Source organism: Diprion similis, chromosome 12 (genome assembly GCF_021155765.1).
Source record: "Diprion similis isolate iyDipSimi1 chromosome 12, iyDipSimi1.1, whole genome shotgun sequence".
Lineage (NCBI taxonomy): Eukaryota > Metazoa > Arthropoda > Insecta > Hymenoptera > Diprionidae > Diprion > Diprion similis.
The window spans coordinates 3,813,220-3,885,308 of NC_060116.1; the positions used below are offsets into that span (position 1 = coordinate 3,813,220).

At 38.8% G+C, this 72,089-nt stretch overlaps 3 protein-coding genes across 3 annotated transcripts; all 3 read left to right on the forward strand.

Moving 5' to 3' along the window:
- The first annotated feature begins 21,774 nt into the window (after positions 1–21,774).
- LOC124413098 (putative odorant receptor 92a) lies at positions 21,775–24,589 on the forward strand. The gene is made up of 6 exons (XM_046893458.1): positions 21,775–22,068; positions 23,247–23,653; positions 23,806–23,905; positions 24,013–24,114; positions 24,225–24,383; positions 24,468–24,589. The coding sequence occupies exons 1-6, from the start codon at positions 21,775–21,777 to the stop codon at positions 24,522–24,524; spliced, it is 1,119 nt and encodes a 372-aa protein (XP_046749414.1). The 3' UTR covers positions 24,525–24,589.
- A 16,104-nt stretch (positions 24,590–40,693) lies between these two features.
- Positions 40,694–52,347, forward strand: LOC124413616. The gene is made up of 7 exons (XM_046894337.1): positions 40,694–41,038; positions 42,630–42,803; positions 44,186–44,592; positions 50,781–50,880; positions 50,990–51,097; positions 52,059–52,217; positions 52,291–52,347. The coding sequence occupies exons 1-7, from the start codon at positions 40,694–40,696 to the stop codon at positions 52,345–52,347; spliced, it is 1,350 nt and encodes a 449-aa protein (XP_046750293.1).
- A 1,601-nt stretch (positions 52,348–53,948) lies between these two features.
- On the forward strand, positions 53,949–56,748 carry LOC124413617 (uncharacterized protein K02A2.6-like). Its single transcript, XM_046894338.1, has 8 exons — positions 53,949–54,018; positions 54,274–54,585; positions 54,814–55,248; positions 55,441–55,687; positions 55,770–55,968; positions 56,032–56,166; positions 56,329–56,541; positions 56,617–56,748. Exons 1-8 carry the CDS (start codon positions 53,949–53,951, stop codon positions 56,746–56,748), a joined length of 1,743 nt encoding a protein of 580 aa, XP_046750294.1.
- The last annotated feature ends 15,341 nt before the right edge of the window (positions 56,749–72,089 follow it).

The following is a 72,089-nucleotide window of genomic DNA, read 5'->3' on the forward strand; positions in this document are numbered from 1 at the left end:
GCCGGAAATCGTGGTATAAAAATCAGTCATGTCGCTCCGTATTGGCCTCAGGCTAACGGAGAAGTCGAACGACAAAACCGAAGTGTGGTTAAACGTCGGAAAATTGCGCAAATCGAGAAAAGACCGTGGAAGGAGGAGCTAGCTGATTATTTGTTAATGTATAGATCAACCCCTCATACCACTACCGGTAAATCCCCTGCAGAGATGTTATTCGGGCGCAAGTTGAGAACAAAGATGCCAGAACTTGTCGAGGACGCTATTCTCGACGAGGATGTTAGGGACAGAGACCCGTGGAGAAAAATGCGCGGAAAGGACGGTTACGACCAGCAAAATCACGTCAAAGGATCTAGCATTCAAGTGGGAGATACAGTCCGTATGAAAGCTCAAAAGACCAATAAGCTAAGCCCCGAATACGACGCGACTAGATTTACCATCACGGATAAGAGAGACAATTCGGTGACTATTTGCAATCAGCAACGGGAAATTTTCAAAAGAAATATTTCGGCCGTAAAAAAACCTTATCAAGACGAGGACGATGATGTCAACATCGTTGAAGTTCCTACTAGAAATAGCTCACCGAAAACTATACCCACGGTAGAGTCCTCAGCGTCTGAGACTACTACCGTCAGGACAAGGCCCGCGAGAGAGTCCCATATGCCTAAACATTTTAAAGATTTCGTTCTGTAATGTCAATAATATTAGGTATTCGTATTAATTAAGTATTAATATTAGATAAGTATTGGCTTGAAAATATTCAAGGAAAAAGGATGGAGTATATGTACACGAGGTGGCGCTAGCGTGGTGCCAGGCGACGAGAGAGTTAGTCAAGACCAAACCACTGTGATAACCTGTCATAAAGAAATAAAGACGTTACAAAACGACTTCAATGTGTTTTCATATCAAGAAGTAACAATCTAACAATATGCATATTATTTCAATAACCTCTTTAGTACGTTTTCCTACCTTAGTTATCTTTACCTGCCCTTCGATTTTCGAAAAAACTTGATTTCTTCATGAATTTATTTTTGTGTTAGTCGCAAACAAATATATTTCAAGTCAAGAAAATCTAGCGAATGACAGGGAATATTTATTTCAATATTTGTGACCGAACTTTGAGTTGTATCATCGAACCGTCGACCGTACATCCGTCACTCATTGGCACTACGTATATCGACGCTACAAATATGTACACTAAAAACACCTTTGTGTCATTTATTCTACCTACACCATACTCCCTCGAATATTTGTGTAACATTTTGTTCTACTTGGTCTACAATACTTGGAAAAAGTTTTAGCTGGAACTTTTGTTCAGCATTTTTCAACTTACTCAAACTATTGTGTCACCCTTGTTCGCACTTTCGCAAGACGTTCACATTGATAATAATATTTTGTGTCTTCCAAAGAGCCTACGAGTATCAGAAACCATCTTGCATAGCCAGTGGGTGGGAAAATCGCCGCAGACGCTCAAGCTGTTACTCCTTATGATGCAGAGGGCCTCTCAGCCATTAGTCATCAAAGTGGACGGCCTACTTCCGGTTTTGAATATGGAAATGTTTGGAAGTGTACGTTTTTGATGAGCCTACAACATATTTACTTTTTTGCAAACCTCCTCAACTTATTCATAATTTTTTTTAGGCGTTGTCAACCACTTTCTCGTACATCGCAACGCTGCTAACTATTTTCGGCAACTGAACGAGAAAGCAGAAATTCGCCGGGATGTGAAGAGTTTGTTCCATCAAAAAACGTATCCCACTTGCTGTATGCTGGCCGGTTTATTGCGTTCCACCGAGCAATCGGGTATAGAAAATTTGACTCGTCTGTCATTTTCACATGATATTCTACGCGATTAAAGGATAACGGCGTTCGATATAATGCAAAAAGCAGACTAATCCAATTTTTTATACCTGTTTGTACGGTAAGAATTTATGAACTGGCCTGTATATTTCAACGATCTTTTTCAATTACACATATGAGGTGATCGTGAGATATATAAGGTATCGAATTCAACGTAGGTATATGTGATTGCAGTAATTTGAAAATTTCAGCCACAAAATGCACGAATTATGACAACAACAATAAATAATATTGAGTTAAGCCAAAAACCTTCATATTGAACACATTGGGTGAGGCATTTATAGTGACCCAGGCACTTTTCTCCTAAACCAAGCCGGATAGGAAAAAATGTTCAAGACATTAGTTTCTTGGTTCCAAGGGGGACATGAGATGGTGTCTTTGAATTTTTTCAAAAGTCGTAGTATCAAGGTCATTTGAGGGTCAACTTTGGTTTTTCAAACGGGATGGTATATTTTTTGTCACAGAAATCAAAAGAGCATTAAATTCCAGGTCTAGAAGTACTTGGACGCCATGGTCTTAAAACTAAAGGATCATGGGATATTCATTGGAAAAGAAAAATAAATCGGTTAAATTTTTTAATGGCGCAGTCATTGCGGGGGCAAGATTATTTTCCCAAAATTTCACAACAAATGTTCAAAATTCTGACCACTCACCTCAATACATTTTTCGTCACGTCCAATATAAGCCCGTTGCACTGCCAAAAGAGTGCCGTCCTTAAGGTGCTTATGAAGACCCCACACCTCGACAACGCGGGGATGCAAAACTCCTGTACCGCTTAAGCGATTAGAGTGAAACTTGGGCAGTTAATACGTTATTTTGGAGAAAAGTGGAGCGTCTTTTTACTTTTTCAAAATTTGGAAAAAAACTTTACAGATTGGTTACCACCCACAGAAATTGGCCAAATTTTCACAGTTGCACTGAATGGATTGAACAATCCGGTATGATGCCACTTGGCGGCCATGAAATACACAATTTGAGCCCAGTCCGAAGTACACCGAAATCTCATTTTGGCGACATTTGTTACCGACATTTCGCGCATGCCGGTAATGTATGCGTGTAATGTCGGTAAGAAATTACCGATGAATGTCACCAAAATGAGATTTCGGTGTTCTTCGTAATGGAAAAGCAGATCAGCTGCCATTTCGTCATTTCACCACCAAATCTCATGAGACTGGGCTCAAAACGTGTGTTTTATCACCGCCGAGTGGCATCATACTGGATTGTTTAATCCATTCAGTGCAACTGTGAAAATTTGGCCAATTTCTGTGGGTGGTATCGAATCTGTAAATTTTTTTTCCAAATTTTGAAAAAGTAAAAACACGCTCCACTTTTTTCCAAAATAATGTATTAACTACTCAAGTTTCACTCTAATCGCTTAAGCGGTAGAGGAGTTTTGCATCCCCGCGTTGTCGAGGTGTAGGGTCTTTATAAGCACCTTAAGGACGGCACTCTTTTGGCAGTGCAACGGGCTTATATTGGACGTTACGAAAAATGTATTGAGGTGAGTGGTCAGAATTTTGAACATTAGTTGTGAAATTTTGGGAAAATAATCTTGCCTTCGAAATGACTGCGCCATTAAAAAATTTAACCGATTTATTTTTCTTTTCCAATGAATATCCCATGATCCTTTAGTTTTAAGACCATGGCGTCCAAGTACTTCTAGACCTGGAATTTAATGCTCTTTTGATTTCTGTGACAAAAAATATACCATCCCGTTTGAAAAACCAAAGTTGACCCTCAAATGACCTTGATACTACGAGTTTTGTAAAAATTCAAAGACACCATCTTATGTCCCCCTTGAAACCAAGAAACTAATGTCCCGAACATTTTTTCCTATCCTGCTTGGTTTAGGAGAAAAGTGCCTGGATCACTATAAATGCCTCACCCTGTATATGGTGATATACTGAGACGTTTTACGAGAGAAATACTACGAGAAATAACCTGCTCGTAACGTGTGCAATTGAACTTGCCTAATTTCGATCAGCTGACATCCATGCTTGCAGCCTGAAGCAAACCTTGACCGATAAAAACAAATTATCCAGAATCGACTGGCTGAATAATGTCAGTTTGCTAGAGGTTATGTACGTAATTATCCCGAAACGGGTATGACTGAGTCATGTTTATTGAAACCTGCGTTGATTGAATATCAAGCCATGAATTTTGCTAAAGTTACATCAAATAATGATTATCAACTGCCAAATTAAAACAATGCTATCAAACTGCGAACGGTCATGTTCTTAACTTTGGGATCAGAGCTGAATGAAGACTCATGTGGATCTACTTTAAAGTTCATTATTTTGAGCTTTATCATAACACAACCTCTTTCGGATGGAAGAAATCATATCTCAGATTACTAATCTATCACTTGACGTTATTTGATAAATTCAAAATTGGCGTTTGCAACCTAATATTGACTAGATGCTGGTTTTAATGAACGGAATTTGAATCAACACACGTCGCGTCACGCTTGTGACGTGAAACACATAGCATTCATAACCTCTCGTGGCTTACGGTATAACCGCGATCCAGTATTCATCGTTCACTCTGCCTACTGTAATACTGGTAACGTTTTCACGAAGTCGGCTACGCATATAAACTGAAGGACAAGCAGGACATTGAAAAAAAAATCGGTATAAGACATTGAGAAAGAGTAATAACGATAAGTTTAATAAATGTATCTGTGTTATGGGTAATTTAATTCGGAATTTTTACTGTACAAAATCAGTTTTGAACTAGTGCACAATGGTGTGTGGACTTGTTTGGAAATATTTATGGCATGTATTTCAAATTCATATATCTACGTTTTATAGTAAACGTAATATGTATACGTTGAACAAACGTTGCAAACTATTTGAGTTTATCATATAAACCTGGCACATGCGTATAACACGAAACACTAACAATGGACACTAGATTTCAACTTATTAACCACAGGGCGATGTACCTACGCTTAATTGTAAGACTCATCGAGTATATTTCAGATGAATGAAATAGAAAGGTATTGTAAAAAAAGTGCTACGAAAGCTATTGCACCCGTGCATCCGATTCACATTGTTAATTAGATTTAACACTCAATAAATGAAAAAAACCAAACTGCAAACTAGATTGATTTATCAAAAACTGAAAATATTTGTTGGCTGTGTTCCGGGGTGGATCATTGCGATTACAACGAGCGACTATCGATGACCGCATCCACACTCAGCCGTGATGTTATTACGGCTTGTTTCGGGTCCGTAACCCATCGAATCCGCACATGTACGAATCTGGATAAGAGGACGTGAGAGGAAGTTGCATTAAGCAGTTGAATGTTTGAGTAAACAATTGATTTGTTGCGAAAGATATGGAGAGTGCAGTAAGAAGATGTGGGGGAGGAAAAAGGGAAGCCAGGTGATATTGGACGTTGGCCGAAAGAGCGATGACTTGAGTGTACCTATATAGAGAAAAGGATGCAAGGTACTGGCTAGTTACCGTGCAGGAGTAGAGGGAGCATACTAGTGACTCCGTGAAGATGAAAAGAGGATACACTCTGTATAATCACTGTACGAATGTGGGAAAATAAATATCCGGAGAAAGATCCGGAGGACCTATCAAACAACTGTTCTTCTTACCTTTCTTTAGCTTTTTCGTTCATTATTAGAATGAAATTGAAAACATAACAACTTATGAGTACAGATTTGAATTCGTTTGATGTACAGTTTATATGTCAATTTGTAATCCTCGTTGTACTTTCAAATCAGAGATGCTTACGTGGAATGAAAGTGCATACTTATGTTCATAATAATAGACCTCTTTTTCTAAATTCTCGATTTGAACTATGCATTGAAACACTTTAATCAGTGAAAGTGTTGAACGGTAACGTAACACATATCTCGATGATTCCTAACGCGAATACCCTCCCGGGGCACGTGTGACCCTAATGTCCCGGAAAAACGAACTCACAACCTACGTCAAGTTAAGCTAACTAGTTGAGTTAATCTTCGCTTTTCCTTTCTTACTGACGTAAGGCATGTGTTCCGAGCTGCGAACACCATCAACGTTGACAGCTACCGCAGTATGCCGTCAACAATGTCGACTGTCGCCACGAGTGACTCGGAGTGACGACGAGGACCATCGCCGCCGTATGACCTGGACCTGAGCGAGGGAGTACCGAGATTCGCACGAGCGCTCGGGCCAATAGAACACCACTCCGACGCTTCGATAAATGCCTTTATTGACTCTGGTATAGGGTCAGTAGTTGAAACCATAAACCAACTTCCGGAGGGGAAAGACTTCTCGGCCAGGTGCCGAATCATCACAAAAATATCGCACGGCCGCTGGTTGCCTAGATGACGGCGTTCGGACATTATCGAAGACGTACCGGTCTGGTGCCGGACTACTCCACGGCCTACTTTGCGATAACACGCAGCTAGCCAAAAGATGCCAACGTGATAAAAACAAGGCCACTGATGGACCACGGACGTAAGGCACAAAACCAGGATGGTGAAGCTACGCCGCCCTGCCGTGAGGGAAGCTGTCGGGCAGGTTTGAGGGTGTTAGTAGATTTAGGGATTATCATCCGAGGAACGGACCACGTCGGTAAACGAAGTTTCACGTAACCAACGACCATCGCGTGAAAAACGTTGGTAACATACCGTCGTCATTCTAAAATTGAAAACTTGAGAAAATCTCGCACGAGAAACATATACGCCGAAATGATATGACAGAAAGTAAATGTCAATCAAATACACGAAAGTGTATCATTTATACTCACCTGAATATATCAAATCTGTCATAGGCGACAATAGCATCTCTCAGATACTCGATTTATTTTTTCAAAGTTTTTTGCAAAATTAACTTTGAGTTGCGAATATTTTGGAAAAAATTTGAACTACTTTATTTTTAGTTTCTATCTTTCGAAGAATATTTCAATAAAGAATTTTGCGATTTGTTGGGCAGTTTTAAATTTACGAAACAACAAAATTCGATGTCTCAAATTTTCAAGATATCCTAAAAATTCTGAAACACTTTTCTCTAATAGATACACGTTGAAAATACGTAGAAAGCTGAACCTGTTTTCCAAGTTTTCTCCAAGATTTGGCAGTGGTAATTGGGTTATGACTAAAAAAAATTACGCAGGTGCTTCAATAAATGTAAGAATGAATAATGAGAAAGAATTTTTGCGCTACCTCCGTCAAAAACTTCACCACTTTGTAGTTATTAAACACACTAGTGCACGCAAGGCGACTCTCACGCACTGGTGCTTATAAAAACCACACAGAATAAAAGTCTTCTGAATTGATTTTAAACTTTGAGTACGTGTCAAATCTTGTCTTTTAATTATACAACTTGTCGTGAATGTGCCGAAAATTAGCTGAAAACATTTGCTTTACACTTTGCCCAATAGTGACGTGCTTATCAAACCATATTTTCTCTCTCAATTATTTGAATGCTCAACAATTATCATTGACAATTCGTGGTTCTTCAAAGTGCTAAGAAAACGCAGAAAAATCTTTTTCTCACGAAGCAAATTTAAAAATGTTCAGAATTACATTACTAATATTATTGAAAAATCAACGATTGTATTTCGATGACTGAATTTCAAGGAAAATATTATTCAAAATATTATGATGATATATCAAGGAAAACTTACGGTACACGAATATATTACAAATTGCAGGAAGGATGGGCAGATATCTTTGCTGAAGCAACAGCACGCGATTGACTGCGTGATTATAGCAAAAAATAACAACGTTTACCAGAGCGCTGGTGCAAAATATTTTTTAACGTTTGAGGGGTTTTGTAGCGAGTGTGAGGCGTCGATTAAGGGTTATTTTTAAATAATTTGTCGGTTTTCAAATCATTAGATCCCGTTTCTAACGTAAAGTTGTCCGTAAAGTCAATTTTTATCCTGCCAGCTGTAGTACATACTACATGCCTGCATGTGTGAAGACGGTGCGAAATTGTGGTTGACATGAAACTTGAATGGCGCGCAATAATACTTTTACTTGAACTGTTGCATTGCTACTTTTCCAAAATACATATTGATACTCTGCGATTCCGCATCACAGAAAGTTGAAGCGAGCGTAGCTACACCTTGAACTGTTGCACATTCATTTCATTTCAACAAGTGCAAATTGACTATTTAATTGTCACGTGTTCAAAAGTGCGAGTTGAAACAATTAAATAGGCTGTTCCAAAAGAGGCATGTGGTTTGTAGCCCTCTGCTTTCTATTCATAGCAATCCTGGAGGGTTATAATTGAACATACAGATCACTTTGTCACACACTGTAATCATCTTTATCATATAAAAATATGACAATTTTTGGAATATTTATTACGAGTACGCGTGATAGATTTTTATTATTTTTAAGTGAAAAGTGTGTCAACCCAAAGAGTATAGACATATGGCTTTAGAAACTATTTCAGGCGTGACCTCCCTGCCTCAGCGACAATTGGTGTTACCCGTAAGCGCGCTCGATACCAGCGGCGTCCCCTATATCAATAAATCGGTTGGAGTGGAAAAACGTTAAACCTATCGGAAAAATGACAGAAAATGCGCCGTTTCAGGTGATGCCGACAATGAACACGATGAGTATGGCGATGTGAATAAATCAGTGCGTAGAAAATTTTCTGTGAAATGCCAGATGCGGTTGTTCAAATAAATACTTAGGAGTATGCAATTTATAAAAAATTCGACGACAAATTGCTCGATGCTGGTTACGGCTTCAACATTCGTCGCGCTACCGGGGGATATTCAGCGCAAGGAGGCGGCGATAAACGTCAAAAACCAGGATGAAAGATGTCTTGTGTGGACCGTTACCGCATCTCTTCACCCGGTGGAACCATCAACGCTAGCCAGACGCATAGTTATCGCATATATTCTAGAGTTTAACTTGACCGGAATCAAGTTCCTCGCTACTCTGCACGATACGAAAGAGTTCGAGAAATTAAATAATTTACGGATCAATGAATATGGAATAGAATCTGAAATTTTTTCACATCGTGCAAAATCCGAGAAAAGCGTCTTTTTTCTTAAATTTTATTTATTTGATTTATTTGAGTAAAAAATTGCACAGTGCAAATGTTGAGACGATTCATCTTCTAATGATTGTCCCGAGCGTGATATTACCCGCGAGCTCACACAAAGATTCCACTTTGCTTGGATCAAAAATATTTTACGATTGGTTAGCAAACAATTGTCTCATCATGATGGTGAACTATTTTTATGCGATAGATGCCTATGCCACTTTGCCGTAAAATACGCTCACGACCCACCGACCACAGGATTGTATAATGTTGAATAAAGACGTATTTTCTGAGTTTCTTGGGGTGTAATTAGTGTGGAGGGGATCGTACAAATCGATTCTGAGACATGAGATTTTTCACCCGAAACAAAGGTAAGGCTAACCCTTCTGCATTTTAGGTAAAACTTTGCAATATTCTGAGAAATACGGAAATCAATCTGTTGATGGTCTATTTTGGCGTAATTTTGCGAGAGGAATCCATCGAGCGCAGTCATAATACGCTGCGAGCAACGAATGAGAAGTTACTGCCGGAAAACGAAATTATTGTAATTACTAGTTCTCATTGCCCGGCCTCAATATTACATGAAAACAGTCTCACGATGGCTCATTTTACTCGTTATTTTTCCCCGAATGACGGAAGGTACCTTAACTATGGGCTTTTTGGTTCCTGCAATGCGAGAGATGTGGGAATAGTAACACCTGTCAAAAAATCACAAATTTTTTTACGATTTTCGGGATATGAGTAACCTTCCTCGATTCCGCTAAGAAAGAGCTATGCGTTGTCCAAATTTCACTCCTTTCAGTTGGTTTGTTCAATAATTATGGAAAAAAGAATGGGTTTGCTCGGTCGGTAAGGGTGGGACTGCTACATGTCGTTAATATATATTGTAACGACCAACCGGACTCAGCACGCCCACGCTGCCAGCTGAGGCGTGTACATGAGAAGGAGCTACGAGGATACCCAGAGAGCATCGAGGAGACCCAGACGGGCGTCTCGACCGCGACGACGACGGAAAACCAGCCTTACCTGACGACCGACAGCGGCGACGCCACTCTTGACCGGTCCGATTCCGTATAAATAGAGGTGCCTCGCCGGCACTCGTCACCAGTAGGCAGTACAGCACTCCACTGAGTCACAATTAGATGGTAGAGACCAGTGGACAGTACATCGCGGCACTCCCTCGTGCCACAGCTGCGTTGTACAGACCAGTAGGTGCGCAAATAGGCAGTGAAGAACAGTAGGCGGTATAGCACTCCACTTCGTCAGAGTTAGATGGTATAGAGCAGTAGATAGTATAGCATTCCTCTGAGTGACGGCTAAATTGTAAAGAATCAGATGCAGTAAAGCGCTCGCTGATAATTTAGAATAAATTATTCTAGTCAGAATTAACGGATGGCATGGCGGACTTCAGAGTTCGCAAAGTTAAAAAAAAGTTAACAGATCAGTCAGTTTAGGCAGAGCGCCAGAATTAGACTAAATTAACAAATGTAAAATCAGGAGCAGTACCGATAAACACTAGCAATTCTCTTCAGTTTGACTAGTTTTCTTTCGCAAATTTTACGTTCAGTTGAATTTTGTTCGATTGTATCAAATCTCTGATTTATGTTTCTTTTGGTTGTTTTGAAGTCATTCGGTACTAACACTCAGTTGGATAAGTTAACGATTCTGTTTTCATATCCGACATAATGATCGATTCTACTAGTTTTGCAGACTCGATCAGGATACCTACAGTTTCGATGAACCACGAGAGAAATCGGCTTCGATTAAACATTCGAGGCCGCGATCACATCCGACAAACAGCCACGGCGTCAAAAACCTTGGTTCGAAGACAGTCGTTGCAATTTAGAACAGGGATTAGATTGGCAAATCGAACCAGAAGCGTGCCTCCGGCTTGAAACACCTGAGTGCACAAGTTGTGATGGCAGAAGGGTTAGCTTATCACCCCCCCCCCCGCTCCGAGTAGGACTTCCAAAATCCAAATCGAGTCACGTCTTCGGCTCTGGTCCTGAAAAATCTCAAACCGAGACAACTGATTCTCCGCCAAATGCATCTCCACCGGAACAGACCTCCGTCTGCATCACTTTAAGATAACAAATTAATTTAGGGTGTCTCAGGTCGGCAAGATCGGTCCTCTCTATCACCTCATAAAAAGGAAGCCGCAATTCATTTTCGATTTGTCTTCTCAGGTTAAAACAGCGGTAAATCACTCATAATAAGGAAAAATTCTATGTACGAGCTTTATTAGATCTTACCGAAAATCGGACACGTCACAATACCAGAAACAAAAGCGGTCTCAATATAGTACCTTGAGGTACACGGATGCTTGGTAATCTTTTATCACTCATTGTGTTATTTATTTCAACAACTTCTTGGTTGTCGGATAGGTGATTTTTTATCATTTCCAAAGCTTTACCTCTTATTCCATACACTTTGAGTTTATGTTAAAAATAGCATGGTTTACGGTGTCAAAAGCTTTTGCAAGGTACTTAATTGAAAGGAGTACTTGATGAGAATTGGTTCACATATGTCCGGTTGACCGTAGGTAAAATATTTTGAGGTAGCCATCGATTCATTTGTGCCTACGCCTTTTTAAAATCCAAATTGCTCGCTGGATATGATCTAACTCTTATTTGAAATATCAGTAAATCTGTGATCTACCGTCTTTTCTGAAATTTTTGCCGAATTCGATAGTAATGCTATCGTCCAATAATTAGGTAATTTAGCTCTATCACCTGATTGAATCGGGATAATATTTGCAGTTTCAAAATGAACAGGGTAATCAGATTTTCCGAAACATAAATTAATAATATGCGTTAAGGGCTTACTGATAAAATCATCTTTGGTTTTTATAACATTTGAATGGATTTCGTCAACGCCGCGTTTTATATTTTTGATAATATTGCTGATTTCACGTTTCGTGGTACTTGAAAAAAATATTGATTGAAGGAAAAAATTTATTTCAGGTATCTATGGTAGTGGTTGATCGTTTATGTTTTATCTTATCAGCTCATTTATTGCCTATGTATTTAGTGTAATATCAATTGAATGTGTTAGCAATTTCCTTACGGCATAAAAGTGAATGTTGTTTTCAACAACATTATTTCATTCTCTTATTATTTGCGTTAGAACTGATTTTGTTTTTAACAAAATTCCACAATTTTTCAGTGTCGTTACCAGTTTTTTAAATCCAATGTCATCAGATTTGAGTTTAGCATATTGTATTATATTCTTTAATTTGTTCGAATATTTTGTGTAATGGTGAATTTTTTTCCAGTGTAATTCAAATCATTTTGCCATAATTGATACAGATTATCTCTGGTCTCCCAAGATTCAATTACAACAGGTGTGATTCAACTCTTTCTAGCTTGTGCATAATTGTGCTCTTTTTTTAGTAGCTGGTTCAACGCGTTTGTTAATTTTATTTATTAGTATTTCTACACCTTTATTCATATTACTCATATTGCTTAGATCCCAATTCTCCTAATTGCACACTGAACTTAAACCTTTAGTATCCAAATAATAATTTGAAGCCTGACTATTTTGAGTGTGCTTATCAATCTCAATATTAAGCAATAATGGATCGTGTCAGTCATTGTGTATATGATTTTATGACTTTAGTATTTCAGTATTTCTGTTGCAATAAAGATATTGTTAATACATGAATAACCATCTGCATAGTTAGATCTCGTTGTAGTTTTGAAGGTCGGTTACAATTTGTACTCTAGGAAATTCGCGAGATATTCTTCACTCAGATTATCCGTATTGATTATATACATATAATAATCAATTCAATATATATATTGAAATCCCCTGCGATAAGATGCTTTTCTATTTTGGTTCCTTTGTTGAAAAAAAAAAACAAAAAAAAAAACTGTCGTTTACAAAACTTATTATATCAATGTCATCACAACGATACAGTGCACTTATTTTGCAATTTATTAGTTTTTTATTTGTAATTCGAATGCTTAGAAATGTAATATTGCTTATGATTTTATGTTCAACTTCACAATTAATGTTGGTTTTCACACATATTACCGAGCCATCTGCTTGAATGATTCTTTCATTGCACTCTATGTCGTAACCATCAAGCTCGAAAAATTGATGGCAACTCAAATTCCAAGTTTCAGAGCAGACTATAATATCTCAATTGAACAATTGATTTATCAAAATTTTTTTCTACGCTACAACTTTTTACATGCATTACATTACAATCATTTCTACTAGACATTTCATAGTTGAGACTATCGATATTTTGATGAATCATTTGATTTTTGATTATATTACTTCAAGAATTAGATAAAATATCCGTGAACAATGAACACGAGTTGGGCAGTAAATTTAATAGTCCCATAAGGGCGGGGGTACCTACAGCTTGCACGATCTAAAATCATACCTATTTTTGAAAGTTTTCTTGGAAGAAAATGAAAAAACACTTAGAGCAATTTGAGGACGAGGACTTCATTATTCATATTTTCAAGAATTCCTTCAACTGAAATTAATAATAATATGGCATTATGACGCACATATCTAGCGGCAGATCACGTTTTCAATTCAGTAGCGCAAATTCCTCGGTCGATTTTTATTCCATCAATTTGAAATTTTTACACAATTCTCAAAACTTGTTTATTGAATAGACCGCGTGGCTCGATCTTTCAATGTGAATCCCTAAATTCATTTTCTTTTGCGATTTTCTGGTCGAACAAAAACTTTTTTACCGCATAAGCATTGAAAAGTCCACTTCTTGTGGCAGTTTTCGTTCCGTAAAGTGACGCTTAATACGGCAGCGAACGAAGTTGCGGAATGAAGTCTTTATTCCGTGGTGTTGATGCGCAGTTCGAAGTGCGCATCCCAAACTGCCGAATAAAGTAGCTTTGTTGAACAGATCGCGACATAACCTCACTCTTCATTTTGCTTTTCAATGCCCATACTGTAAAAAATATTGTATGTGGCATGCCCGTAAACCGTTTTTTGGCAAGGACAATTTCAGTACTCGCTTCCGGCTCGCCTTCAGCTCGTCCTGAAATCTTTATCCTTGCCAAAAAAACAGGCGGTTTACGGGCATGCCACATAAATAACTTTTGTTGTTCATAAGCGTATGAATTAAAAAATAAATTTGTTTTTAATATTCGGGCTACAAGGTCGAACCCCAAAAGGTGTTTTCGGCTCCAAAATTGTTTTTTATCTGTTACAAGTTGCACAGTCATGTCAAGAGATATACCAACGCACAAGTCCTTGAGTTCGCAGTTGTTCGCTACTTATATGCACCAGGCCATCATTTCATTATCAATTTCGACGAAACAATTCTGATGTGTTATTGAAACTATAAGTAATAAAGCCCTCGAATGCACATTGCTCTAAGTGTGTTCATCGGAAGAAAAAGGGAAACCCAAAAAAAGGTATGATTTTAGACCGCCCGAATTGTACGACGCCCCTTTTTTTTTCGTTTGTCATTTCTTAAACAACGTAACAAAATTCTTGGAATAATTGTGAGAACTGTTGAATTCATACTTTCTTGTAATAAAACGTACATCCTTCGAAGCGAAAAATTTCTCTTGCTCTGTAAAACTGGTATATTCATAAAAAATATCATGTCGTGCCTAGAAGTCAACAGTTATACCTGAGTCAGTTAGTTGAGTTTTCCGACCGCATCATGTATATGAATTTGTGTCGCACTAACTTCACGCTATGAAATTACGGTGTGATTGCGTGAGAACTGAAGCATACTGTAGCCTCTGTATGTTTCTTTATTGAATACGGAATTTAGTTTCTCTATTCGTCCAATTACATAACACTAGTCGACACCATTCTTATGCATGAGTAAAGGGCTTATTCCATTCGCCTGAGAAATACAGAGAATCGTTGTTATTCCCGAAAACTTCGTTTCCGTGACCGAGAGAACAATATGTAGTCCAGGAAGTAAAGCCTTACAAAGGTCTTTTTATAATACGATATCAGAACGCGAGAGACCTACATATTCTTGTAGAGCTGTCGGCCGTGATGAAGGCCTGTGTTTTCAACCACGGTTTTATTGACAGAAAAAAAAAAAAAAATGCGGAGCGTTCAAAGTTGGTAAAACCATGTCTTTTACGGTTAGCGAGGAAATTACCAGTCTGAGAGAAAATAAATTCGACAAGAATTTATAGGTACAAAAAAGACGAACAATTTGTTGTCTTGCAAAGTAATAAAACCCTGCTAAACCGGCCATTCCTACGATAACGCACGACTTATGCAATACCGCATGTAAATCTTTGAAAGTCTTGTAATATATGCCTCTTGGTATACTGCAAGAGTGTGCGGAACCGAAGTTCAAACGGATGGATACTTTTTGAGAAATGCTATTTTGCATTAAAAACCCGACTTTTTCCCACGGAATTTCTTCATCGTGAGGTTATCGAAGAGCAACAAAACTGGAGAAATATTGATCCCGAATAGTCTTACTGTCATGTACGCTATGAGGCTAAACGATTTTTCACAATTACGTGGGCGTAAAATGACTCTGAGAAAGGGGTACGTTTTTTACTCGTAAACAAGTGGAATTACTCCGCCAATTCTCAGGTGACGGAATCGGGTTTGAAATTATTAAAAAGCTGTCGTTTTTACACGAATTGAAAAAAAATAAAACTGTTTGAAGTTAATTAGGGGGAAAGATAATTTTTTTTTTCAACAATTATTGCAGCTGCTTTTTTGAACACAGAGAGCTCAAATTTGGGTACAGTATAGACAAAGACTCTGACTAACCGGCATAAAATTTTCGAAGACATTACTCATGAACGGACTGTTCGTTTTCGCGCTCAATTCAGGGACAAAATGCGTGGCCGCGTACGGCGACGGAGTGGGGGAAATCCATCGTCGCCTGGAAGGCGCTCGCGCTGGAAGTCGATTCGCGGGTGCAAACTCCACGCACTTGGAATATCTCTTGAACTAACGGACGTATCGAAATGATTTTTCCTCTAATCTGGGCCAACTTTTTACGCTGACCGTATATTTGCTATCAACATCTCAAAATAAATATTTTTCAAGCTAGAAATTTGCTCATTAATTTTTGTTTTCTTCTGCTCATATTCAATTCATTCTCGGATTCAACGTGAATGGCCTTCCATCGATGTAAAGTTCCTCAATGACTTTACCGAAACAAAATACTCAATGACAAATATATTGTTTCCGGAGCACGGGGTCATTGAGTTTTGAGGAAAAATCCATAACCCACATTCAGCTAAATTGTGCACATTCAAAAGCCATAGGTTTAGGCATATTCTCGGCCTATATGCTTGTTGAAAAGCCTCACTTTATTGTGAGTGTTTTTACCCATCGATATAGAATCTGAAATTAAAGAAATCACGGCTTCCGTATTAGCCAAAGGAGAGATGTGCCAATAGTTACGGCGAAAGTAAACACTTCGAGTATTTAGCTCTACTTGCATTGGCGCAGCGACTTGTTCCGTTGGGTGTTGGTGGCAAGCTGATGTCTTGCGCTCAGCGTTGCCAGGTTTTCTAAACCACGAACCGTCACTAGAAGTCAGCCAAATTGCCAGAAATTGCCAACTTCAGAGCCATCCAAAATCACCTCCTTCAAAAGTTATTTGAGGTTCTTTGTTGATGTTTGACCTCAAATAACTTTTGAAAGAATAGATTTATCGTAAAATGACATGAGCCCTTTTTTTGTAAAACGTAAAATTTCCTACAAAAACATGTTAACAAATTTTCCGTACGACGCGTCGCTATCTAGTTATGAAAATCGCAAGGAGCAAGAATCGTTTTTGCCATGTTATTCTTATGGAAAGTAGAAAATCGCGATGAGGCACATCTAAATATCAATATTAAAATCTGAAATTTTCATGGTATTCCTTTTTCGTCATCTTGAACAATATTTCCAGTATACCAAAAAAAAAAAAAATAGTCAATTTTTTTGATACAGTCTAATGTGTATACTAGGAATATTATATATAAATGATGTTGAATAATTAACTCTTACATGAGAGTGTGCGTAAAAACATTTTTTCTCAAAACTAACCTTTTCCCCAATCGGTGGATTCCCACTTTTTGCGGTATTTAAGTTTGTCTTTTTTGTTCTTGCCCATAATACATTTCAATATTTCCGATCATCTCTATATATTTATATTCACATTATATATTCACTTCTTTCACTTTTTTTTTGCTCCGTTCGACTATTTTTTTTTCTTCTGCAATCAGGTAAAGTCTAGATGACCGTCTGCAATACGTATAATATACGTGATTATTGCATTTTACGGATAGTATACGTATTTTAGAGGGTCAATTAGACTTTGTGGTACATGTGATTCTACCTGGGTACCGATACCATGAACAGAAGTCAAACGACTGAAACTGACGAACCACGGGTCACGGGAATCGAGAATCCCCAGGAGTGGAGCCAAGTCGAAAGGGTTGAAGATAACGTTTTCAGTAAGTTACTAGTGACAAAAGCATCGCAAACGCGATTGGATAGCTCCTAGAAAATTTAAAGTTTACCAGCGGCGGCGATCAGTAGCACGTTACGCCCGTGCTAAAAAATTCAATGGAAAAGCTGTATCAGCAAAGCAAAGCTAAATTAGCAATGTGAAGAGTAACCTGAAACCGCCAAACTAAAATGTCGAGTACGCCAAAATATCGCCAACTCACCAATCACAATATTTAGGCGCTAAACCACCTGCGACATTCGCCAATTTGACGGAAAATCGCCAAAACTAGCAACGCTGCTCCTCGCGCTCCGGTTTTCGGTTAGATCGCTTTGATCGCCGGTGGCGCCCTCTGCGCGCGAAACAGCTCTGTGGCGCGCTCATCTCATTTTGATAGCGTATGTACACGAGCACATTCTTCCAGCATATTTATTGAGGCAACCCCACGCTTTGAATGCGAGCTCTTGGCTGATACGGGTTTCTGCTCTGTCCTTCGGAACTACCCGTTGCACATGACGTCACACTCTGCTCCGCGCCTTCGGGGTGTTTTGTTTGAACCAAGCAAGTATTCAAGCAACCTTCGGGGTGCAACCCCCAGTTTCATGATCGCTCTCGTACTATGGTGTTAGCAACAGTCGTGATATCGTTTCAAAATCAAGAGTCTCGTCCCACGGACTGGCACGTCATAACGTTGACTGCATACGCTGTAACCGCCCATATGCTCGTAAGAAAGATAAAACGTCGGTCGCAGTTGTTCACTGTTCTTTTTGATATATCCATTCAAACGAGTCGTACGCCGAAAATCAAACTACAATGCCTTGAAAGCATCTCAGTTAAAAAAAAGTCAACATGAAACTGAATGTACTGTGCCTGCACTTTCGAGTTTGCGCAAATTACTCGAAATAATTGTATTTTGAGACCTTGCAACATCTGTCCGAGTATGCGGCATGTATTCTTAAGTGGTCATTCAGTGTAGGGACGTCAAATTTCTGTAATAAAGTTATATATTCAGACAGAATAATTGTTGCTGTCCTTGTTGTACTTGACAGTTGAATAAAATGTGTCTAAAAAGAAAAAAATGTCCTCCATAATTTTCATCTCGCAATATATTGGTGCGCCAATTGGATCAGTAGTATTGCCACTTCGCGTTCTCATCGCGGCGGTCGGAAGTCGTTGTAACAATGTCAACTATGAATGCTATAACGCATTTCAACTGGCATGACAATTGTCGCTCACTGACAGTTAGTCAGAATCATCGCCGTATACTTACAAAAATTAATGAAATCCAGGTAAAAACATCTGAAATGTGAAAACAGCCGCCAAGTTGCCAAAACCACATCGCAATAAAAGTATGGGAACAACTCAGAAATTGCGCGTCTCTGTCGTGAAATCAGGACAGAACTCCAAGCCCCAAGATCTCTCTGCAAGTAGGTATACGTCACAAAGTCGGATTCATTTTCAATATTGAATCCATAATTTCCACAATTTGTGTTAGAAAAAAGAGGTCGTGAATTTCACAAGTCCGCTATATTAAAAAGTTTTCTAATCGAATTTGCATAATTCTGCTTCAGGCGACAGCGACGAGTATACTTCTTGATAATCTCTACGTTTTTTTCGAAAAACTTGAAAGTTGAGATATCGTGTCAACCAGACCTGAATAGCGGTAACTTCAGGTGGCCATACCAGTGAGATCCTGCCGTCAAAAACGAACCGCATAATTTTTCGTATGACTTTGGAACTTCCGCTCTTATGTGTGAGAAATTTGGAATCATCAAATCAACTTTGCTATAAAAAAAACAATTATTAAACAAAGTCGTCAAGATGTGACACTATCCCCTTATTACACGGGATCACGCACGGCACGAACAAGTATCATTATTCCCATGAAGAACATGAAGTAGATGTGCCCGCCAAGAACGTAGCTCTTGGAATGATTTTTCGATATCACTACTCAAACAGCGAGGCCCGACTTCACGATGTACCTGGACCTACTTGCTAGGAGATCCTAGAGCTTCGGGGTCTTTCCTGATTCGACGACAGAGCCGGCCGATACCTAAATTGTTCTTCTATTTCTATTTTGACGTAGTTTTGGTAACTTGGCGGATTTTTTCACATTTCAGATGTTTTTCCCTAAATAAACGTCCGTCACGTTGTCAGAGCAGTGCTTTACTGCCTACTAGTGACGATCGCTCCTGCATGAGGCACATCTACTTTTACCCAAAAATCGGTGGTCAAGCGCGGCCGCATACCTTCGCTTCCGTCGTCCGTCCGAATCGGCTGTTTTCGTGGTCAGCTTCGGGTGGCATCGGTGTCACGTCATCATTTCCCTGCGCGTAATTACTATAATTTGGCCGGCAGAGGGCACAGCCGAGTGTTCCGCCGTTCCGTCGTGCACCCAGCTGAGTGTAAGAGCATATTTATCAACATTTTATATTGAAAATTTTTTCTAACATGCATCAGAAGTTGTACCACAATATGGAGATAAATTGAATTCAATAATATTGCTGATATCGCCGCAAAAAATCACGAAAATATGCCTCTTTCTCGCTCTTTGAACCCTACCCCCCCCTACCCCCCTCCGCCCCCGCCCCCCTACCCCATCCTGCCCCTTAATGTTTATTGTGAGGCGATGGGCTAGAAAGGTGAAAAAAAATCGTACAGTTTAGAGAGTAAATTAGAAGAGCAAATTGTGAGTGTGTGGAGGGAGTAGTGCGCCGGATAGCAGTTCTTAGAATGAGGGGAAGTTTTTAGCTGCCAACAGGATGTGCGAGACATTGTTTCGTCTGGCGGAACGAAGTGGCTTCCAGATAAGAGAGACTCATGATTTGTTCTGAGTCCAAAATAGTGATGGGTACGTAACACAACTGTAAAGCGCTATTCAGTTTTTCTTTCCATTAAAATTACTCATTTTTGCGAAAATTCAATGTTTCTGATACTATCAGTATGTGTATGACTGAGGTTTTTTTCATCTGAGCATTGATTTCAGCATTAATTTTGTGTCTTGAAATTTCCAAGATTGTTTTTTCATTCCAACTAGTTTAGAAGAGTTGCGTGCTTTGTTTCTTATTTTAATGTACCACGGTAAGAAGATACCGTTGTCGAACCTTAACTATGTCTTTTGCCTCACTTTTCCCTGAAACACAAACTTCATTCCGATCCTGAAGATAATTGCAACTCAATGGAGATTCACTCATGGTTAGACGTTTCAAAGTACATCGAATTCCAAGAACTTTTTTTCCTCGGAATTGAGTTCATTTTCCTCAATTCCTTTCACGTGGTTGAATTCTGTTTACCCAATACTACGAGCTAGTTTTCCGAAAGTTTTAATAGACATTCACGAGCATGCAAATGTTTTTTTGTTCGCCTGAAAAGATTGGTTTACTCGACATTGACAATTTTGTCATGTGGCCTTTTAAATGGATATTAGGCAGTATAAACTTTCAAAATATTTTAGATCGAATTTCAATGTCACACAGCAGCGGCCGTTGCAGCGACAATTTGTGATATTATAGTCTGTGCCAAGTTCACTTATGCGCACTGTAGAAGCATACAAGGAGAGGCGATGAATTTGATTTCGATAAAAATATCCAAGTAGCGTGCAAAGAGACCTCGCGGAGAAGAACTTGTGAGGAATATCAAACAACAGTAAGTTGCTTCAAAACCGGGTGCAACCTTTTTTATTTGGTTGCAATAAGTCTCAACATTTCCGTTATTGTTCATTCCAACAATGCACATGACAAATACCTAGTTTTAAGTAATTCAAAGTTCTTAGTCTAGCGTCAGTTAAAAGATTTCGAAAGATCGACCCATTACACACACACACACACACACACACACCGAAAAGCTACAACTAGTGCTAAAATCATTCTAAACTGTTCCGATTGAAACGCGGTTGACTTCAATCTCACATTGCGTGTTGTTTGAATACTCCTTTATAAATAAGAAATATGTGACTACGTTCATATCCACAGGGCTATATGCGGGGAAATTTTTCCATTACTTCATTAGTGCTGAATCGTAATCACTGAAACAAATGTTTGTTTATCATCAAGTAATTAGTCGAAACCGCATATCACGGATGCATATGATCAGCAATCGATCGTGTGTTTGTAATGAGATCCACTGATGGTCGACTTCACGCTTAAACCTCCTTTACATTCATTTTAATCAGGTCATTCTATATGCTAGCGTGGACTCAAATTTGCAACACTTGAACTAACCGCACCCAACCCAACATTATGTACCATAACACCCCCAGTGCTGCTTACAATTACTATGCGGCAAGGTGCAGGTACTTCCCTTCCTCTGATATGGCCAGACCAATCGCAGGAAAGGAGTTATTCATAGATTTAATTATTAGCTCAATCGCTTTGGAACAAGAAAGCTGGTGCTGTCATTCCTCGTCGAACCTCAATAGAGTTTCGCGAGTTCCACCGTGGCATCGACCCATAACTAAATTATAAGAGAAATTAGAAAAAACGGCTCGGGTCGGAGGAATCGCAATGAAATACAAAGTTACGATTGGGACTGCGATCGCTGCTACTAAATACTTGAGCATCCCAATTTGGTGTTGGCCACCCCCGGTGCAGGCGAGTAAATGGGTTGTCCGACGGCATAATATTTGTGGTTGGGTAGCACTAGTTCACCTGCTACTTAGTACGTTTTCTATGATTTACAATATGTACTTGAACAGAAGTGACATCGACAGATGCATAAAAGTGTTGGCAGATACGGTAGCCCTTGTGTCGGCATGCCTGAGAATATTAATCTGCAAGAAAGAACGACTTCGTCTTCAGGTGAGGTACAAAGTGCAATGCTTTGCCATTCTTTGTTCTCTATTATTGAAAATTCAAAAGTATTTGAAACATGTGGGAGAAAGAATTTTCCACAAAATGTTTCAGTTGTGAGATTTTATTGAGAAAAAATAGATATGATAAATTGACCGAAATCGGTTTCTATTCAACACCCAACCTGACCTGTAAGGTCAGCCAAATAAATTATAACGAATGAGAAAAGATGCGGTAACTTGAGTATCGACGGATTAGTTGAATCGTCATATCGAGGGGTAAGAAACAAAATAACGCAGCCCGCTGTTTTTCTAATCAGTAGAATAAATCCGCTTTCATTAAGGGGTCTGGCTACATTAGAATGAAAAACTGTCGCATTTTTTGTTTTTGCATTATCATGAAGCTTAGATCTTGATGTAACACCCCATACCAAATATGAGGTCAAAATTTAGAAAAATGACGGAGTCACAAACAATTTTGCATTTGAACCGCGAACAGCTGGATGTGCGGTATCCACCATTCTAAGGTGAGAAGCATTTTTTTACCAGGTTCCCTTGTCAACCGCTGTGAACATGACATCTTGACGCGGCAAAGCAATCCTGATACTTTCAAGGTATTTTTCTGGAAACCGATTTGACCCTGACTTGCCACCTAGGGGTGTAAACAACATCAGCCCTTTTGTTCTTGATTCGAAGTACCTGTATGGCTCAACTAAAATTCAGGCCATTGAAGTGATAAAATAGAAATATTTTGAGTTTTTTTTTTGTTGTAAAAATAGCCACTTTTCTTTTTGTTTCTACAACATTTATTTGAGTATATTTTAATTCTTGACTATGAATACTACATGATCCTTTGAAATAAATTGTTAATATGTTCTAAGAGAAATTTCGGAGAAAAATGTTGAGTAGAGTATTTAGTATGACAATCTTGAAATTAATCTTTATGGTGTACCTTCATGGTAGCGAAATCGTCGGATGCCAAAAAATTGTGAGTTACGCCCTTTTGGTTGTCAGCCCTGAATATAACCTCACTGATAAAGTCTGTTCTCGTTTCAGTATCTTTCTATATGGGCTGCCTTCTCAAAGCACGTTTGGATGACTACGTATTAATCACTGTTTGCACTCAATCTTTCGCAGTCACCGTCCACAGTGGAATTCGGACCCTCAATTACAGACATTTTTGAACAGGTTTTGTTAGCTGAAATGGAAAAGTTCGTAAGGCAAGCTACTGGCAAAGAGGAAGAATTAATTCAGGCCTACGTTGATAGATGTTTGGTTTTACATACGACTGTCTTCGTCAGCTGTATCGCCGGCCCAATATTTTTTATCGCTGGACCTATTTTCCTGCCACAGCCATTTCCAGGGGATTTTGCTTACCCATTCGAGGTGAAGTCAACTTGGCTTTGGCTCTGCTTGTATATTATGCAGAGTATTTGTGTCCTCCAAGTCGGGAGCATGATCATGGTGGACATTTTGTATGCCATGTTACTGTGGTACGCGGGCTTAAGATTTGAATTACTGAACCTGGAGCTCCAAAAAATAACTAACATGGACGAATTACGCAGCTGTGTGGAAAGTCATCAGAAATTAATCAGGTAATATTCAGTAAAATAAATGTCTATAGAATTCTTTTGAATGGTTTTGTATATTTCTGCGCGGTGGGAGTGCACTATCATTACGATTTCGTATAATCAGGTATTCGAAAAAGTTATAAGGTGAGACCCGTTGTAGGTTGATTTGATTTCAGATACACGGATAAATTGACGGCCAGCACGCGTTTTATGGCCGCAGAAATTAGCAGCGTCGCCATGTTTGCCATCACAACCGCAGGTTTCGTAATTATTCGGGTAAGACTGAGCTTGAAAATCTTCTTTGCTCCGTTAACATTGAGGAAATTGGGTGTCTGATGTTGTTGATTTATATTGTACACTTGGGACGGGAAATGAAATTACAGCGACCCAGTACGTACGACTTGGTAAAGTACGTTTTTTTTGAGACAGCATCGGCAACGGAGCTCCTTTTATTTTCATGGCCTGCGGATCATTTGTTAAAAGTCGTGAGTACGAACAAAAGAATGAAAATAAACGAATCATTAAAATCGGAGAGCACTTGTTATACGTTCGTATCAGAAGCTAATCTTTCATACTTTATTGTTTCGACACCTAGAGCGAAGGAGTAGGCGCCTCTGTTTTCAACAGCCATTGGATCGGTAAATCACCAACAATGCTTAGAAACATACTGTCGATTATGCAACGATCGCAACAACCAGCTCTTATTTATGTCGATGGGTTAGTTCCAGTATTATCGCTGGCGTTCTATGGATCTGTGAGTTCTCGTATCTTTTGGTGAGATTTTTTCTACTCGATACCGTGTCCTCAAATTATCATGAACTACTATTATCATTTTCAGACTATTTCGGCAAGTTTTTCATACCTCACAACGCTATGTGCACTAGTTGGGGACTAGACACAATGAACTAGGAATGGTTGAATTCCATCCCCAGGGCGTTTTCACGATGCAAAGAGATAATTTCTATTGGTAATTGAAGGTGAATGGAAGCATTCAATTCGTTGGCAATACTTAGTTGATAGATTGCTTAGGTTTAGAAAGTGGAGCAGTGTAGAAAATACTATAAGTTATGTCATAGAATCTGACAAAGCAAAATATATTATTGCATTAAATGGAAGACTTTGCCAACTTTGAATTGATCTGCGTCACTTCCTGTATCAGAGTTAATCGTGAAGTATCATCTTTATGATATTTTTCAATCGCAGAGTGTTACATTTGCTATCTGTTACAGCACTACCCGTATGAACGTATGAAATTGTTATAATTCGTTCATCTCCCATGTAGCCTGTGTGAATTTTTTAGTGCTGGAACGTAGACGCACCTTGTTACCATAATCCAACTCATTTATCAATCACGATGTTCGAATGACGAAAAGATCTAGATTTATAAATAACTACTTCTTGATTCATCAATGCACTGCGTTTTATTCAGGAGTTTATAAATGCAATACAGTCGAATACACGCCTATCATTAATATTATTGTCACGATTCACCAAGAGAAAACGATGAAATCTGGTAGGTGCAAATTTACTATTGGTCGGTGGAATCGTCACGTGGTCAAACTCGCCCGTGGCAATTGACGAATTGAAATGGTTTGTTATCGTGACTCGTAGCAGTCACCGGTTTGAGGCTTATTAAAAATGAGAGTTCACGATCTCTCCTAAATCACCACATCATCCATCCGAGACCTGCTGAACCTGGATGAATTCGCATCATTCAAACGATTCTCATGAGTTACGTTCAAATGCTCAAGCTTGAGACGGCCAGCCTGCGTGATAAAAAGATAAATCCTTTGTATGCGCAGCCATAGCTCATCTGCTAAGCTTCACCGTTTCTGTCGGTATGTAAAAATAAATACCTATAATTGAACGAGCACCGCAAGTAAAATGAAACCCGAAACTTATGAAAAGCAACTTAAATTGTTAGGATTAGTTCAAAATAATCAAAAAAATCACATCGGACATCATACGGTGCGGAATGTCCAATGAATAGCGTAAGTATTTTAACAAATATTTTGAACGTTATGAAATTTCTTGACCATCCCTGACTTTTACCAACGAAACAATATACCCTGATTTTCTTCATTTCACCCGTTTTATCAGTTTTTCATCGCTCATCATTTCCGATTACTCCGAATTTTCTCTGATGAGATTTTATTTCTTGATGCATTCGAATCTGTTATGCATTTTTAATGAATCTCACGGGCCTTGCGAGCCTTGAGAAGCTTTCATAAATTGGCAACATTTTTCCCAAAATTTTTTACACATCGATGTGATTTTTCAAATCTAACACAGAAGCGCAGCTGTGATACAGATTATCGTGAACGCATCGAAGCGAGGTTTGAATCGGAGGTCACAAAGGACATAGGGCAGTCTTGAGATCGTGGACATGTTGCTCTTCCTCTCCTTTTGTGGCCTGCATTTCTGCCAATTGCCTTTTATCTCTTGGACCGTCGTCGAATTCGTGAAGCAGGTGTTCAAGACTGTTCTCCGGTTTGCATATCTTGCATAGTCTCTTCTCGTCTTTCCTCCATTGCTTGTATCCTTTTTCCTTGTTGCCGCACCTGAATCTGCGCAACAATGAATTGATTCGGTTTTAATTTTTTTTACTGGGGCAGCAAAAGGCAGTAAAGGTGGCATGTGTTATCAACAAATTATTATTGCAAGCATAAACATTTTGCAACTTGAACGAAAATCGAAGTAATTTGAAAACAAAACTAAGAAATCCTTGATTTTGAAGGACCTTTTCTACCACTTACACTAGGTGCTGTTTCAATGAAAATAATGCACAGCACTTGAATTCCGTATGCTTATCGAAACATTAGGAATCGCCCCTCTAGTCATCATTACATGGTCTCTTGTTCATCGTACACTTTTGGAAACACTCATCGTTTAAGTTTACTGCTTTTCTTTTAGCTGTAATTTTGATGCAAATTGAAGTGATTTCGTGACTTTTTTTGTGGCACAATGTGAATCGTTTTGTACTACAATATTCCCTGATGCTCTATCTACATCGTCTGTTAATAGAATTGGGTGAAATGTGTCATGTGCTATTGGTTTATCTCTGCGACCTACACCTTGGATCATCTTTACTGCTTCGTCCAGTCCTGTCAGGAAAGTTGATATATTTATTTCTTGTTTTCATCACATCATACATAGTGTGTTCGAGTTGTTTTTGGATATTGTCGCTGCACCAATATACAACATTTAACTCTTTGTGCGAACACTTGTTTTGTACACCTTTTATCTGTACAGTTTTTCAAATTATTCAAGGTTTTCAAAATATCAGAAAAAATTGGAGGAGTCTTCTCATAGTACATATTAACTACAGCATCCAAAAGTTGGCAAAGTTTCAAATTAAGAAGTATTATTCAGAAAACGACCGTCTCGTGAAAGACCTAGTGTTCAGACGGGGGGTTGGGAATGTTCAGGATTTTTCATAAGATTTAGACAATTTGCTTGGTATGTTGATGGTTGGCAGAACACGTTTTTCAATTTTTTGCTGTTTGGTATTACATCTTCTGTTTTGAAGTGTGCTCGGCACATCATAGACATACATTCTGTCAATATATTTTCAGCTGATTTTGCTAAATCTCGGATGTTGAACACGTTGTTTCCATATAAGAACTACGTCTTTTCCGACTGTTGGAAACCCATGCCGCACCGATGTTACTCTGGAAGAATCTAAAAGACGGCATTCTTATTTTCTAGGAACATTTGTTTGCTAACACTTCCAAACACTTTTTACGGCAGAGCACACGCCGTCAATCGACAGGTAGTTGTGAAATATGGGATGGCAGCGGTGTTACCAGTGTACTGTGAATTGGCTACTAAATTCCCTGTGACTGCGGCAGTGAAAGGCGTGCCGGGGTTCGAAGCACTAAACAGGTAACCAGTCGATCCATGGCAGATTTTTGGTTCTGCAGTAAGTCGTGTGTCGCCACACACGCGAGCTGAAGACGCGCCGGCAGTGCGGTCGTGCACCACCACATGGCGCCAGCCTATCACGGGGATGAAGTGGTGTAAAGACGGCTCGCGCGTGTGACGGCACACGGCTTACTGCATGTTGTGTGTCTTAGGCTCCACTCTGGGATGGACTCATCCCCTCCGTCAACCTCCATGATCTTACCTGTAGATGACAGTAACTGACGGGACCTGGCTCTGATAGATGTGTTGAGTTCTTCGATGGAAAAATGGATACGAGACGAGAGAGTATAAAAAACGTCACCGCGTTTCAAATAAATAGACGGAGGAACCGTGTCAGTTGTCGCACCGTGTAATTTAAAAAAAAAAAATTTAGAATACACATTTATTCCTTTCTTATGTTCATAAAGGGCCTTGCCCTCCTTCCAACTTCTAACTGAGCACGAATGCTGTCACAATCTTGTAACATAGGTTCGGATGAAAGGGTAAGATTTATACTAGATTATGATGTTGCTTCCGAAGATGAATCCGGTACGTAACGATCTTCACGAAGTTCCCGCGAATTTCGCAGTGCAAGGAAAAATAGGCGATATTGTACCTAGAGGTTTGTATTTTATGTGCCATCAGTGCCATAACCTCAAAATTCTAAAATCATTTTACCATATGTTATAATTTCAGCAAAGAGGAAAGCCGAAAACCTGAATCGAGAAATGACGGATTGAAAAACAACAAAGAAACTGAAACTTTCTGTCATGGATGAGGTGAGAGGGAATAAATCCCTCTTCTTGTTTTAGTTCCGATGCGCGAAGCTCACGAAAGGGTGACTTATCCCTTCAAAAATCGGAGCTGAGGTGTCTGGAGTCTGGCTGCGCTTATTCGACTTCTGCGGTTGCTCAAATCAGCAATAATGTTTAGGTAAAGACGGTGAATTTCCGGTGCTATGAAATTAACCCAAATGGCTCGTGAGCAGTCAAAACATGTCGCCCTTTCGTTTCAACAATCGCTTTCAATTGAATTTTCGTCAATTATTTCACATGTCGGACGCAAATATATTTCCGCAATAACTCAACATAACAATTTTATAACGTTTCTAAATATAAACTGTTGGAACTAAATGACAGAGCGACTCAAGATCAGCTGCACGTTCTGAATCATGACGCGCTGACGTTACTTTACAGGCTCACTTCACTTACGCATTCGAATTTTATTTGTTCAATTTTGTTTTGTTCAATTTCTTTTTTTTCTGCGTTTCCAACACTTTCCTTCGGAAGATATATATATTTATAGTAGAACTGAATGCTGAGAATTCGAAATAGCACCCGCTAGTTGTTCAGAATACTTTCCAACACTCATCTTTTCTTTATCATCGAGGCATGTAATCCACGGGTAAAAGTTTTAATGCCGACGCCCGTGTGCGGTGAGGAGGGAAGGAAGTATCCCAGGAGTGCGAACGGTGGGCAGGCATCAAAGCCCGGCAATAGAGGCCTAGCGTCAGATCGGAAGGCTGTAGTCAACGCGCGATTCAAAATCAGCATATTGAATTAGGGTGTTTCAGAAAATAATCATTCGCGATTTTCCACCGTGGCACCCACTGAAAAGTTTGCTTGGATTGGAGAGAGATTCTGACTGTTCATTGGCGTTCTACGTTGTATAGAAGATCGCGCTCATTTGATTTTCTACTTTTTTCGTAGTTTGTTGAATTACAGAGAAACGCGTTGTAACACTCATTATTGTTTTTCCTGAAATCTAAATTCAACCCAAGAAACACGATCCATGACATGAAACTATATCAGATGGGAATCTTATTTTTTGGAATTAAAAGTTCACATTAAATTATAACCATGACATGAGAATAAATTAGTGGTCGAAAAGGCATCTCATACACTTTTCAAACATCGACTGGAGACTCAATTTGCAAGTGTGGGCCTTCTTTGTAATATAAATTGATAATATGATTGATGTAAGCAAAGAAAAAAAATTGTTCGTGATTTTTCATAAACTCGAAAAATGTGAAAAAGTGAAAAACAGAATGAGCGCAATCTTTCACGTAAGATCGAGAGCTTATCTTTCGACAGAGTTTTTTCTTTTGACCTGAACGAACTATCTAGGGGTTTCCACGGTGGAAAAACGGAGATGATATCTTCTCTGAAATACTTTAATATAGTATACTACAGTTATAAGTAAGACTTCGATTAAGTGTAGAAGATATTCCGAAAGAGGTAAGTCACTATTCTCGTTTTGCTAAGCTAGCCGTTCAATAAAGGTTCATGTAGGGTACATCTCTCACTTTGCCTGCCTAGTCTTTGTATGTGGAAGGAAAATACGATACTGCAATTATCCACCATTCTCAACCTGGGATTGGATTGATGTGTTCAACGGCGGCACAGTAGTCTGAATAACTAAACTATTTGACAGGCGACATCCACGTTCTCTAGAAACTAATCGTTATCGACAAATTGGATTGAGTTGCTATTCATGATAAAAGGAACGTGCTTTATCTCAGGTGCATTTGATATGTCCAATTATTCACCGAACCACTGCCTATCTCAGCTGAATTCATCCGACATCAAAATTTCACTATACAATGTCGCAATTCGTCGATTCGATATTACAATTTCTTCCCTTGGAAGCGCAATTTCTTGCTGTCCATGAATATTGAAGCGCATACAACTGTTCAAAATACAGCAGGCCAGGAAAATACCACAATAATTAGAAGTAATGCACTTTATGGTACAACCATGATTGTCCAGTCGTCATATACATTTCCAAATGAAAGTGAACCGAGAAAGTTGATTCTTGGATATTGCGGGGGGGGGGGGGGAGATTAAAAAGCTGAACTTCAAATTGTCGCCCAAGATTTTCTATGTGGATTATCCGCTATCTTAGAAAAACGGGCGAATTTTGTTTATTTGCAACAACTCGGCTCTCCGTCGAGATACGAAAATTGCGATAGAATACGTTTTTTTTTACTTTTTCACGTTCTACCACTCAAGTCACATACATTTTTCACTTATCGTTCATTGTTGTTGAGATATCAAACGAGAAAGTAAAAAATTCAGGTAGTGAACTAGTTTTTTGCTGCCTTTTTTTTTCGTGATAGATATCGAACAAATGTCTATTGTCAACCTCTTAGAGCATATAAATGCCTGCTCAACAGTTTTTAAAGTCGGTGAGTCCGTGTGCAGTTTCGATTTCGTCGCTCGCACGGTTGTATTCATATCTCATAACGGATGAACGGTTGTTGAGGGAATGATTGAGATACAATACGAATAAATAAACCAGCAGAATTATCAATCATACACATCAAATTTATTATGCAAAAACATTTTTTTTATGTTGCAAAAAATAAAATTAAAAGCAGTCCGTTTTTTATATTCATATTTTTCTCTGGTCCGATGGTCCTGGTTTAAGGTGTTCCGCGAAATTTCAGGTTAAGCTTTTCTAGCCCCCCAACGCAATATCCAAAAATCAGCTTTCTCGGCTTACTTGCATTTCCAAAACATTTTTTTCAACGCAATGACTGGCCTATGATTAGAACGTCAACTTGAGAACACAATATGGTTGGAATAAGTTATCACCAATAGATCAGATCACAAGACTGTGACGTAACAATCACATAGAATATATTCTCTTTCTACGTAACTTTCGATACAGAACGAGCAAATTATGTTGGGGTCGATCCCACCAGAAATGATGGTATATGGACATTGCACCTACATGTTACTGTGAAAGTCACAATATATAAATAGGTTCATTGCGGTACAAAATTGTACCACAATCGGAGTTATTGTGACAATTCTTTGTGCCGTATTCATAAGTGCCTAAAATAAACTTATTGTTGTAATGAGCTTCGCGGTAAAGGTTACGGCGACTACGCTAGACGAGCAAAGGCATACTAATGAATAAAAATGCTAAGACTTTGCGAGCATCGCTGCTGCCATTCCGTTCGAAGGCTGGTGTCATGCGTTTGCCCAGTAATTATCACCTATTTGATTCAAAACTGGGCGTGGCTTATTTGTTTCAAGCGCGTAAGATACAAATATTTCTCACACCACGACTGTGGAACGAAAGACCCCCTCCACATACTTGTTTCGACGAATAGTCAGCCAAGAAAGGTTTTCCGCTGCATACAGTTCTCCCGACCGAATACTTTCTGCGCAAAGTACGGCGTGGTTATTCTTTACTGAAAAACGACACACCAAGTGACATTTATCGCCTGTTCAGTGTCAGAGTAGGGAAGAACGGAGTAGCATAGGTGGAGTTTGATTTCTTTCAAGAATTCAAAGAAACACTTGATGCACACCGCAGTTACTGTATGTTTGATAGATCTTGAGACATCTTAACTTGATTTTGTTATCCCTGAATAACGAGTGAGTAGCTGGCAAATCATTTGTAAAATGCATAGAAGTCAACTCTTATGAACAACGTCGAATGGGCGCGAATCGTAATACAAAGAATTATTGAAGTGCTGTACGTGCATTGAAGTGCATAACGTACTCATAAATATTATCAACTATATTTCTATTTTTTCATTCTCCGAATCTTACACTGGAGTAGTGATGTAACCAATGCAAATTTTTGAGTATTTGCGAATGCGATTGCGAATGCGAATGCGAATATACATATTTGAATTTGGCGACAGTTGTATATGGGGCTAAAAGTTGACGATTGATTGACTGATGGATACACCATGCAAATAGCATGCACACATTCGCACCGTTTGCACCGAGGTTTGCACCTTATTCCGGAAATTGCCAAACTGATCCGAACTAAGCCGATTCTTTGTTCGATTATATGACGACAAATTGACAACGGAAGCAAATCAATTTTGAGACTATAGTGTGAAAACTAAAGACAAAATTTTGTAATAAAACTTCATTATGAAACTAATGTTTTATGTCTCATTTCATATCATTTCCATAATTTTCATGGGAAAAATATAAAGTATTCGTCACGATTACATTCGAATATTCGTTACATCACTTCACTTGAGTCACCTCCTTCAATTCAAAACAAACTTTCTCTCTGATACATATTTAGCTCTAATCCTGAGTATTCTTAGTTGTGTATTCTTATAAATCTCTCCGACTAAATAATTTACGAATCGACAAAATCTCTTCATAATCCTTTTTCTGAATTCTACTGTACACGGAAAATATGCAACGTATTACCGCTTTCACTCAAAAGCTCAAGTTCCTTTTCCTTCTCGTCGAATACATTACAATACCTTTTCACGGACGGTAAACTTCTTTTACTCGACCGTAACTGTAAGGACATCACTCCTGATTCGTTTCATAGCAGCTCAGGTTAACATTTATTCACGTGCACTTATTCCTGTTGGTGAGTCTAGTTTGAGGGACTATTCCTTAACTCCTGCCTTAGACTCAAGTTTTTTTCAATCGCGCGACTTGAGTTATTTCCGGTGTTACGGGGTAGATCTTGCAGATTTCACCAATGTATAGCGGCTATCGAACCCTAACTCTACGCCTAGCCGAGGTATTCGTTTGGCTAATTTGGCCATCTCAGGGTGCGTACACGTCGGTTATGCACTTGTGTGCCAGAACTTTCACTGCGGAAAATGAGTGAAGGCGTAAGGAATTCGTTTCAAAGGAGATAGAGAACATAAATGGCATTGTTAGTTCGTTTATAATGATAAGGTAATTCAACTATAAGTATGGTCAATATAAAGAGTTGCCGTGGGGCAAGGACTTGGATTGGTTTGAAGAGAAATAATTGGAAGTGACTCGTATGAAGGATAGAATGGAAGTGTTCGGTCGACCCGAGAAATCTGAATTTATCCGCGAAAACGATTATTCTTGCTGATATTTACGAATTCCCGTTTCAGAAAGCAAATTTTCGTATTTCTCGGCATCGTAAGTACATTTATCATTCAACACAGAATTCGGTTTGAATACCAGGAATGCAATTTGAGATACACCAACCTCGAATCTCCCCACATACCAGTACTTCGGCTGGGGGGGGGGGGGGGGGGGGGGGCATTTCGACTAATTCAATAGTCCTTCACAAAACAGCAGTTGAATCCTTTCGATATCACGTACCGCAACGCTCGGCTGGCAGCATAAGCGACGATGACAGCTCGGGCCGGCCCTAATCGCTGACTTGTCGGGGGAGCCATATAGGCTTTTACAAGTTGTAACGTGGCATTTTCAACGCCCGTTACTCACGGCTCCCCGAACTGCGGGCGGATCCCAATAGTACGGATATCACGATAATAATCGTTAATGATTTCGAAAAGAGCACCAGGACAATGGTCACGCATCCGGAACTTCGAGAGGGGACACTTTACAGGCTAGCAAAAGTCATATTTTCGGATTTTTGTTCATTCAGTTTCGAGTATGAGCGACACCAAGTGGGGAATCAGTGGTGACTTCGACCACGGTCTTACATACGGGTCTGGAAACTTGAGTGGTCGGGGCAGGTCGCTTACGGGCGAAAAATGTTGTCAAGAATCACCACACGGCGCTGTGATCTCGTCCCCAGTTAGCATCACCTCAAAACTCGGATCAAACGTAATTTTTTAAATAAAAGTGACTTTTTGCCAACAATTGCCTTACTGATTAGTAATTATATTGATAAAAGTTCAAAAATGCCGAGAATCTGTGCTGTACCGGGGTGCAACTCTGGGAGCAGATCGGCGAATCAAAGCACTCGGTATTTCGCGTACGCAAAGACACAGTGCGGTGTAAACAGTGGGAAAACGCGATTCCGGGTATAGTGAATTTAAGGTCAGTGGATATTGTTCGCGAAAAACATTTCAATTCTGCAGACATTTCTTATGAATGGAAAAAAGAGGATGAGAATGGTCGAATAATCGCACGAGTAAGTGTACTAAACAATTTATACAAGATTGATCAGATCAACGGTATATCTTTCCTACAAAGGTTCAGTACAAGTAACCACGACTCAGTGATACCGCTGTGGCCATAAAATTCAATCGCAGATTATCAGAAGAAATAATGGGTAATGAAACAGTAAGCCAGCCCGCGGAGGAAGTGCTAATGGTCATGAATGATGTTGATTTGGAAAATCATTCTCCAAATATTACTGACGAACATATTAGTGTTGTCAGCACTTTGCTTTCCACAACAACTGACATAAGACCTAAGTATTCTCTGTTGTTAAATCTCATACCATTAAATAATAGATGATCATGAAAATTTTTTACTTGAATCGCAAAACTCATATGCATGATGTTGGAACTGTAGATGCGGGAATGGAATCTTTATCATCATCGACCCGCGAGCTTGCTGGCACAGAGTCAGTACTTGTAAACAGTAAAGGTAAAGACAAATATTTTATTTGAAGATTCATAACTTCGCACACATCTGCTATCAAGAATGATATTTTGACAAGCCAACGAACATTGTTTAACACAGAAACGTAACGATTCTCTTACTCTGCCTAACTTGGTGAAGTTGGAAATCTTACAGAAGCAGATATGGACACGAGCCCCGAGATATCAGGATTCGTGCCACATCCATGGAGCTTTCGCCATGTACTTACTCCACATGAATGCTGCACAATTTTTTCATACACGACACTCGTTTGTAATAAAAGTCAGTATTATCCAGTGACGCAAAAACATGTGACACTGAATGTAGACGGAGCCTTGAATTATTTTGTATATGAGATTCCTGTCAATTCGGACAGACTAGACAAAGTCTTGAATAAAAAAGAAGAGCTTCCAGGTGTTTTGAAAAAAATTGAGAATACGAATGCCTGTAACGGGGTAGGTGATCTTGACAAGCAGCTCATACTAGCCTGTAAGGGATACTCGGATTGTGGTATGAAATGACGAAGCAAAGACTGCCCTATGATCTCTATCAAAAAAAGATGTGCTTGGTGTATAACATTAAGGAAAAGCATACTCAAACGTACAAAACAATTGAACAATCCTCCATACACTAAAAGAATCAAAGGAGCTTCGAATGTCGTTGATCAACGAAAGATATTGGCAATGCAATTAAAAATGAAGCGTGAAAAACGTCAGAAAATTCGAGCTCAGAATCGACTGAAAATGATGTGGACCTGTGTAGAAGAACAAAAAGCACGAATAGCGAGTATACAACAGGCTTCTTTAGATGAAAAATGTGCTGAATTGAAAATGTCGGAGTCACAAATATTAACTTTGAAAGAAATCGTTGCAATGGCAAATAAAAAAGATGTAAAAGGTCATCGTTACACAGAAAACTGGATCATGTTATGCATGCTCATGAATATCCGATCACCAACATACTATGAGTTTTTACGTCGAAACAATATTTTGCCACTCCCATGTACGAGGACCGTGCGGAATTATTTCTCGTTGATCAATACGAAGTGTGGTAGGATGAAAATTTTGCAAAACTCTTGAAACAACATTTTGCCTCGAAAACTCCACTTCGGTGCGATGGAGTATTGCTGCTCGACGAAATAAATCTTCGCAAGTCTGTAGGAGTCTGTTAAAGAAATTTAACGTATACGGGATTCATGGATTTAGGGGATGATGGACAACGGTCTTCAGAGCTAAGTGAAAAGGCTACACATGGTCTTGTACTCATGTTCCAGCCCCTTGCTAACTCATATACTCAACCGATTGCTGTGTATGCATAAAAAAATTCCGTAAAAGGAGAAGAGCTTGCCAAAATCGTCGTGAGAGCTATTTCATACGTAGAACAAACTGGAGCTAAAGTACACGGAGTAAAAGCAGATGGTGCTGCTACTAATTCAAGGATGTTTACTCTTTTGGGTATTTGTGGAAAATTCGTGACCAGCTGTTTTAGAATTGAGGATGATTCGTCGAACGTAGGTCATTTTGGAAACGTTTTTATTCAATATTACGACGTTTCGGTAGGGCTGCAGCATACCATCTTCAGACTATATAATAGATTAAATATATACTAAATTAAAACAAAGCGAAAATACGGTAAGAACATAGGTTGACAGTGAAAGGTGTTTATACAATATTTATGTACTGATGCGTTGGATTACTTACTTAAAATTAGACATTCTACAGGCTTAGGTGTTTACGGCATTGCCGTTGTAGAGGAAGTAAATATTGGAAGATCGAATCAATTGATCTAGATGTATGAACGGAAATTTAGCGAAAAGTGCGGGAGTTTACGAATGCGAAATGACGTCATGATAGAGGTGACTGAGGTTTTGAATATCAGTTCTACGGTTACAAGTTTTGTTATTGTGTTTTGTAATATGTATCATTTCTTTGATGTTCCTTTTATACCAATTCTTTTCAATCTTCAAAATTCTAGGATTATCAAAATCAAATTGATGGCCTAGATCCAAAGCATGTAAAGCCAAAGCGCACCTGTCAGACTCGTGGTTCCTAATGTTGGATTTATGACCAGAAATGCGATTTTTAAGATGTTGACTAGATTGACAGATATAAATGTTATCACAGTCTTTGCACTCCAAGCAGTAAACGGTATTTATCTTATCCAGATTTGGCGTTTTTTCTTTAAGATTGGTGAACAAAAATTTTTTTGCTTTGTTGGTGATCTTATACGTCACATTCACTCCTGTATCTTTTAAAATCCTTTTTATAATAGGAGACAGACCTTTGATAAACGGTATAGATCCACTGATGGTGTTATCTCTAAAGTTGATATTCCATTTTATACTGTTATAAAATTTATGTACACGATCCTTTTTTATGTCCTTAACTAATTGTGAAAGATAACCATTAAGCTTGAGTGTTGAGTGTACTAATTTAAATTTTTTGTTTCTAAATTTGAGATGTGAAAAATGTAGGTATCTATCATATAGTCCCACAGCCACAGATTTTTTATATTGTAACGGGTGTGCTGAGTTACGATATCTGTAGAAACGAATTCTGTAGAAACGATCCTGCCCCCGCAATTCTGTAGAAACGAACTCTGTAGAAACGAACTTTGTAGAAATTGTCTTCTGTAGAAACGAACTCTGTAGAAACGAACTCTGCAAATTGATATCTGTAGAAACGGCTTCTGTAGAAAGGATCCTGCCCCATTCTGCACGGGGTCTAGTCGCGTTCGTGGGTCTCGGAAGTGTCACCTCTCTTGTAGGCCGCGTATCACTGTGCGTGAGCGCTTAGTTTAGTGGTAGGATTCCTTTTTTTTCTGTTTGTTGAGTTATATTCGAGTTTCGAATGAATAGTGGTTAACCGCCTTAAGTTAAGATTGTTAAATTGCGAATTTATTCATTTTGCTCGAGTGGCTAGCGCCATCGTTAGTTGTATGATCCGACGCTATTTTTTTATGTTTGACGAACACCGCCGCAGATACTACTAAGTTAAAATCCGTGGCGATTAGCACTTTGGTTTAGCGAAGAACAGTTGCGATTAGCGCATTCTAACAATCTCTTTTATTTGGTATTGCTAATTCTGTTTATTATCATTGAGAAGGCGACTAGCACAATTATATTTAATATTTATGAGATCTTTTGTTTTTCTTTATATTGTTTTTGTTTTTGGAATCACCAAAAACGAGTTGATTACTTCGAATTAGTATTTCAACATCAAAAACGATTTGAAATTGGTGTTTGAACACTAAAACTGCCGTACGGTAAGTCGCCTGGCGGAGCTGTGCAATGGTAGGCGACGGTGTGCCACAGCCAGGCGAAGCCGTTCCGATCCTGTGCTGTACCGCAACAAAGGGCGTTGGTCTTTATTCGACAACCTATCGCAAAACATTACCACCTGAATCGAGCAAAATGAAGAAGGAACTTTGGGTTAGTGGAACTTTTCAGTTTCCCCCCACGTTTTTTGAAAACACAATTTTTCGCAGCGCACTCTCGAGATAGGAAAGCAAACAAGGGTGCATTGTTTGTGATTATTATGATCAATGCTACCAATCTGACTAGTCGATTTACTTTTCAAAATCGATTTTTGTTGCTGTGGTGATAGAAGGTCGTAGGTCTCAGCTAAGAAAGTGGAAGGAGAAACTTGAGTCACTCTTCTGGCACGGGGGGTGGTAGGTATTATTTGTGGTAGCAGGAGAGCTGTCGAGTGGGTCGAGTGAAGAGAGTGAGTGAGTGAGGTGTGTATTCACGAAAAGGTGGTCTGACACCGAACGACAAGTTGTAACAAAAATGATATCCTAACGAGGAGATTCATTAAATACTTGTTGCTTATTCAATCAATAGATCAGCGACTTGTGTGTAATCATTTCAATCCCCCTGCCTCTGATCCAAAGGAAAAAACCCTAACAGGTACCTAAGTGAGGTAGAAAGGATTGAACTACAGTTTTATGGAAGGCTTTTGAATTTGTCGCAATGCATCCTCTTCCGCCCCGCCAACTATGCAGTGAATCTGGAGGTTGGTGAAAATTGCATTCACGATTCTTAGCGACACCTCATATTGAATGATGAAAGTACCAAGATTTCTCTACTATAATCTTACAGTTAATTCACACTCTGTATCTTCTCGTTATTCTCACCTGTTTGACTTGGTTCCCAAATCGAGTCAGCGGATTACTTCCTACACTGCTGGTTGCACATGAAATGCGCTAAAGTGCAATTTGTCATTCTTCTAAATCCTTTATGTAGGGGGGACCGCAGGGCACGACGGACCTCCCAAAAAAATTTGACCAATAGAAACAAATTTTTTCCAATATCGAGATATTATTAGAGATTTGTTTGATATGTGTTGAATCAGAGAATGCAACATTCTTCTGGGTACACAAAATTTGCTTGATAATTTTAAAAAAATGATGCTTCAGATGAGATCCATTTGCTCCAGAATACAATTTTTTTTTTTACTATACATATTGATAGATAATCAATGATTCATTCAAACAGGTGAAGTTAGGGGATGCTGAGTAAGTTCAAAGAAAAAAACATTTGTAAACATTTTGGATGCGTCCATAGTGCTCAGGAATTTTTTTTTCCTTGCAACTACAGAAAAATAATTATGGATTTGGTCGAGATAGATGGAAACAATTTGTATGCGGCGCTCAAAAGTGACAAAAAATAACTAGCGGCTTCGGGAGTTCGTCATGCCTGGCCTCTCCTACTTAATTTGGAGTCTTATTCTATGCGGCTATACATATTTGCCTCTTGTTCCGAAACCAACGCGAACTCTTGCATTTTTCCTGCTGCGAACAATTTCTTCTCCGTATGTTTTCATTTGACTCTTTAGATTTTCTACAATAAATCAATCACATATTTAATCATCAATCTTCCGCAATGCAAATTCCTTTCATCGTCCATTTACTTTACTGACGCGCCTGTAGTCCATGGGTTACCAACCCAAAGTAGGGCGTAATACCATCACAGCTTGGCGTGGATGGGGTCATAGATAACTATGTGACGCAACGACAGTCATCTACCCCGCAACAGAATCATGAGCGAGAAATGAAATTATTTTTCTGTAAAAAAGGCGGTAGCAATACTAAATATGTTCAGAAAAAAGAACCTCGGCGCTTGCAGTTGAAGTGTCAGTGCTTTGCGCACGTGTCATCAATCAACTGATGAATCCACCGTTCGGGTGACGATTATAAGTTTCGAGTAGCCGAGAAAATGTATCTGATATTCGTTCATTTTTTAAATCGTCAAATAGTAACATCTCTGTTGCACGACGGAAATGTTGTGTGTAGAATATTCTTACTGAATAAGAAATTTAAAATGATATTTCTAGAAGTTAGAGAATCTACACATCCCGATTACCTTCAGATAAGTCAACACACATGACATGGCAGTATATTACCAGAGAGATGTTATAAATGCAGAGCTCTCAAAACATGAGACTCGAAAGCTGTTTCCAGTGCTATAAGATCGTGTGATTGCAACAGAAATGTTCCAAACACTGTGTAAAGACCTATGAAATGAAACGTTACAGTATAAAGAACCGCGCAAGAACCACGCAAATTAAATCAAGCATTGAAATAATGTTCATTGTGATGTTTCTTCAACATTATATAAATATCGATGCGCAATGTACGTTGGTGCCACCTAATTTCAAGAACAATCTACAACACATCTCTGAGTTGTGACGTGTACCTACGATTGACGCCCATTGCGCACGACATCAATCCCCAGTATCTAACGTCAAATCTGTCTAAGATTCGAACCAGAATAATTAGTCTTTGGCTTCTCACCACCCTTAGGAGAATTGAGAATCAAGTGAACGTTTGACGGACGGGTGCACTCATGAAGGTCCAGTTATCACTTAAGATGGTCTTACGCATTATAAGACTCTCTTCGTCCATAATGTTGAGATGGCCGCTGCCTCCTGATGCGAAGCGTACCGACATCCTGAAACATTGGATTGCAACGGTTTTTCAACTGTTCAATTCAGTATTATCTATCCTTGGACTGATACTGAATGTGATCCGTAACCATGACGACCCTGCAACCTTTTCCTCAAGTCTAACCGATCTGAATGCAGCTGTATCAAACGTATTGTTCACAGTCGTCTGCGAAGTCGAGACAAATCGCCTTCATGTTGAGTACAAACAAATTTTTGCTTATCTCATAAATTTATGTCGAAAGAAAGTGAGTTACAGACTGAGATATGATGTTCTTATAAAAAAAGTGTGTGGTTCATTCCACGTGGAGAAAAATTGCGCGGTTAAATTTACCGTCGTTGAATATTGTGAGCACCTCTAAGACTTTCACTGTATAAAGCACAAATCGACAAGCAATTTTCGCCATCGCGCAATTATACATACCTGTACAGTAGTACCTTGTCATAAAGGAGTATAAGGGCGGTCAAGGGATTCCAAGAGATTCGATGCCAGAACGTTCCCCCACAATTGCCTGACCATATCGGCGAATGCCGGCTTCAGACATTACGGTGCCACGAGGCAATTGGAATTTTCGCCCCCCCCCCCCCCCTCCCCCCCCTCTGAATTTCAAATCATGTGCTACAAGTCATAAAATTATGTGCCAATAACGGCCCGCAAGTCAAACCAAATGAATCAATGCAAAACGGCTTACCTAAACCCACAATAACTCAAGTGGTATCGAAATAACAGAAGTAATTCCAAAAATCAAACAAAATGACCTTACCAACCTCAAAAAATCTATCTCCGTTTCATTTAATATAACTTGCGACTTCAATTGTAAATCATTCTTCAGAATTTTCCACAAATTAGTTGTTCTAAGCTCTAGTCAAGATTCAGCACCCTAGAAACGTTTTCTCGTGAACAGTAATAAAATGGGAGGCCGGAGGCAAGTAGCCATGTAGTCCATACTTCAAATTCCATACTTCTAACGATCACCATCACACCAGCTTGATACAAATGCCATTGATTTTATTTCCATCATATAGACTTATGATTCACGAAACCATATTGCATTAAACTAATTCGGCAAAATCACACCTTTGAACTTCTGCAGCGGAGAAGTTTCGAATGAAGTCATTGACGTAGATAGAATCTAATATGTCATTTTCTGTGCACATCAGGGCTAAGCCAGAAAATCGATCTTGCCCCATAGTTGAGCGGAGATAATTCTTGATCAATTTTAACTTAGAAAACAACCTTTCCGCGCTGGCAATTGATACCGGCAACGTTAGAAAGATTCGTATAGCGACGTATGTATTCCAATAGAATGCTGCAAGCCTGTTGCTGTGCATATAATTCAAAACGTCCAAAGAAGTCATCGCCTCTTCTATATATGATATGAAAACGCATACTTCTTCGTTTATTTCAACGCCATCAATATCCTGTTTTTTTCGTAAGTTAGATGTAATTGCAAATGGTGATAATGTTTTGATCCCTTCTCTTTATACATTTCATTTTTCAACGCTCCCAAGTCATTACTCTGACCCTCCAATAGAAACATATGTAGGAATCGAAAATGACGGTCGAGTGACGGTTTTGCGTGTCTGAGAGAGTCTCCGCGAGAGAGTGCCTAGCGTTGCTAGGTTTATTTCGGAAAACAGGTGGTATGTGACGAATGGCCAAAACAGTCAGTCGAGTGTGCGAATGGCTTAAGACGTTTCACGATTTGTTTCTTTTGATTATTAAGTGTAATAAAGTTATTCTGTGTTCTATTATATGTTAGCCCTGACTTTGTCATTATCCTCGCATCCGTTCCAACACCACCAAGACCGGAAAAAAATATCCCATACATAGTCTAGATAAGAGATGTAGAATGTCTAATGGAAGATCCTGAAATCCGTTATCGTCGCACTGTTATTGGGCATCACATGTTGCAAATCGCGTTTAGTTATAATTTCGCGTACACGCACAATCATGGGTTCGGGATTTGTAAGGCTAGCTTGGGTTCACTCGGTATCAGTAAGGTTACTTTGGTTTGAGTATGTATCGACGAAGCTGTTTGAATTTTCGGATAGAGAAACAAAACGCCGCATGTTCTGGCGCCCACCACAACGGCGCCCTGAGTCCGCTGCCTGACTTGCTTTGTGTCTGAAGCCGGCACTGATCTCGGAAATCAAACGTGTCTGAGTGTGACGATAATCATCATCAATCCTAGTTATAAAAGAATCACAGTTATATATACGAATTCGGTGTGTCAACGCGTATGATTCAATGCAATAGCTTGTTCTCTTGTAACGAGGAGGCAGTGCCAAAGTTGGGTAACACAGACAAAGTGGGGGGAGCTATAAAACTCACCAAAGAGACTCTTATAATACAGTAGTACTATACACTACGTACTCCAAACTTTTCAACGTAATTCTATTTTTTCGCCGACATAGTTCTCGATTGTAACTGGAATTATAAGTAGCACTGCTCTATTCAAGTGATGTCCCTTTCACTCGGTCTTTACTTCTGCGCAACTGGTCTATCATATTTTGTCAATCGATTTTGGCGCTAGCGTCACTGGAGACCAGTTTTGATTTCTTACACGGAGGAAGCACATCCTCACCAGTATATTGATTTAAGGGGATGCTCTAGACGCAGATGCCATTTCGGTATTGAATCTCATCGCCGAATCGGAACAAACATTTTTATTTCAAGCTCACAAATAAGTCGCAGTTCGAAACTAACCCATTTGGCTGTATAAGAGTACGGTCAATTTTCTGTGCCCATGCGATCACGATCGAAGCATTGAAAAAAGACAGTAATAGCGGTAATGTATTAAATTGAAGAAAAAGTCATTCAGCTGATATTTTCCAGTGACTTGAATCAATCGTCATAAGCATCTTATCATTGTATCAACATACTACATGTCTATCTAAATTTCGTACTGTACAACTTGACCTTATGCCTACTTACTCTTACACGCACTCCATCGTCGAAAATTCAGCAAAGCTGCCTGTTTTTCTCATGCCCTAGTAGTTTCGAGATCTGTTAACCCATAATATGCAGGAATGTCCACGTCGAATAGACACGTGAAAGTTTCACAAACTCAGTGCTGTAATTTATCTTCTCAATGTAGCTACTATATCAATACCCAAAATTGAGTGAGTTCGGCAAAGATGCATGAATTATCAGGTCTTTTAATGAAATTCATTCATCTCTTACAATACCAGTTCAGTTTCCCACATCACAAAAATCACTAAGTATTGATGTTCGATTATTTCCTTAATAATACTCTAAGTAATTTTCAATAAAAAAATAACTGGCTGAAAACTTACGCTTTTTTTACCGGGATTGTCCTCAAAAGACGTATTTCACATTCTTTGCCATTGTCGCAAAAGAGTGTTTACTAACTATACAAACTTTTTACCAGGCACTGATAACCGAAATAACGATGTTTATGAAAGAAGCTACCGACGAAGAATCCGCTATGGTTGACCTCTACATGAGCAAATGTTCACTGCTCCATGCTTGGGTTATTTCCTTGGCTATTCTCGGTCCATCAGCCTATATAATCGCCCCCACTTTCTTAGTTCAGCCCTTTCCGGGTAAAGCCGCATACCCGTTTTCAGTAGAGCCAACTTGGATTTGGGCTTCCATATACGCTTCGCATTCTATTACTGTAATAAACATCGGAATCACATTAATCATGAACTTACTCTACGTAAATATGATCTGGTTTACCATTGCACGATCTGAAATGGTGTGCACAGACATTGGAAAGGCGGCCAACGAAACTGATGTCAGCAAATGTGTTCGAAAGCATCAAGAATTGTTAAGGTAAGGTGAATATATGTACTTAGGTTTAACTATACTATATCTATTGTAGATATTGAAGGAATCGAATGCACAGTTAAACTGAAAAAATGGTTGAACACATGAATATAAGGTGAATTTATATCGACCAAATAATCTGTCGTATCTAAAATTCAATGCCCATGTGCTACAATTCGAGAGCGATTGTTTGCCAGGGTGATTACCCGTTATTAATTAGGACTCGATGTACTTGAACTCAAAAAAACCTGTGTTGAACACAGCTGCCAGCGGGAATTGATAGAGTTACTGCGGTTACGTTCATTGCTGCTGATTGCCCTGAAAAAAAAATACTCTTGGCTCATGGCGTATGCGCATTGAATTGTAGCAGCCAACAGATCATTCAATCGTTAGCGTTGTACTTTGTTTGACATGCCGAATGATTTCCTAGCGGTCGAATGGTCTAGCGCGCATGCACTAATATTTATAGCAATAGCAGTCGTTTTGTCAGGTCGACTAACCGTCATAAGTTCAGATGACAGATCGCCGCAATGTGTGTAATTGTTCTCTACTGTCAAAATTATTTATACATCGCGATGACCTGTCATCTGAACTTATGACGGTTAGTCGACCTGACAAAACAACCGCTCTTGCTCTAGAATTTTAGCGCACGCGAAACCATTGAACCGTTAGTTTCTGTCTACTGACCGTAGTAGCGTCGTGCATAGCGTGCAAGACTACGCAACTTTGATTATATATCATATATTATAACTTCGTTATCGTAACTTTTCTGCTATCTATGCTGCGTTCAACAATAGAACGATATAGCGTGATGCCCGTTCTGGTGGAGTGGGGGTCGGATGGGGATAGCGAAGCTCGCTTCTCAGTATCGTACCTATAATATCGTCCATGTTTGCCCTGCACCTTAAGTCTACGCTCTGTGAAAGGACTCACATGTGAAATGATATGAACATCGCGCTCTCATTATATCTCCCTATATCTACAAAAAGATTTTGGGAATAAGTGAAGTTAGCGTTTTGAGAAAGTTTTTCGTTAGACGCATGGAGTTGGCGTTTTTAGGACTTTTATGATGAGACGCATGAAGCTAGCTGTTTATAGCTGTATATTACTATAGACCTGAAGCAAGCGCAGTAGCTATTAAAAAAAAGAATTAATATTTAATCATGGTTTAGATCGCCGGGACAATGTTTTTTGTCGTCCAGGACCAGCGCCTCGTAGTTTCGTGGTTCAGGTCGCCGAGACGATGTTTTTCGTGCAATGAATCAACTTGTGATACTGACATCTCTTATTATTTACCTATCAATGAATGAATCTGAGAGAAAATATGCATAGTGCCGTCCGCAAGAATGGCGATTCTCTCCGTTGTCACTATCGTGAGAAATGTCTGTTGAGCCATAATTTTGAGGAACTCTCGATCAAATATGGTTGCACAGAACCATTTGCAAGAATTATGATACTTTCCAATTCCAGTGTCGTAAGCAACGTCTGTGGAGTAACGGTTGTGAAAAGCTTTGTCTGAACTTGGTTACCTTGACATGCGCAAAACTGTATTGCATGATCCTATTTACAAGGGTTCATTGTGTATCGCTAATGACTCCGGTCGCCAGTTTGAGATTCATAAAATGAATCAAAGAGATTCCGTTTCCCCTGCCGACTGTAAATCAAAAATAACCAAGTTCCGATTCTGAATTAATAGGAAATAATACGGACATATTTCTGATTGATAGATTTTAATTTAAGGCATGAGAATCAGTGGGATCCACAAGATGAAAAAGAAACATGCAAGACAAGCAAGTTCAGATACCAAATTGAGCAAAATTCATGGGGACAGATTTCTGGCTATTTGGATTGACCATCTAAAAAAGAACAATTGAGATCCTTTGCATGTCCATTACAGTGAGCAATGCCAGTTTAGGTAATTACCCCGTAAACGAAAAGTTGAGTTTTCACCAGATCTCGATGTTTCGAGGTCTAGAGAATCAGCTCCGACCACTTTCGGGTGGACGTCTGTGTATGTGTACGTATGTAAGTACGTACGTATGCACGCGATCACTTTTTTGTCCGACGATATCTCAAGAATGAGTGACTGCATTTTAATGATACTGGTCTCAATCGACGCGACTTTTCCAAACTTAGAACTGATGAGAGTTTGGCTTTGATGAGTGAAGTACTTTTCCAATCATTTGAATAACAAAATTCTAAAAAGTAAAATGAAAATGATATCTTGAGGATGGATGAACGGATTTGAAAGAAAATTGGTACCGTGAGGGTTTTGGGTCACTCATCACGAATCTGCAATCAGATTGAGAAATCCAAAATGTCGAATCCAGTTTAGTTGAAAAAATCTAAGATTATTCAGATTTTGATAGACGTTAAGAGTTGGAGGTTTTTGGGTCACCGATAACGAATTCAAGGTCGGAATTCCAAAATTTATGATGGTGTATCCATTGAAGGGGTTTAAACCGAAAAAAACCGTAACATTGTTACGTAAAATGGCATCGAAGGGCTTTTGAATCGTCAATCACAAATCTGAATTCGTTATTCTAAATTCGAATCGGATATTGATATTCTTTTATTCCGTGAACTTGGAACCTGCAATGTGAAAACGGGATGTTTTTAGGGCTGGCTCACGGTTAGCCTAAAGCCGCTTGTTTCATGCATTTACCTTGAACACCTGTGAGTGCCATGAAGGATACCAGTACTGTCATTTGGTTTTCCACTTGAAGCCAATCTTCGTATCACTCACTCAAAAAGTCTATCGTCCTTTGCGATTTTTGGATTCTGATACTGTAATGCTGGAGACGTAATAATCGTCACGAGTAACATTACTTGATTGAAAGCTCATGCCAGCACTCTTAGGCGACCACTAGACGACGAAAACTACGACGCCCACTTCCTGGATGCGTTAACCTACGGAACGCCGAACCTAGACGCCGCGGCGCCGAATGTGTCGAACGGGAAAGGACCATTTCTACAAGTTCGTTTCTACAAGTGCCAATACCGAGAAGTTCGTTTCTACAAGTGGCGATCGTACAAGTTCGTTTTTCCCCTAAGATTTCGTTTCTACAAGTTGCAATCTTACAAGTTCGACCGAGAGGTTCGTTTCTACAAGTTGCAATCCTACAAGTAGGACCGGGCGGTTCGTTTCTACAAGTTGCGACCGGGTGGTTTGTTTCTACAAGTTCGACCGGGCGGTTCGTTTCTACAAGTCGCAGTCCTAAAAGTTCGTCCGAAAGGATCGTTTCTACAAGTGGAGGTCAAATAATTTAAATTAAATTAAATTAAATTAAATCAAAATGTACGAAATCGACGGAACCGCTCGGTCGCTTGTAGAAACGAACTTGTAGAAACGAACCGCCCGGTCGTACTTATAGGATCGCAACTTGTAGAAACGAACCTCTCGGTCGAACTTGTGAGATTGCAACTTGTAGAAACGAACTCTTCGGGAGAAACGAACTTGTAAGATCGCCACTTGTAGAAACGAACTTCTCGGTATTGGCACTTGCAGAAACGAACTTGTAGAAACGATACCCTCTCGTGTCGAACTACGGGCTACAGGATCTACACGCCGAAACCCATGACGCAGACAACCTGGATGCATTCATCGTCGATTTACAGAGCACAAGATTTGGTTAGGCAATGCCTGATAGAGGCGCTACATCTACGCTCACGGGCGGTCATTTTATCATTTCATCTGTGATTTACTATGCGCGTAGCAATTTTTATGAATAATAAGGTCACAAGCTGCGTTTACCCAGGAGCGGAAAAAAAAGATGCGTCATTGTACATCAACTTTGGCTGTGAATATCTCCACAACAGTGGTACAGACTTAAACTGAGTTTGTTGAGCAAGATCAAACGGACAAAGTCTCTGCTTCCTGCGAGTGTCTCTAGAAATCGTTCATTCTTTCCGGAGATATGACACCCTGGTTTCGGGCTTTCGTTGGCCGGGTAAATGAATCTCTTCTAGCACTCGCCGGCCTACGGATACTTGGCGGCGATAACTTACCGCGAATTCTCATGCCGCCTCAAGTTGGTCTTATTGTTCAAGTCATATGCCATTCTAAAACCTTCAAAAACTCAAGTTTATCATCATTTTTTTCCGCGAATATTCGAAAATGGCACGTCAATTCCCCACGATGAGGGGTGAAACACCGAAATTGATGCTTGACATTTCTATTCGTGGATGTACAGTTTCACCTCATTAGAGTAATTTGTGGCCAATAAAAAAAAAATACGAATCACTTACTTTTCGATGCACTACAAAATGTATGAACTTGATCAAATCCGGAGAGATCCGCCTGGGAGACCTATCTTATGAGACAACAATTCTTAAACTCGATTCGCCTAAAGTAAACGCCGAGTTCTCCTCTCTTGAATCCTCTGAATTCACGTTTGTTTGGTGAGGAAATAAGCTTCTGGAATAAATGGTTGTGACTTACTTTTTCGGTTAACTTGGTGATTCGGTCTGCCAGCGGCTCTGCGTACTCAGCAATGACTGGACATGCGACAAACTGCTTGATGATATTTTTTTTCCCATCATTATCGTTGAGATTATGAATGATAATCGAAAGGCTGTTGATTGATTCGACTCCAAGTTCAGATCCAGGACTACAACAAAACGTTCATTCAAAATAGTCAGTTCAACACAGTAACAAAAATAAATTCGAACCTTTAGTTAGGAATAAAAATAAATGTAGTTATTTGAAAATGTATCAATTGACAAATGACAGAGTGAGAGATTATTTGTCTGAATTCGATTCCATCCGCACACTTCCCACTTTGCGAATTGTGCTACATGGATTTTCAAGAAGAGTTTAAAATGTCTCGTTGTAATGAAATGTCACTGTTGCGTGAATAGGTTTTTTCAGAACTGTTCTGGTTAGGGGATTTTTAGAAGTGTTCTGATTCTTGCTGAGCAATGTTTCTCTTGGATTTTATTCTGTCATGTCAAGAATCTAACGAACTGTCTGATTGGTTTTTCCCAATTTCAAGAAAGTTTTTTGTGCAAGCGCTCACCTACGACTTATATCGCAAACGTACGCTCCGTACAAAAAAAGTTACTTTGCGTTCTTGGTACACCATCTACTATCATTTCTGACCTCACTGTAATGGTCACTTAATTGACCTGAAACGCGGGACAGAAGTGGTATAGGATATTTTGGTGTGCTTTTCCAGACATGTCCGGGGGAAAAGTTCTTATTTCCCGCTCATTTGTGGGATATAAGCAGCACTTTAGTCTCGCTAACGGGGTAACCACTTTTCAGGTCAATAGAGTGACTAAATCACATATGCAACACGAGAATCAAGCTGATTATTCCCTTACTTTACTCAGACAATAAACCAGGCCCTGGAAATAACCTTCGACTTCATTCCCTTGTGACGTAATGCACTATATCGTTGAATACGAGTGGGCGCAGATACATAATCGAGCCGCCTGGTTGTCTACGGGGTGGATAGTGAGATGTTTGTGTGACCGTGTAGAGATTTCGGCGTCGACTATGAGCGTTTGCATGTGTCGAATCAACCATTGTTCCGAATTTTTGGCATCGTTGAAAGAAAGAATTGACGGCTTCCGTGGTTTAAATTTGAGGGATTACTGAATCGAAGCAGGTGTACATGTGTGTGCTGGAATTCCTGACGCGACGATCGTTAATCTAGTGGCAGCAGCGTGAACTGAAAAATATCCTCGTGAAAGTGCTGCGTTTCGATTTTATGATTCCTTGATCAAGAATCAAGGAATTTCAACGAATTCAGGTGTGTTATAACGATTGTATCTGACGTGTGTGTAGGCCAGATTGTAAAGACTTATGAACTACAGAATAAAAGTGTATTTGAACAAGATTGAAAGTTGTGTTTGATTGTGACCACGGATCCCTAAACTATGAACCCGATCAGTCAGTGATAGATTAGGTCCTTGGTGACCTGACTCAGAGAGAAGACGTCGATGGATGTCGTGTCCCCGTAGTGTTTCGAATACTATATTGATTGAACCGAATAGAAAAGCTGTATACACCGTCATACATTACATCATAAGTTTCTTTATATGTAAAACAGTCTATACACCCGACGCACTGAGAAAGGCGACCGGAATTACTATCCGTCATATGCAGATTAAACCCTGCACTAATCAAGTAAATCTCCGATGGCGAGGACAGGTTCAACGAGTCTTATTAACGTTCGTACAATTTACAGTTTTGCAGATAGAATGTCGATACCCGTGCGTCGTATGGCTTGTCAGGTAGCAGCGAGCAACTTGGCGGCTGTGGTGTTTGGAGGACTGCTGTTCACTTACGTAAGACTGAATTGTAATAGACAAAAATCTATATGGCGACGAAAGTTGCATGTCTGTTAGCTCCAAGACCTGATGAAATATTTGTTTTCATGTTATGGCGCTACAGAAGTGGAGGTCATTTTCATTAGTCGACTTCGTCATGTTGGTTTTCTTCATGTTCTTCGCCTTGGTTCAGCTGTTTTTGTACGCTTGGCCTGCGGACCACCTAATTCAATCGGTAATTGACTTCAGTTTCTCTCGTTCAATTTTTTTAGTAAGGTTTGCGGAAATTTTAGCTTTTTACCTGGTGCTCGTTAGATTAGAACTAATCGCTATCGTGCGGTAGCGATCCTCATTAAGATGATTTACGAACATCAACTAAAGCTGACTCAATGTCGGCAAAGGAAGGTTTTTACCGGGTTCGAACTAGCATCAGTTTTTTCGCTGGTACTGGTACCCAAGATATGGAAAATTACTGACCCAACGTCGGAAAACAACGCTTGAATATGGTACTGAGCCAGGTATGGCCCGTATTACCAATGTCGGCAAACTCTTCACGGGCACCCGTCGTACTTTGACGCTCACGTGATTAATGAACTCCCTTGTTGCGTACAAATGCTGCAAACGAAAACTTGTGCATGTGTTGCCGCTAGCGGTGACCGCGTAGCTCGGAGTCAGCACTTTTACCAGAGACTCTCAGTATAATACCAATAATGATATGCATATTATTTGGATAACCTCTTTAGTACGTATTCCTACCTTAGTTATCCTTCCCTGCCCTTCGATTTTGAAAAAACGTGATTCCTTTATGTATCTATTTTCGTTTCAGTCGCAAACGAATATATTTCCAGTCAAGAGAATCTAGCAAATGACAGGGAATTTTTATTTCAATATTTGTGACCGAACTTTGAGTTGTATCATCGAACCGTACAAGACCGTTCGTCCGTCATTCATTGGTACTCCGTATCTACGCTACAAATATGTACACTAGAAACACCTTTGTGTCATTTATTCTACCTACGCCATACTCCCTCGAATATTTGTATAACGTTTTGTTCTACTTGGTCTCCAATACTTGGAGAAAGTTTCCGCTGGAACTTTTGTTCAGCATTTTTCAACTCACTTAAACTATTGTGTCACCCTGATCCGCACTTCTACAACACATTCACTTCGATAATAATATTTTGTGTCTTCTCAAGAGCCTACGAGTATCAGAAACCGTTTTGCATAGCCAGTGGATGGGAAAATCGCCGCAGACGCGCAAGTTGTTACTCTTCATGATGCAGAGGGCCACTCAGCCATTAGTCATCAAAGTGGACGGCCTACTTCCGGTTTTGAATCTGGAAATGTTTGGAAGTGTACGTTTTTGATGAACCTACAACATGCTTACTTTTTTGCAAACCTGCTCAACTTATTGATATTGTTTTTTAGGCGTTGACGACCAGTTTCTCGTACATCGCAACCCTGCTAACTATTTTCGGCAACTGAACAAGAACGCCAAAATTCGCCGGGACGTTAAGAGTTTCTTTCATCAAAAAAGATATCCCACTTCCTGTATGTGGGCCAGTGTATTGCGTTCCACTGAGCAATTGGGCATTGAAAATTTGACTCGTCCGTCATTTTCACATCATATTCTACGTGATTAACGGATGACGGCGTAAGATATAATGCAAGAAGCAGACTAATCCAATTTTTCATACCTGTTTGTACGGTCAGAATTTATGGATTGGTCCGTATATTGTAACGATCTTTTTCAATGACACATATGAGGTGATCGTAGAATATATAAGGTATTGTATTCAACGTAGGTATATGTGATTGCAGTAATTTGAAATTTTCAGCTATTTTGGGGTTGGAGCTGAATGAAGACTCATGTGGATCTACTTAAAGTTCATTATTTTGAGCTTTATCATAACATAACCTCTTTCGGATGGAAGAAATCATATCTCACTATCACTTAGCATAATTTTATAAATTCAAAATTGGCGTTTGCAATCTAATATTAAGCTGATGCTGGTTTTGATTAACGGAATTTCAATAAACACATGTCACATCACGCCCGTGAGGTGAAACACATAGCAACCATAACCTCTCCCGGCTCACGGTGTAACCGCGATCCAGTATTCATCGTTCACTCTACCTACTGTAATACTGGTAACGTTTTCATGAAGTAGGCTACTCATATAAACTGATGGACAAGCAGGTGTTCAAAAAAAAAATTTCCGCATAAGACAAGAGAAAGTAAGTTTAGTAAATGTTTCCGTGTTATGGGTAATTTTCTTTAGAATGTTCGCTATACAAAATAAGTTTTGAACCAGTGCACAATGGTGTATGCACTTGTTTGGAAATATATATGGTTAGATAACAAGTTAGACAGTAAGTTAGATATAGTTAGATAAGAAACGAATAGGGGAATCAAACTACAAGCCGAACGCTTGACACACGGTAATTATTAAACACCTAAAGTGTACCCCTAAAACCTAGTTTAAATAAAGAACTAACATAACTATTTAACTAATCAAATAACCTAATATCCTTAAAGATATAACATGGTGTCAGAAGTGGACAGAATCTACTAAATAAATCAGATTGAAACGGATAACTACGCAAACTATACAACGGGCCACGCAGTAAGCCAAAATGGAAGCGACGTAATTTCGCCCGCCAGCATCACTAAGTCTCACTAGTAATGTAGCAGAAAATTAGAAAAAATTTTCACAAAAATTCAAATATTTTCTTGAAGTAACAGACAAAACAGAAAAATCCGGTACAGTCAAAGTAGCTATCCTATTAAACCTCATTGGTGATGAAGGTCTCGAAGTATACAATACGTTCAGATTCGCGGCAGAGGCGGACAGTGAAGATATTGACAAAGTACTAGAACAATTTTCAAGACATTGTGAACCCCTGAAAAACGTAGTGTTTGAACGATACAAATTCTATAACGTAGTACAAAAAGAAGCTCAGACATTTGACAACTATTTGACAGAACTACAAACAGCTGCCAGCACTTGTGAATTTGCGGAAGAAGACGCCTCATCCGAGACAGAATAGTCCTGGGAACCAGGGATAAAGCAGTGCAGGAGAGGATGCTGCGAAGACCTCACCCTCATGAAGGCAGCAGCCTACTGTCGGGCGGCAGAAGCAAGCCATCAACAAGTCAATCACTACATAATAGGGAACCAATAGATTATAGACTATATTAGAGGAAAGAAAGTGAATAAGAAAATAAACTAGATAAAACAGGAACAGGTAAAACAGAAAAAGACTATATATGTAAGAAATGCGCTTATACCCATAAGAGAGGGGCCTGTCCGGCATATGGTAAGACCTGTGCAATATGTAAAGAAAAAAATCACTCTGCAAAGGGCTGTCCCAAAATAGATAAAAAATTAAATGAAATAGAATAAGTAGATCCTAATAACCAGATAGACAGTGCCAATGACGTTGATACAGACTCAGACGAGTCGACGGTAGCAGCAGTACAAAGCATATATATACACAGTTTAACTTCAAATCAAATTACAGATACAATGGAAGTTGGAATGTTGAGAGAATTGTCGTGGAAGGAAAGGATATCAGTGGAAGAAGAAGGCGTCGTATTTAAGCTAGATACAGGCGCAGAAATTAACGTGTTACCACTGAGTACGTACAGAAAGCTTAAAAACAAGCCATCGATGACCCAAACTAAAACGACAAATCAACCTTACGGGGAAGATAGTAAAAGTATTGACTGCATGCCTGAGAAATACTAGCAAATATTGGGAAACAGGGGCCGTTCGTAACGCCCCACAGACTGGATCAACAGCTTATTAATAGTATAAAAAACAAACGGAGACTTAAGACTATGACTCGACCCCAGAGAACTGAATAAGGCTATTAAACGAGAACATCACCAAATACCAACCTCAGCTGCATTGATAGTAAAGCTAGAAGGAAAAACAGTATTTACAGTCCTAGATTTAAAAGACGCATTCTGGCATATCAAGTTAGACAACAAAAGTTCAGAGCTGTGCACATTCAATACCCCACTTGGGAGATATAAATTCAACAGACTTCCTTTTGGTATTAGTTCGGCACCAGAGGTATTTCAAAAAGCGTGCCACAAAATATTTTCAGAAATTGAGGGATGCGAAGTCTACTTTGATAATCTGATCATCGCAGGGAGAACAGAAAAAGAACATGGTGAGATATTAAACAAAGTAATAGACCAGGCTCGAAGATGTGGATTGAAATTTACCAAGAACAAAATACAATATAAAGCAACAGAGGTTAAATACGTGGGTCACAAAATATCAAAAGAAGGAACAAAACCTGACCCGAGTCATATTCAAGCCATTCTAGAAATGCCGAAACCAGAAAATAAGGCAGATCTAATGCGTTTACTGGGTATGTAAAAAATTGTCGGACAGTACATACCAAATTTATCTCGAGTGACAGCACTCTTACGTGAGCTAATGAAAAATAACGCTACCTGGGTATGGTCTGATTATCAAGAGGCTGCCCTACAAGCACTAAAAAACAAATTAGTGTAAGCACCAGTCTTAACAATATATGATAGTACAAAATGATGCATCTCAGAAAAGTTTGGGAGCGTGTATGGTCAAGAAGGACATCCCATATCGTATGCATCTCGAAGTTTAACTGAAACTGACAATGAGACCAGGTATGCTGAGATTGAAAAAGAACTACTAGCTGTAATTTTTGGAGTAACTAAGTATCATCAATATACATATGGTAGGTTAGTTAAGATTGAGACTGATCACAAGCCGTTAGAGGCTATATTCCAGAAAGACATTACCAAGGTTTCAGCTAGGCTACAAAGAATGTTATTAAAACTATTAAAATACGACCTGGTTGTAAAATATGTACCTGGAAAAAAACTTATACTTGGCTGATACCTTATCAAGGGCTTATCTAAAGACACATACAGAAGATGACCCTGAACTATCCTACATAGTTCATACACCCACAAACAATATACCAATGACAAATGCAAAAAAAAAAGAAATATTTGAAGCAGCCACAAACAAAGACAGGACTCTAAAAACATTGAAACAATTAGTCTATAGGGGCTGGCCCAAACATAAATATCAACTACCCGATGAGGCAAGGTTCTATTGGAACCTAAAATATAAAATCTCAGTTGAGGAGGATCTATTATTTTTCTAGGATCTAGTACCAGACACACTACAGCAACCCATGTTAAACCTAATTCATGAAGGCCATTTGGGCATAGAAAAATGTAAGCTGCGAGCTAGGGACATAATGTACTGGCGAGGCATGACGGGTGATACTGAATCAACTGTAAACAAATGCACAACGTGTAAAAAATTTAGAAAAACAAACTGTAAAGAAACAATGATAGGACATCCTATACCTGACGGACCTTGGCAAAAGATTGCAACTAACATACTGCACTTCAGTAACAATGAATATTTGGTAGTAATGGATTATCATACGAAATAGATCGAACTTATAGAACTGAATAATAAAACAGCCTCCGAAGTGGTATTGAAATTGAAAACAATATTCGCTAGATTAGGAGTATCAAACACCGTCATCTCAGACAATAACCCGTTCTTAAGTTTTGAATTTGAGACATTTTCAAAAGAGTGGGATTTTGAATCTGTGACCACAAGCCCATTACACTCTCAGCCAACTGGCCTTGCTGAGAAATCTGTGGGCATAGTTAAAAATATGCTCCGAAAGACGACACAAAGCAATCAAGACGTATGTCCTGCGTTAATGTAATAGAAAAACACCCCGCTAAAAGAAATTGGTTCATCACCTGCTCAGTTGATGTTTGATCGTAAGCTAAGAACTAAGTTACCTATTAGTGATAAGTTATTCTTGGTTCTTCAAATTCTTGGTTCTTCAAAGTTCTGAAAAAACGAAAAAAAAATCTTTTTCTCACAGAGCAAATTTGGAAATGTTCAGAATTACATTTTTAATATTATTGAAAAATCAACAGTTGTTTTTCAGTAACCGATTTTCAAGAAAAATAATCCGTTGGCTTTCAAATCACTAGATCCTGTTTCTAAAGCAACGTTGTCCGTAAAGTCAATTTTTGTCCCGTCAGCTTCAACCACTACATACCTACATCTGTGAAGACGGTTCGAAATTGTGGTTGACATGAAACTTTATTAGCACGAAATGATACTTTCACTTGAACTGTTGCATCGCTACTTCTTCGTAATATATATTGATACTCTGTACCATTCAAATAAGCCCGCCCCAGAACTTATTCGACCAGGTTATTGACCAAACAAATTCGACCTCAGATCTGTACGTCGATAATTTCCGCCGTGACCAAACCTGACACTCCTCCGTTGACTAGATAAGTACGAACACGCATTATTGCGAAAAGGGTGTGAGAGATACGTTTTTAATTATAATTTGAAAAGCTTTCAGAATCGGCGAAGACCCTTTCGTCACGACATATATATATAAATAAAAAAAAAAAACTACGAAACCGCACAGGTCATCTGTTTTTAAATAAAAGAGGAGTGAGGTACAAAGACAGAGAGCAAAATTGTTATAAGGGGAAAACAACGAGACAGAATTATTGGCCATTTCAAGGATGAGTTTTTATTTTTACGTCTATATTTATTTACTATTTATTTATTTATTTGTTTTATTTTTACGTCTACATTGATTTTATTATATACCTTTGTGTTTTTTTTTAAATTTACATCTCTATTTATGTTATTTTACATTTTTTTTTAGTTTTACACCCTTTACGCACCTTTATAAACATGTCATAAATAGAGACTTCAGCCCTTATTATTTATTTATTCATTTTATGTTGTTTTTTTTTCTTTATTCTTTTTAATATTTAAAACAATAAGAAGAGTAATCCGTTACAACTCTGCGATTCCGCATCACAGGAAGTTGAAGCGAGCATATATAGCTACACCTTGAACTGTTGCACATTTATTCAATTTCAAGAAGTGAGAATTGACTATACATATAATTGTCACGTGTCCAAAAGCTCGAGTTAAAACAGTTGAATAGGCTGTTCCAAAAGAGATATGTGGTTTGGAGCCACCTGCCTTTTATGCATAGCAAATCCTTTGGGGTCATAATTCAACATGCAGATCACTTTGTCACACACTGTAATCATCCTTATCATACAAAAATATGACAATTTTTGGAATATTCATTACGAGTGCGCGTGATAGATTTTTATCATTGTCGAGTGAAAAGCGTGTCAACCTAAAAATCACAGACATATGCCTTTAGAATCTAATAAAGATGTCAGAAAAGCTTGAATAATTGATTGCAAAGTCTTCCGAAAGCATGGAAACGTCTGTGTCGAATGATCTATGTTCATTATTGCGAAGAATTATCAATGCTAATTACTACCAGCGATATTTCGGAAACATGTATTTGTTTGAAAGGTATCACGTCTAAATAACACAATTAAATGTCAACATTCCCAAAATCAACACACAATGTTAACATTATCAATTTCAACACATACGATTTCAACATTATATATTCTAACATTATCAATTTCAACGTAGTGTTGAGTTGGAAAACTGTATTATTGACATACCACAATAACTACAATAGTATTTATAATTGAACGTTGTGTGATTGCCCACGTAAATATTCAATCAAGTTTGTGTTTTCATTGAATTTTGCCGTTGCTTTCTTGAGACGCTCCTCGAAGTTTACGTACTTCCTACATTTTGCTGGTGCTATTGTTCTTCCAGCAAGGTGATTCTCCCAAGCTGCTTCAGTGAGTTCTTGTTCTTTTTTTAACGACGTGATGAACTGTCCCATCGACGAATGTGCAGTGCGCATGCGGGTATTGAATCCTGTGTGCCAACCTTCCACTCCGTTATTAGTTCGTGGCTCGTTGTCCATTATTGCTGAATAGCAATTCCATAATGAGATGGAAAAGAGAGGAGCACGTCTATGCCTAGAGCGTCTAACACCAATCCAAGTTGGTTCAAAATACTGAATTATCGGTTCGAGGTCATCCTTGTTGATCGTGTAGTATTCCGTTTGAATTAGCTCTTCGAAAGCTTCAATAACTCTGTCGTAGGGGACGAAAGTTGATGCCATTAGCATTTTGATGAATTGTGCAAAGTGCTCGTCTTCTCCATAACGTGTCTGGAATCCACTTCGCTGAACATGTCGGTACACACTCTGCGTGAAGTGGAAATAGCATCCATGAAGCGTTGCATCCGGAAAAACCTCTTCTGCTGCTCCGAGAAACGCTTGCTCGAAATCGCTTATGATAAGCTCTGGGTTCATCCTATCGTGTGCACTCTTAATTTGTTTCAGCATTTTTTTGTACAGAACTTGCGTTTTACCGGGTAATAGTACGTAGACCAAGGGTAGTACTTTGTTATTCACCATACCGTGGATGGTGTAGAGTTGGTAAAAAATGTCAGGAGTTGACCAAGATGTGCCATCGCATTGCCAACACTTGCACTCTGCCAAGTGCTCTAGATCGTTCTGCGTTGCGAATATCAGAAAACGTTTCTTATCTCCTTCACTGCCATAGAAAAGGAACTGTTTACCGCTGTCAGTGACGGTGAATTTTGCCGGTATTTGTAGATCCCCTCTTGTTGCCGGAGTCGGAAATTGGGTATTCGCTCAAGCTCGCACACGTTGTACTGTACGTGTAAGAAGTTCCGGGTTAGGCAGTACTGTTGTTGTAATTGTTGACGCTGCTTCGATTGTATTGGACACGATAGTGGTCGTCGGCTCTGATGACCGTTTTGCGGTTATTTTCATCTCTTCCAGCAATTTTTGGCTTTCACTTGAGCGCTGTTCGGTGCATGATTGTGCTCCTCTGCGTGTCGAATTATTGTACCTGTCATCAACAATATCATGCATATAACTAAAAAAATTGCAATGATGAGATTTCGACTGTGAAAACAAATTACGAAAGGCATGATTACATGATAATATTATATCTATGAATTGAGCTCAAATATTAAATCTATGAAATTATCATTATTATCATCATCATTTAGTATATCATCGTCTTTCGTGAATGTTTATTTTTGTGTAGGTATATATGTTTTGTAAATGTACCTGTCGAATTTCTTGACGTTGTTTCCACCAATTCCGTGCAATGTTTCTCTGTGTGATACTCGACGTATCGCCAAATGCATTTCGTTTTCGTAGCGCGAAGAAATGAATAAATATATCCGGCGTGTGTCAACTGTCGATTTTCTCGTTTACTTAGCACAAATTGTAGCGGCATTGCTGTTTATATTCACTGTTTCGTAGCCAGTATGAAACTGAGTTTAGGGAACAGAAGGAACGTTTGACGAACCGAAAGATTGAAATATAAGAATCCCCTAATCACTGTGCGTGCGCGCGCGTGTGTGTGTGTGTGTGTGTGTGTGCGCGCGTGCGTGCGTTTCCATCGGCGTTATAGTAGTAGTAGACCTTGTCGATCGACGTACTTCTTGTTTACATTTTTCGACGTGTGTGATTCGTGTATGTGTAGATTTGCGGTGTGTTGATTGATACATGTGTTGAAATACATTATGTTGAATGTGCGTGTGTTGAAATAAATTATGTTGAATGTGCGTGTGTTGAAATAAATTATGTTGAATGTGCGTGTGTTGAATTGTCGTGTTGAATTTGTCTTTTGTTATTTAGACATGTAATCGTTTGAAACACTATGCAGAAAATTTGAGAAACGTCAGAAACCTGCACTTTGAATATTGCTCACACCTCGACTGAAGCTTATGAAATTTGAAATTTTGGAAAACCTCGAAACTCAGCGTCCATCAGTTTAGATGTGGAAATACATGATTTTTGAAACGGGCGTAGTGAAGCAAAAAACTGTAGCCCAAAATTTGCAAGGAAATCGGAACTATTTCATCACGCTGTCGTGACACACAATATCCTAAGTAGAGTATATTTGACAGTTCTGGATTCTAGTTCCAATTTCCACCGGCAGTGGGCGTGACCTCCCTGCTTTACGGACGACAGTTGGTGTTACCTATTAGCGCGCTCGATACCAGCGGCGTCCCCCATATCAATAAATCGGTTGGAGTGGAAAAACGTTAGACCTACTGGAAAAATGACAGGAAATGCGACGTTTCAGGTGATGCCGACATTAAACACGATGAGTATGGCGATGTGAATAAATCAGTGCGCAGAAAATTTCCTCTTAAATGCCAGATGCCTTTGTTTAAATAAATAGTACGGAGTATGCGATTCATACAAAATTCTACGACAAACCGCTTAATGCTGGTTACGGCTTTAACATTCGTCGCGCTGCTGGGGGCTATTCAACGCAGCAAGGCGGTGATCAACGTCAAAAACCAGGATGAAAGATGTCTTCTGTGGACGGTTACTTCACCTCTTCACCCGGTAGAACCATCAACGCTGGCCAAGCGCATAGTTATCGCATATATTCTAGAATTTAATTGCACAGGTATCAAATTTCCCGCTACTATGCATGATACGGAAGAGTTCGAGAAAGTAAATAATTTACGGATCAATGAATATGAAATAGAATCTGAAACTTTTTCACATCGTGCAAAATCCGAGAAAAGCGTCATCGTGCCAATTTATTTGAGTAAAAAATTGCACAGTGCAAACGTTGAGACGATTCATCTTCTAATGGTAGAAAGTAATGATTGTCCTGAGCGTGATATTACCCGCGAGCTCACATAAAGATTCCACTTTGCTTGGATCAAAAATCTTTCACGATTGGTCGGCAAACAATTCTGATCATGATGGTGAACTATTTTATGCGATAGATGCCTATGCCACTTTGCCGTAAAATACGCCCACGACCACCGTCGGCAGGATTGTATAATGTTAAACGAAGACGTATTTTCTGGGTTTCTTGGGGTGTAATTAGTGTGAAAGGCATCGTACAAATCGATTCTGAGACATAAGATTTTTCACCCGAAACAAAGGTAAGGCTAACCCCTTTGAATTTTTGGTAAAACTTTGGAATAATCTGAAAAATACGGATATCAATCTGTTGATGGTGTATTCGGCGTAATTTTCCATTGAGCGCAATCATAATACGCTGCGAGCAACGAATAAGAAGTTACTGCCGGAAAACGGAATTATTGTAAATACTAGTTCTCATTGCCTGGCCTCAATATTACGTGAAAACAGTCTCACGATAGCTTATTTGACTCCTTTCTTTTCCCCAAATGGTGGAAGGTACCTCAGCTATGGGCTTTTTGGTCCCTGAAATGCGAGAGATGTTGGAATAGTAACACGTATCAGAAAATCACAATTTTTTGCAACGATTTTCGGGATATGAGTAACCTTCCTCGATTCCGCTAAGAAAGAGCTATGTGCCGTCCAAATTTCAGTCCTTTCAGTTTGTTTGTGTGATAATTATAGAAGAAAAGAATGAGTTTGTTCGGTCGGTAAGGGTAGGACTGGTACATGCCGTTAATATACTCTGCCAGCTGAGGCGTGTACATGCAGCCCTTTGACACTCACGTACTTTGATTCCTTTAGCTGTTACCACATCGTGACCCTAATCACACGCGGCGCTAGTAGTAACTTTGGCGGCGTGCAGCGCCAACGACGTGAAGAAGAATTATTTTATTTCAATTTGTCTCAAATACTAATTTAAATATAATGTACTCGACTCTGCTGTATAATAAGACTTATAATACAAATTCAAATTGAATAATTTCAGTCGGGAGAAAAAGAAAAAGATAACAAAAATATGTGCAGACTTGGCATCATTTATATGCAAGCATCTGCGTTAGCGGATATTTCCGAATATATTTAAAAAATGAAAAATTTTATGTTGAACTAAAAAAATATATATTTTAAGAGGTTAGTTCTCGGCCTAAACTACAATTAGTGCCGCGTAGTGTCGGGGGTCATTATGTGGACCCAAGCTCGGGTGAAGTGTCAGATGGTAGAGACCAGTAGACAGTACAGCACCGCACTTCCTTGTGGCACAGCTGCGTTGTATAGACCAGTAGGTAGTATAGCACACCTTTGTGTATCACAAATAGGCAGTTAAGAACAGTAGGCGGTATAGCACTCCACTTCGTCAGAGTTAGATGGTATAGCGCAGTAGATAGTATAGCATTCCTCTGAGTGACGGCTAAATTGTAAAGAGTCAGATGCAGCAAAGCGCTCGCTGATAATTGAGAATAAATTATTCGAGTCAGAATGTACAGATGGCATAGCGGACTTCAGAGTTCGCAGAGTTAAAAAAGAGTTAGCAGATCAGTCAGTTTAGGCAGAGCGCCAGAATTAGACTAAATTAACAAATGTTAAATCAGGAGCAGTAACGATAAATACTAGCAGTTCTCTTCAGTTTGACTAGTTTTCTTTTGCAAATTTTACGTTCAGTTGAATTTTGTTCGATTGTATCGAATCTCTGATTTATGTTTCTTTTGGTTCTTCTGAACTCATTCATTAAGAACACTCAGTTAGTTGAGTTAACGATTCGGTTTACTTATCCGACATAGTGATCGATTCTACTAGTTTTGCAGACTCGATCAGGATACCTACAGTTTCGAGAAACCACGAGAGAAATCGGCTCCGATTGAACAGCCGAGTCCGCGATCATTCTGGGGATTCCACATCCGACAAACAGCCACGGCGTCAAAAACCTTGATTCGTAGAAAGTCGTTGCAATTTAGAACAGGGATTCGATTGGTCAATCGAACTAGAAACGTGCCTTCGGCTTGAAACACCTGAGTGCACAGGTTGTGATGGCAGAAGCGCTGGCTTATCACACCCGCCGCTTCAACTAGGACTTCCGAAATCCAAATCGAGTCACGTCTTCGGCTCTGGTCCTGAAAAATCTTGAACCGAGAGTTGACTGAATCTCCGCCAACTGCATCTCCAGCGTGACAGACCTCAGTCTGCATCACCTTAAGATAAAAAATTAATTTAGGGTGTTTCACGTCGGCAAGATCGGTCCTCTCTATCACCTTATAAAAAGGAAGCCGCAATTCATTTTCAACTTGTCTTTTCAGGATAAAACAGCGGTAAATCACTCGTAATGACGATAAATTCTTTGTACGAGCTTTATTAGTTCTTACCGAAAATCGGACACGTCATAATACCAAAAACAAGAGCGATCTCAATATAGTACCTTGAGGTACACGGATGCTTGGTAATCTTTCATCACTCATTGTGTGATTTATTTTAACAACTTTTTGGCTGTCGGATAAGTGATTTTTTATTAGTTCTAAAGCTTTACCTCTTATTCCATACACTTCGAGTTTATATAAAAAATAGCATGGTTCACGGTGTCAAAAGCTTTCTCTAGGTACTGAATTAAAATGAGTACTTAATCAGAACTGGTTCACATATGTCCGGTTGACCGTAGATGAAATCTGTTAAGGTAGCCATGGCTTCATTTGTGCCTACGCCGTTTTTAAATCCCAATTGCTTGCTGGATATGATCTCATTCTTATTCGAAATTTCAGTTATTCTGTGATCTACTGTCTTTTCTGAAATCTTTGCCAAGTTCGATAGTAATGCTATCGTCCAATAATTAGGTAATTTAGCTCTCTCACCTGATTTGTAAATCGGGATAATATTTGCAGTTTTAAAATGAACAGGGCAATCAGATTTTCCGAAACATAAATTATTAATATGCGATAAGGGCTTACTGATAAAATCATCTTCGATTTTTATAACGTTTGAACGGCTTTCGTCAACACCACGTTTTATATTTTTGATAATATTGCTGATTTCACGTTTTGTGGTACACGAACAAAATATCAATTCAAGAAACAAAATGTATTTCAAGTATCTATAGGAGTGGTTGATCGTGTGTGATTTACCTTATAAGCTAGTTTATTGCCTATGGAAATGTGATATTCATTGAATATATCAGCAATTTCCTTACAGCATGAAACTCAATGTTGTTTTCAACAATTTATTTTTTGCGTCAGAAAGGATTTTGTTTCTATCAAAATTCCACAATTTTTCAGTGTCTTTACTAATTTTTCAAATTCTTTGTTATCAGATTTTAGTTTGGCATATTTTATTATATTTCTCAATTTGTTTGGATATTTTGTGTGATTGTGATTTTTTTTTTCAATGTGGTCCAAATCATTTTACCATAATTAATACAGATTATCTCTGGGCTCACAAGATTTGATAATAACAGGTGTGATTTAACTTTTTCTAGCTTGTCTATAATTGTGCTCTTTTTTTAGTAGCTGGTTTAACGCGTTTGTTGATTTTATTAATTAGTATTTCTACACCTTTATTTATATTATTCATATCGCTTAGATCCCAATTCTCTTAATTGCACACAGAAATTAAACATTTGATATCCAAATAATGATTTGAAGCCTGACTATTTTGAGTGTGCTTATCAGTCTCAATAATAAGCAATAATGGATCGTATCAGTTATTTTTCTGTTTAATAAAGATACTGTCAATACATGAACAATTATCTGCATTGTTAGATCTCGTTATAGTTTTAAAGGTTGGTTACGACTTGTACTTTAGAAAATTAGCGAGATATTGTTTTCTAAGATCATCCGTATTGATTATATAAATATTGAAATCCCCTGCTATAAGATGCTATTCTATTTTGATTCATTCAATAAATGATGGAAAAAAAAAAAAAAAACAGTAGTTTAGAATACTCGGTATACCAATGTCATCACAACGATACAATGCATCAATCTTGCAATTCTTCAATTCGATAATTTTCTATTCGTAATCAGAATGCTTAGAAATGTAATATTGCCTATGATTTTATGTTCAACTTCACAATTAATATTGGTTTGCACACATACTACCGAGCCATCTGCTTGATTGATTCTTTCATTGCACACTATGTTGTAACCATAGGCTTGAAAAATTGAGAGCAACTCAAATTTCAAGTTTCAGAGCAGACTATAATATCCCAATTGAACAATTAATTTATCAAAAATTCGTTCTACCCTACAAATTTTTACATGCATTACATTACAACCATTTCTACTAGACATTTCATAGTAAAGACTATCGATATTTTTACGAATCATTCGATTTTTACTATTATTACTTCGAAAATTAGATAAAATATCCGTGAACAATAAACACGAGTTGGGAAAAGAATTTAATAGTTCTATAAGGGGCGGGGGTACAGCTTGGACGATCTAAAATCATACCCATTTTTGAAAGTTTTTTTCGAAGAAAATGAAAACACTTGGAGCAATTTGAGTACGAGGACCTTATTATTCATATTTTCAAGAATTCCTTTAATTGAAACTAATATCAAAATGGCGTTATGACGCACTTATCGAGCGGCAGTTCACGTTTTCAATTCGGTAGCGCAAATTCCTCGTTCGATTTTTATTCCATCAATTTGAAATTTTTACACAATCCTGAAAACTTGTTAATTAAATAGACCGCGTGGCTTGATCTTTCAATGTAAATCCCAGAATTAATTTTTTTTGCGATTCTCTGGTCAAAAAAAGACTTTTTTTATTCAAAAGCGTATGAATTGAGAAAAAAAAATTGTTTTTAATATTCGGGCGACATGCTGGAACTCGAAAAGGTGTTTTGGGCTCAAAAATTGTTTTTATTTGTTACAAGTTGCACAGTGATGTCAGGAGATGCACCATCGCAAAAGCCATTGAGTTCGGAGTTGTTCGCTACTTATATGCACCAGGCCACCATTTCATTATTAATTTCGACGAAACAATTCTGGGATGTTCTTGAAACTATAAGTAATAAAGCCCCCGAACGCACATTGCTCTAAGTGTGTTCAATAGAAAAAAAAGAAAACCCAATAAATAGGTATGATTTTAGACCGTCCAAATTGTACCCCCCCCCCCCCCCCCCCCCCCCCGCCCCTCCAGAAATAAGATTATAGATCAGTTGTATTGGGCAACAAAAGATTTTTTCCGTACATTGAAAACACGCAAGCTTGACTTTTGGGGCTTCTGGAACTAGTTGTCATCTTGTTATTTGCGATGAACTTGTTGTATCTTCTACGTCAGGATTGTTTGTGTTTTCTAAAGTGCTTGTATATTTTTCTCTGTATTTTGCTGCTGTATATTATTTAAAATTTGAATTTCCACGTCAGGTGTTTAGTTTGCATATTTTTCCCATTATAAAGTAAAAATTTTGATACTACAAGTTTTATTTTATAGTCAGTTTTGATTATTTTTCTGTTGATTTGAAACTTTAGGAATGAAGAGTTTTCATTATTTGTTGCAATGTGATCATGTTACATTATGTGTTAAAGTTCTTGTTTCTATAATCACAATATTACATTTCTCTGGCAACGTGCGAGTACTACAGTGCCAAAATGATTAGCTCCTGCAAAGTTTCTCCTGTTAATATCATATTCTCGATCCGCAATATTCGTATTGTTGTCAAATCGAACGATCTTCAAGCGTGCTTCTTCTAGAACTTCTCAGAAATGATCAAATTTACCTCCTAGTTTTTTGCTTAGTTCAGCTAATTTTTTTAAGGAATCCTCCATTTTTGGGCATGTTATTATTACAACAGTGCCAGATTCCGTTACACTCACTTCTTCAATAGGACCTATTGACTCGTTAATTATGCTGATGATTCTCAACCATGGTATATTTATTTTTACAAAATAATGATTGCAGCAACAATTTTTCATCCAATTTCCTGGAATGATTGTAAGAACTGTTGAATTTTTACTATCTTGTGATGAAACGTATATTCATTTATTTATTTATTGTTTATTTGTTGATCGCGGGATAGTTCCCCTAACGACCATACGGCAAAGTACAAATAATATGTGAATACGGTGTAGAAATAGAAAGTGTAGAACCTAAGGGTTGACAACATAGTTTCAGGTTAAATTAGGATGTAAATTATTACGTGATTATGCAGTAACATAAAGTAAGGATAATAATAATAAAGCTGAAAAATAAAAATAAAACCAAGTGAAATAAAAATAAATAGAAAAATAGAAAAAATAAAATAAAATGAGATAATTTTGTCTACAGTTTGCGGTTGCTGAATGATGGTTAATGTTATTATCCTTCAAAACGAAAAATTTCTCTTGCTCTGTAAAACTGGTTTATTCATAAAAAATACCATGACTTGCCTAGAAGCTTACAGTATTACGTGAGTCAGTTGGTTGAGTTTTCCAACCGCATCATGCATACAAATTTGTGTCGCACTAACTGCACGCTAGGCAATTACTGTGTAATTGCGTGAGAACTGAAGCATACTGTAGCCTCGGTATGTTTCTTTATTCAATACAGAATTTAGTTTCTCTAATCGTGCAATTACATAACACTAGTCGACACCATTCTCATGCATGAGTAAAGGGCTTATTCCATTCGCCTGAGAAATACAGAGAATCGTTGTTATTCCCAAAAACTTCGTTTCCGTGACCGAGAGAACAATATGTAGTCCAGGAAGTAAAGCCTTACAAAGGTCTTTTTATGACACGATATCAGAACGGATGAGACCTATATATTCTTGTAGAGCTGCTGGCCGTGATGAAGGCTTATGTGTTTCCAACCACGGTTTTGTTGATAGAAAAAAAACATGCGGAGCGTTCAAAGTTGGTAAAACCATGTCTTTTAGGGTTAGCGAGGAAATTATCAGTCTGAGAGAAAATAAATTCGACAAGAATTTATAGGTACTAAAAAGACGAACAATTTGTTGTCTTGCAAAGTAATAAAACCCTGCTGAAACGGCCATTCCTACAATAACGCACGACTTATGCAATACCGCATGTAAATCTTTGAAAGTCTTGTAATATATGCTTCTTGGTATACTAAAAGAGTGTGCGGAACCGGAGCTCGATCGGATGAATACTTTTTGCGAAATGATATTTTGCATTAAAAACCCGACTTTTTCTCACGAAATTTCTTCATCGTGAGGTTATCGAAAAGCAACAAAACTGGAGAAATATTGATCCCGAATAGTCCTACTGTCATGCACGCTATGAGGCTAAACGATTTTTCACAATTACGTGGACGTAAAATGACTCTGAGAAAGGGGTACGTTTTTTACTCGTAAACAAGTGGAATTACTCCGCCAATTCTCAGGTGACGGAATCGGGTTTAAAATTATTAAAAAGCTGTCGTTTTTACACGAATTAAAAAAAAAAAAAACTGTTTGAAGTTAATTAGGGGGAAAGATAATTTTTTTTTTCAACAATTATTGCAGCTGCTTTTTTGAACACAGAGAGCTCAAATTTGGGTAAAGTATAGACAAAGACTCTTACTAACCGGCATAAAATTTTCGAAGACATTACTCATGAACGGACTGTTCGTTTTCGCGCTCAATTCAGGGACAAAATGCGTGGCCGCGTACGGCGACGGAGTGGGGGAAATCCATCGTCGCCTGGAAGGCGCTCGCGCCGGAAGTGGATTCGCGGGTGCAAACTCCACGCACTTGGAATATCTCTTGAACTAACGGACGTATCGAGATGATTTTTCCTCTAATCTGGGCCAACTTTTTAGGCTGACCGTATATTTGCTATCAACATCTCAAAATAAATATTCTTTAAGCTAGAAATTTGCTCATTAATTTTTTTTTTCTTCTGCTCATATTCAATTCATTCTCGGATTTAACGTGAATGGCCTTCCATCGATGTAAAGTTCCTCAATGACTTTACCGAAACAAAATACTCAATGACAAATATATTGTTTCCGGAGCACGGGGTCATTGAGTTTTGAGGAAAAATCCATAACCCACATTCAGGTAAATTGTGCACATTCAAAAGCCATAGGTTTAGGCATATTCTCGGCCTATATGCTTGTTGAGAAGCCTTACTTTATTGTGAGTGTTTTTACCCATCGATATAGAATCTGAAATTAAAGAAATCACGGCTTCCATATTAGCCAAACGAGAGATGTGCCAATAGTTACGGCTAAAGTAAGCACGTCGAGTATTCCGTTGATCGCAGCCTGTTGGGACTGCGCTTAAGGTGCATATAAAGACCCGTTGTACACCTCGAAAACGCGGGGATGCAAAACTCTTATACCGCTCAAGCGATCAGAGTGAAACTTGCGCAGTTAATGCCTTATTTTGGCAAAAGGTGGAGCGTCTTTTCACTTTTTCAAATTTTTTGAAAGAAATTTTACAGATTGGTTACCTTTCACAAAAATTGGCCAAATTTTCACAGTTGCACTGAATGGATCGACCTATCCGGTATGATGCCACTCGACGGTGACGGAACACACACATTTTGAGCCCCAGTTCCATGAGATTTGATGGTGAAATGACGAAATGGCAGCTGATCTGGTATTCGATTAGGAAGTACACCGAAATCTCATTTTGGCGACATTTGTTACCGATATTACGCGCGTGCCGGTAATGTATGCGTGGAATGTCGGTAAGAAATTATCGGCATGCATGAGAAGTCGGTAACAAATGTCGCCAAAATGAGATTTCGGTGTTCTTCGTAATCGAAAACCAGATTAGCTGCCATTTCGTCAATTCACCATCAAATCTCATGGGACTGGGCTCAAAATGTGTGTTTCATCACCGCCGAGTGGCGTCATACTGTACTTGCTGTAACTTAGAATCCTTTTAACGTCGAGTCATTTCTTTAATTTAGCCTCATTTAACAGCAAGTAGTCTCTTTTTTCTGTCTTTGTAAATTTAACTTCGGCGTGTTTTTAACGAGTGTGATTGAGTGTGTGAATGATTGTCTATTGTTATCTTATTTATTGATATATCCTCGCTGCATTTTTCGCATTTGCCTTCTCGGGTACGAATTCCAATAAACGGGGTCTGTGTCCAGTGATAACGTCTTCGTGATTTGTGCGTATTTATTTATTATTCTTACCATTCTTACCCCGATTTGTCCATTGTATAAAATCTAAAAACTAAATTGTGGCGTGAAAGGTCTTAACCCGAATAGTAACGTCACACATCGAAATACATAAGATACGATTCCACCTTATTCGGATCAAAATCTTTGCCCATAAATCTGTTATTGGCGCGAGCGTGTCGATTAGAACATTGCGCTACGCCACCTCGAATGCCTCTTTCAATAAATAAAACCATTTCGGGGTCATCGAAAAGTTGTAAATTCACCTTTGTGTGTTTAAGCATCGCGTCAAAAGCAAGCCCCGGCGCCGTGTAGTAGTGCAACGGATCTAAATCGCATGTTTTAAAACAGCTAGCCCGGAAATTTTGGAAAATATCAGCAAGTAAAAGAACATCCGTCTTTAAATATAAATCGGAATAGGCCCCGAAAGACTCTAAACGGAATTCTTCCCAAACATTTTTAGCGTGCTCATAATCGGCGTCTGTGATATTCGAATTGCAGAGGTGTGAGTAGAAATGATTCTTTTCAGGTAATTGAGTTTCGTCAAGTTTTCCCCAACAATCGAAGTATTCGTAGGGAAAAACGCCTTTGCGGGTCATCAAGCTGAACTGCGCGGTATTATTGTAAAATTTACGTGTTATACGTTTATCGGCATCGCCTAAATACGAAGAAAGTTCATCAATACTGCTAGCCATAAATCGAAACGAATCGATGAATCTCAAATGCTTCATCGTCCCATCAACCTGCTTCGTGAAGGATATATATTTTTCCTTATTTATGGGTAGCAGTCTAACCGCTCCGGGAAAATTTAAAGCCAGGGATTCAATCAAAAACATGAATCGTAACCGGACAAATTGTACAAAACTATCGGAATTGTATGCGACTCTCTGAAATTCAAATTACACCGATTATGCGCAGGACTGCGATATTTACCCATGAAGTGACAATGATCGTGGCACTTTTTCTCCACGGGAGTAAATGACTTTTCACAAGTATAACAATTTTTTGCGCGCATGTGACGATCGCGTTGCACTTGGGTGAGAGACTCCATCGGAATTATATTTTTCATTCGTGACTCTACTTTAAACGATGAATCCTTAAGCTGCTGCATGAACTAATCTATGCAATCAGTACCGCGCTTACCGTGGAACTCCGGTAAGGTCTCATCGTGCGCGCAATGTACGTAGTATGCTACACTGAGCGGGATATGCTTTTGAATTTCATATGTTTTACGGTTTTGAAATTCGTCTACAGGTTCGGATTTTAATATACATTCGAGATCGGCGTAAACAACAAACGGGACAGTGCCTTTGTTTTTGAAATTTTTAAGCTTCAAATTTAAATCTTCAGATCTTGGAAATTCCATGCGCACTTTATTCAACATAATACAATCCTGCCGATGGTGGTCGTAGGCGTGTTTTACGGCGAAGTGGCATAGGCATCTATCGCATAAAAACAGTTGGCCATTATGTTGAGACAATTGTTTGCTAACCAATCGCGAGAGATCTTTGACCCAAGCAAA

Excerpts from the sequence above, each read along its gene's own strand:
- LOC124413098 (XM_046893458.1), top strand. The coding sequence starts at position 21,775 with ATGAAATACAAAGTTACGATTGGGACTGCGATCGCTGCTACTAAATAC. Across the intron at positions 22,069-23,246 it reads AAGAACGACTTCGTCTTCAG|GTTTTGTTAGCTGAAATGGA; the intron begins GTGAGGTACAAA and ends ATTTTTGAACAG. Across the intron at positions 24,115-24,224 it reads CGGATCATTTGTTAAAAGTC|AGCGAAGGAGTAGGCGCCTC; the intron begins GTGAGTACGAAC and ends TTCGACACCTAG.
- LOC124413617 (XM_046894338.1), top strand. The coding sequence starts at position 53,949 with ATGCTGCGAAGACCTCACCCTCATGAAGGCAGCAGCCTACTGTCGGGC. Across the intron at positions 56,167-56,328 it reads CGGGTGATACTGAATCAACT|ATCGAACTTATAGAACTGAA; the intron begins GTAAACAAATGC and ends CATACGAAATAG. Across the intron at positions 56,542-56,616 it reads CTGGCCTTGCTGAGAAATCT|AAAAACACCCCGCTAAAAGA; the intron begins GTGGGCATAGTT and ends TTAATGTAATAG.
- LOC124413616 (XM_046894337.1), top strand. The coding sequence starts at position 40,694 with ATGAAGGTCCAGTTATCACTTAAGATGGTCTTACGCATTATAAGACTC. Across the intron at positions 41,039-42,629 it reads TAAATTTATGTCGAAAGAAA|ATAAGAGATGTAGAATGTCT; the intron begins GTGAGTTACAGA and ends TACATAGTCTAG. Across the intron at positions 50,881-50,989 it reads GAGGACTGCTGTTCACTTAC|TGGAGGTCATTTTCATTAGT; the intron begins GTAAGACTGAAT and ends GCGCTACAGAAG.